The sequence below is a fragment of the Lolium perenne genome, chromosome 3 (assembly GCF_019359855.2).
Source record: "Lolium perenne isolate Kyuss_39 chromosome 3, Kyuss_2.0, whole genome shotgun sequence".
NCBI lineage: Eukaryota > Viridiplantae > Streptophyta > Magnoliopsida > Poales > Poaceae > Lolium > Lolium perenne.
The window spans coordinates 55,061,447-55,133,535 of record NC_067246.2 but is presented as its reverse complement, the minus strand read 5'-3'; the positions used below and the strand labels follow the sequence as shown (position 1 = coordinate 55,133,535).

At 44.8% G+C, this 72,089-nt stretch overlaps 3 protein-coding genes and 1 non-coding gene across 4 annotated transcripts; 3 read left to right on the top strand and 1 right to left on the bottom strand.

Moving 5' to 3' along the window:
• Nucleotides 1-23,045: 23,045 nt before the first annotated feature.
• Nucleotides 23,046-24,110, bottom strand: LOC139837890 (protein ALP1-like). The gene is made up of 2 exons (XM_071827197.1): nucleotides 24,102-24,110; nucleotides 23,046-23,414 (listed from the first exon to the last, which is right to left on the bottom strand). Exons 1-2 carry the CDS (start codon nucleotides 24,108-24,110, stop codon nucleotides 23,046-23,048), a joined length of 378 nt encoding a protein of 125 aa, XP_071683298.1.
• Nucleotides 24,111-28,545: 4,435 nt separating this feature from the next.
• Nucleotides 28,546-29,628, top strand: LOC139837889 (galactinol--sucrose galactosyltransferase-like). The gene has a single exon (XM_071827196.1). It carries the CDS (start codon nucleotides 28,546-28,548, stop codon nucleotides 29,434-29,436), a length of 891 nt encoding a protein of 296 aa, XP_071683297.1. The 3' UTR covers nucleotides 29,437-29,628.
• Nucleotides 29,629-42,372: 12,744 nt separating this feature from the next.
• On the top strand, nucleotides 42,373-46,334 carry LOC127341210 (uncharacterized). The gene is made up of 3 exons (XM_051367006.2): nucleotides 42,373-42,777; nucleotides 43,771-44,049; nucleotides 44,781-46,334. Exons 1-3 carry the CDS (start codon nucleotides 42,454-42,456, stop codon nucleotides 45,996-45,998), a joined length of 1,821 nt encoding a protein of 606 aa, XP_051222966.1. The 5' UTR covers nucleotides 42,373-42,453; the 3' UTR covers nucleotides 45,999-46,334.
• Nucleotides 46,335-50,229: 3,895 nt separating this feature from the next.
• Nucleotides 50,230-50,300, top strand: TRNAC-GCA (transfer RNA cysteine (anticodon GCA)). Its single transcript has one exon. It is a non-coding gene; the product is annotated as a tRNA-Cys (tRNA).
• Nucleotides 50,301-72,089: the final 21,789 nt, after the last annotated feature.

Sequence of the window (72,089 nt, the reverse complement as noted above, 5' to 3'; positions counted from 1 at the left end):
GGGAGTAGTAATAATTTTATGCATGTGAATAAGAATGCTTTATGTGATACTTATATTGTTGAGTTTGTTCATGATGCCTCTGAAAGTTATTATGAGAGAGGAAAATATGGTTGTAGAAATTTTCATGTTACTAAAACACCTCTCTATATGCTGAAATTTTTGAAGTTACACTGGTTTTATCTTCCTATGCTTGTTACTTTGCTCCTCATGAACTTGTTTATTTACAAGATTCCTATGCATAGGAAGCATGTTAGACTTAAATGTGTTTTGAATTTGCTTTTTGATGCTCTCTTTTGCTTCAACTCTTATTTCTTGCGCGAGCATCATTAAAATTGCTGAGCCCATCTTAATGGGTATAAAGAAAGAACTTCTTGGGAGATAACCCATGTGTTTATTTTACTACAGTACTTTTGTTTCATATTTGAGTCTTGGAAGTTGTTACTACTGTAGCAACCTCTCCTTATCTTATTTTATTGCATTGTTGTGCCAAGTAAAGTCTTTGATAGCAAGGTTCATACAAGATTTGGATTACTGCACAGAAACAGATTTCTGTCTGTCACGAATTTGGGCAGGGTTCTCTGTAGGTAACTCAGAAAAATCTGCCAATTTACGTGCGTGATCCTCAGATATGTACGCAACTTTCATTCAATTTGAGCATTTTCATCTGAGCAAGTCCAGTGCCTCTAAAAAATTCGTCTTTACGGACTGTTCTGTTTTGACAGATTCTGCCTTTTATTTCGCATTGCCTCTTTTGCTGTGTTGGATGGATTTCTTTGTTCCATTGACTTCCAGTAGCTTTGGGCAATGTCCAGAAGTGTTAAGAATGATTGTGTCACCTCTGAACATGTGAATTTTTGATTATGCACTAACCCTCTAATGAGTTTGTTTCGAGTTTGGTGTGGAGGAAGTTTTCAAGGGTCAAGAGAGGAGGATGATATACTATGATCAAGAAGAGTGAAAAGTCTAAGCTTGGGGATGCCCCCATGGTTCATCCCTGCATATTTCAAGAAGACCCAAGCGTCTAAGCTTGGGATGCCCAAGGCATCCCCTTCTTCATCGACAACTTATCAGGTTTCTTCTCTTGGAACTATATTTTTATTCGGTCACATCTTATGTGCTTTACTTGGAGCGTCTGTTTGTTTTTGTTTTGTTTGAATAAATTCATGCTTATGTGGGAGAGAGACACGCTCCGCTTGTTCATATGAACACTGGTGTTCTTAGTTCTATCTTTAATGTTCATGGCGGAGTTGAAAACCGCTTCGTTAATTGCTATTTGGTTGGAAACAAGAAAATGCTTCATGTGGTAAAGGGTATAATGTCTTGAATAATTTGATACTTGGCAATTGTTGTGCTCATATAGATCATGTGTAAGCTCTTGCATCATGTACTTTGTACCCATTAATGAAGAACTACATAGAGCTTGTTAAAATTTGGTTTGCATGATTGGTCTCTCTAAGTCTAGATATTTTCTGGTTAAAGTGTTTGAACAACAAGGAGACGATGTAAAGTCTTATAATGCTTACAATATGGTCATATGTGAGTCTTGCTGCACCGTTTTATACTTGAGTTTGCTTCAAACAACCTTGCTAGCCTAGCCTTGTATTGAGAGGGAATACTTCTCGTGCATCCAAATCCTTGAGCCAAACACTATGCCATTTGTGTCCATCATACCTACCTACTACATGGTATTTCTCTGCCATTCCAAGCAAATACTTCATGTGCTACCTTTAAACAATTCAAAAGCTATTATCTCTTATTTGTCTCAATGTTTTATAGCTCATGAGGAAGTATGTGGTGTTTTATCTTTCGATCTTGTCATTTACTTTTGACAAACTTTCACAATGGACTAGTGGCTTCATCCGCTTATCCAATAATTTTGCAAAAAGAGCTGGCAATGGGGTTCCCAGCCCCAATTAATTAACTTTCATTAATAATTCTCTTCACATGTTTTGCCCTGATCTATCAGTAAGCAACTTAATTTTGCAAATAGACACTCCTTCATGGTATGTGATTGTTGGAAGGCACCCGAGGATTTGGTTAGCCATGGCTTGAGAAAGCAAAGGTTGGGAGGAGTGTCATCTAAAAAATAAAAATAAAAATAAACTAAACTAAAGTACATGTGTAAACAAAAGAGAAGAGGGATGATCTACCTTGCTGGTAGAGATAACGTCCTTCATGGGAGCCGCTCTTGAAAGTTTGGTTGATGAGGTAGTTAGAGTGCCCACTACCATTCGTTGACAACAACAAACACCTCTCAAAACTTTACTTTTATACTCTCTATATGATTTCAAAACTTAAAAAGCTCTAGCACATGATTTAATCCCTGCTTCCCTCTGCGAAGGGCCATTCTTTTACTTTATTGTTGAGTCAGTTTACCTACTTCTTTCTATCTTAGAAGCAAACACTTGTGTCAACTGTGTGCATTGATTCTTACATGTTTACCTATTGCACTTGTTATATTGCTTTATATTGACAACTATCCATGAGATATATATGTTGAAGTTGAAAGCAATCGCTGAAACTTAATCATCCTTTGTGTTGCTTCAATGCCTTCTACTTTGAATCTATTGCTTATGAGTTAACTCTTATGCAAGACTTATTGATGCTTGTCTTGAAAGTACTATTCATGAAAAGTCTTTGCTATATGATTCAGTTGTTTACTCATTGTCTTCATCATTGCTTTGAATCACTGCATTCATCTCATATGCTTTACAATAATGTTGATCAAAATTATGTTGGTAGCATGTCACTTAAGAAATTATCATTGTTATCGTTTACCTACTCGAGGGCGAGTAGGAACTAAGCTTGGGGATGCTTGATACGTCTCAAACATATCTATAATTTCTTATGTTCCATGCTAGTTTTATGACAATACCTACATGTTTTGTTCACACTTTATATCATTTTGATGCGTTTTCCGGAACTAACCTATTGACGAGATGCCGAAGTGCCAGTTCCTGTTTTCTGCTGTTTTTGGTTTCAGAAATCCTAGTAAGGAAATATTCTCGGAATTGGACGAAATCAACGCCCAGCATCTTAGAATTCCATGAAGTTTCCAGAACACCCGAGGGGGGCCAGAGGAGAGCCACAGGGCCACCACACATGTGGCCGGCGCGGCCCAAAGGGGGGCGCGCCCCCCTATCGTGTGGTGGCTCCGTAACCCTTCCGACTCCGCCTCTTCGCCTATAAGAAGCCCCCTGACCTAAATCTTCGATACGGAAAAGCCACGGTACGAGAAACCTTCCAGAGCCGCCGCCATCGCGAAGCCAAGATCTGGGGGACATGAGTCTCTGTTCCGGCACACCGCCGGGACGGGGAAGTGCCCCCGGAAGGCTCCTCCATCGACACCACCGCCATCTTCATCAACGCTGTTGTCTCCCATGAGGAGGGAGTAGTTCTCCATCGAGGCTAAGGGCTGTACCGGTAGCTATGTGGTTAATCTCTCTCCCATGTACTTCAATACAATGATCTCATGAGCTGCCTTACATGATTGAGATTCATATGATGAGCTTTGTAATCTAGATGTCGTTATGCTATTCAAGTGGATTTTACTTATGTGATCTCCGGAGACTCCTTGTCCCACGTGTGTAAAGGTGACAGTGTGTGCACCGTGTGGGTCTCTTAGGCTATATTTCACAGAATACTTGTTCATTGAGTTATGATTTGAGTTGGATGTCTCTATGAAATTGTGGTGTGTTAGTACCTCCTATGAATGCTCAAAGTGACAGCGTGGGGTGTTCATTAGTACTTGGGAATACATCTTTAACACTGGTAGAAAAAAGGGCTTCCGTCCAGCCCCATTAGTCGCGAAATTATAGGAACCGCGACCAATGGGCTCTTTAGTCGCGGTTCGGGAGGCGAACCGCGACCAAAGGCATGGCCCAGCGCGCTCGGTGGCCAGCTGGTGGACGTCAGGGGCTTTAGTCGCGGTTGGCCAGGCCAACCGCGACTAAATGTCCTCAGGCCTGGCCCAAAGGCCTTTAGTCGCGGTTGGCCAGGACAACCGCGACTAAAGCCCCTCCCCTATATATACCGTCCAGCCCACAGCACTTAGCCATTTGGTGCCACACTTCTCTTCACAAACTTCACAAGGGGGTGTTGGTTTGCTTTTGGCTCCTCTTATGCACACAAGGTGTTTGATGAAATGCCCCAAGAGCATGAAACCAACATGATATGAAGTGTCAGAGCCACACTTGATCGAGCTTCCTCATTTATTTTTTCCTCCTCGATCGCGGTTAGCAACTTGAACCTTTCATATGTGTCATTGATAAAATATGCATGTGTGTAGTTCATTGTTTAATTTCTATTTAGTTTAACAAATGCATGATGGTTAATTATATATTTTATATTATAATAATGCAGATGAATCGGCAATGGATGTACGCTAACCGACTCTCCGGCGAATTCACTACGGGTTTGAAAGATTTCCTCGTAGTGGCTAATGCGAACAAGCAGGGGGGTTTTGTTATCTGTCCATGTGTTGCATGTAAGAATCAGAAGGGTTACTCTTCCTCAAGGGAAGTTCACCTGCACCTGATTCGGCATGGTTTCATGCCAAGCTATAATTGTTGGACCAAGCATGGAGAAAGAGGGGTTATAATGGAAGAGGATGAAGAAGAGGATGATATCATCGATGACAACTATCTTGATCATTTCGGTGATACTTTCATGGAGGATGCTGAAGGTGGGGAAGGTGAAGGGGAAGGTGATCAAGAAGAGGCACGTGATGAGCCCGCTGATGATCTTGGTCGGACCATTGCTGATGCACGGAGACGCTGCGAAACTGAAAAGGAGAGGGAGAATTTGGATCGCATGTTAGAGGATCACAAAAAGTCGTTGTACCCAGGATGCGATAATGGTCTGAAAAAGCTGGGCTGCACACTGGATTTGCTGAGATGGAAGGCACATGAAGGTGTAGCTGACTCGGGATTTGAAAACTTGCTGAAAATGTTGAAGAATATGTTTCCAAAGAATAACGAGTTGCCCTCCAGTACGTACGAAGCAAAGAAGGTTGTCTGCCCTATAGGTTTAGAGGTTCTGAAGATACATGCATGCATCAACGACTGCATCCTCTACCGCGGTGAATACGAGAATTTGAATGAATGCCCGGTATGCACTGCATTGCGTTATAAGATCAGAGGCGATGACCCTGGTGATGATGTTGAGGGCGAGAAACCCAGGAAGAAGGTTCCCGCCAAGGTGATGTGGTATGCTCCTATAATACCACGGTTGAAACGTCTGTTCAGGAACAAAGAGCATGCCAAGTTGTTGCGATGGCACAAAGAGGACCGTAAGTCGGATGGGGAGTTGAGACACCCCGCAGATGGAACGCAATGGAGAAAGATCGACAGAGAGTTTAAAGATTTTGCAGCTGATGCAAGGAACATAAGATTTGGTCTAAGTACAGATGGCATGAATCCTTTTGGTGAGCAGAGCTCCAGCCATAGCACCTGGCCCGTGACTCTATGCATCTACAACCTTCCTCCTTGGTTGTGCATGAAGCGGAAGTTCATTATGATGCCAGTGCTCATCCAAGGTCCGAAGCAACCCGGCAACGACATCGATGTGTACCTAAGGCCATTAGTTGATGAACTTTTACAGTTGTGGGGCAGACCTGGTGTCCGTGTGTGGGATCAGCACAAAGAAGAGGAATTTGACCTACGAGCGTTACTTTTCGTAACCATCAACGATTGGCCTGCTCTTAGTAACCTTTCGGGACTATCAAATAAGGGATACAATGCATGCACGCACTGCTTACATGAGACTGACAGTGTACATTTGCCAAATTGTAAGAAGAACGTGTACCTTGGGCATCGTCGATTTCTTCCAAAAATTCATCCAGTAAGAAAGAGAGGCAAGCATTACAACGGCAAGGCAGATCACCGGCTGAAGCCTGCGGAATGCACTGGTGCTGAGGTATTTGATATGGTCAAGGATTTGAAAGTCATCTTTGGAAAGGGTCCTGGCGGACAATCAATTCCGAAGGGAGCTGACGGGCACGCACCCATGTGGAAGAAGAAATCTATATTCTGGGAGCTAGAATATTGGAAAGTCCTAGATGTCCGCTCTGCAATCGACGTGATGCATGTTACGAAGAATATTTGTGTGAACCTCCTAAGCTTCTTGGGCGTGTATGGGAAGACAAATGATACAAAGGAAGCACAGCAGGACCAGCAACGTTTGAAAGACCCTGATAACCGGCATCCGGAATGGTTTCAAGGTCGTGCCAGCTACGCTCTGACCAAAGAAGAGAAGGTCATCTTTTTTGAATGCCTGAGCAGTATGAAGGTCCCATCTGGATTCTCGTCCAATATAAAGGGAATAATAAACATGGCGGAGAAAAAGTTCCAAAACCTGAAGTCTCACGACTGCCACGTGATTATGACGCAATTGCTTCCGATTGCTTTGAGGGGGCTCCTGCCGGAAAATGTTCGAGTACCCATTGTAAAGCTATGTGCATTCCTCAATGCAATCTCTCAGAAGGTAATCAATCCAGAAGTTCTATCACGGTTACAGAACGATGTGGTCCAATGTCTTGTCAGTTTCGAGTTGGTGTTCCCACCATCCTTCTTCAATATTATGACGCACCTCCTGGTTCACCTAGTCGAAGAGATTTCCATTCTCGGTCCTGTATTTCTACACAATATGTTCCCCTTCGAGAGGTTCATGGGAGTAGTAAAGAAATATGTTCGTAACCGTGCTAGGCCAGAAGGAAGCATCGCCAAGGGCAATGGAAATGAGGAGGTAATTGAGTTTTGTGTTGACTTTGTTCCTGACCTTAAGCCGATTGGTCTTCCTCGATCGCGGCACGAGGGGAGACTAAGTGGAAAAGGCACGATCGGAAGGAAATCAACGATATGTATGGACGGCCATTCTCTGACTGAAGCACACCACACAGTTCTGACCAATTCCAGCTTGGTGGCTCCGTACTTTGAGAAACACAAGAATATTTTACGCTCGGACAACCCGGGGAAGCCTGAATCCTGGATTAGGAAGGCCCACATGGAGACTTTCGGCAGTTGGTTGAGAAAACATTTAATGCATGACAATAAGGTTGTAGATCAGCTGTACATGTTGGCCAAGACACCATCTTCGACTATAACGACTTTCCAAGGGTACGGGATAAATGGGAATACATTTTACACGATCGCCCAAGATAAAAAGAGCACCAACCAAAACAGTGGTGTCCGCTTTGATGCAGCAACCGAGAATGGGCAAAAGGTCACATATTATGGTTACATAGAGGAGATATGGGAACTTGACTATGGACCCTCCTTTAAGGTCCCTTTGTTCCGGTGCAAATGGTTCAAGCTAACAGGAGGTGGGGTAAAGGTGGACCAGCAATACGGAATGACAATGGTGGATTTCAACAATCTTGGTTACCTTGACGAACCATTCGTCCTAGCGAAAGATGTCGCTCAGGTTTTCTATGTCAAGGACATGAGTAGCAAACCGAGGAAACGGAAAGATAAGAAAACGATCAGTACATCATGCGATGATCCAAAGCGCCACATTGTTCTTTCAGGGAAAAGAAACATCGTGGGAGTGGAGGACAAGACAGACATGTCAGAAGATTATAATATGTTTGGTGAAATTCCGCCCTTCAAAGTGAACACCGACCCAAGCATTAAGTTAAATGATGAGGATGCTCCATGGATACGGCCCAATCGTAAGCAAGCAGGGACACAAGGGAAGAAATGATGTGTAATAATTTATTGTACCAAACTTTGTTGAATGGATCATGTGAATTATATTATCCGTGATGTGTTCTGGTGTCCATTTTCGAATGATTCGATTGATTCGAGATAGCACTGATGATCATTGAAATTTGGAGTGATTTAGTCATACTCCTGCCTAGGCGTATAATATGCATACTCGTAGTCTTCATAGTCGCCGCCGTTGTACTGGTAGTCGTCGCCTTCTAAGTTGCCGCCGTCGTTGTCGCTGCTGTCGTCGCTGTCGTCGGCCGGCGCTCGTGGCTCGAACTGAGGCCAGCGCAGGCGGGGGATATCGCCGGCCGTGATGTAGTCCATGACGCTCTGCAGAGTCCGGCCGTACCACCATAGCCGACGGCCGGCCTCGTGGAAGTTCCCAGGAGGCAGACCGTCCTCCTCATACCTGGCGAGCGCCCTCTCACGCCGATTGATGAAGAAGGCGTCCCAAGTATGCTGGTTATCGGGATGCCAGCGGGGATTCATCCGCTGCTCCGGCGTGAGGTCGAGGTAGTAGTGGTTCGTGATGGCCGCCTGATGTCTACGCCCCCCTCCTTTTCCTGTAGACAGTGTTGGGCCTCCAAGAGCAGAGGTTTGTAGAACAGCAGCAAGTTTTCCCTTAAGTGGATCACCCAAGGTTTATTGAACTCAGGGAGGAAGAGGTCAAAGATATCCCTCTCATGCAACCCTGCAACCACAAAGCAAGAAGTCTCTTGTGTCCCCAACACACCTAATAGGTGCACTAGTTCGGCGAAGAGATAATGAAATACAGGTGGTATGAATATATATGAGCAGTAGCAACGGTGCCAGAAAATAGCTTGCTGGCGTGTAGTTGATGGTGGTAGTATTGCAGCAGTAGTAACACAGTGAAACAGTAAACAAGCAGTAGTAACGCAACAGTATTTAGGAACAAGGCCTAGGGATTAGACTTTCACTAGTGGACACTCTCAACATTGATCACATAACAGAATAGATAAATGCATACTCTACACTCTTGTTGGATGATGAACACATTGCGTAGGATTACATGAACCCTCAATGCCGGAGTTAACAAGCTCCACAATTCAATGTTCATATTTAAGTAACCTTAGAGTGTAAGATAGATCAAAAGACTAAACCAAGTACTAACATAGCATGCACACTGTCACCTTCATGCATATGTAGGAGGAATAGATCACATCAATACTGTCATAGCAATAGTTAACTTCGCAATCTACAAGAGATCATGATCATAGCATAAACCAAGTACTAACACAGATGCACACACTGTCACCATTACATCGTGCAGGAGGAATAAAACTACTTTAATAACATTGCTAGAGTAGCACATAGATAAATTGTGATACAAAATACATTGCAATCATAAAGAGATATAAATAAGCACTTCACTATGCCATTCATAACAGTGAATAAGTATTCTGTGAAATATAGCCTAAGAGACCCACACGGTGCACACACTATCACCTTTACACACGTGGGACAAGGAGTCTCCGGAGATCACATAAGTAAAACTCACTTGACTAGCATAATGACATCTAGATTACAAGCATCATCATATGAATCTCAATCATGTAAAGCAGCTCATGAGATTATTGTATTGAAGTACATAGGAGAGAGATGAACCACATAGCTACCGGTACAGCCCCGAGCCTCGATGGAGAACTACTCCCTCCTCATGGGAGCAGCAGCGGTGATGAAGATGGCGGTGGAGATGGCAGCGGTGTCGATGGAGAAGCCTTCCGGGGGCACTTCCCCATTCCGGCAGCGTGCCGGAACAGAGACTCCTGTCCCCCAGATCTTGGCTTCGCGATGGCGGTGGCTCTGGAAGGTTTCTGTGGGTTTCGTCGAACGCATCAGGGTTTTCGCGACGGAGGCTTTAAATAGGCGAAGAGGCGGCGCAGGAGGGCTTCTGGGGGGCCCACACCATAGGGCGGCGCGGCCCCCCCTCTGGCCGCGCCAGGGTGTGGTGTGGGGCCCCCAGGGCTTCCCTCTGGCGGTTCTCGGGTGTTCTGGATGGTTCCGGGAAAAATAGGAACCTGGGCGTTGATTTCGTCCGATTCCGAGAATATTTCCTTACTAGGATTTCTGAAACCAAAAACAGCAGAAAACAGGAACTGGCACTTCGGCATCTTGTTAATAGGTTAGTTCCAGAAAATGCACGAATATGACACAAAGTGTGCACAAAACATGTAGATAACATCAATAATGTGGCATGGAACATAAGAAATTATCGATACGTCGGAGACGTATCAGCATCCCCAAGCTTAGTTCTGCTCGTCCCGAGCAGGTAAAACGATAACAAAGATAATTTCTGGAGTGACATGCCATCATAACCTTGATCATACTATTTGTAAAGCATATGTAGTGAATGCAGCGATCAAAACAATGTATATGACATGAGTAAACAAGTGAATCATAAAGCAAAGACTTTTCATGAATAGCACTTCAAGACAAGCATCAATAAGTCTTGCATAAGAGTTAACTCATAAAGCAATAATTCAAAGTAAAGGTATTGAAGCAACACAATGGAAGATTAAGTTTCAGCGGTTGCTTTCAACTTGTAACATGTATATCTCATGGATAGTTATCAATGCAAAGTAATATAACAAGTGCAATATGCAAGTATGTAGGAATCAATGCACAGTTCACACAAGTGTTTGCTTCTTGAGGTGGAGAGAAATAGGTGAACTGACTCAACAATAAAAGTAAAAGAATGGCCCTTCGCAGAGGAAAAGCATCGATTGCTATATTTGTGCTAGAGCTTTGATTTTGAAAACATGAAACAATTTTGTCAACGGTAGTAATAAAGCATATGTATCATGTAAATTATATCTTACAAGTTGCAAGCCTCATGCATAGTATACTAATAGTGCCCGCACCATGTCCTAATTAGCTTGGACTACCGGATCATCACAATGCACATGTTTTAACCAAGTGTCACAAAGGGGTACCTCTATGCCGCACATTACAAAGGTCTAAGGAGAAAGCTCGCATTGGATTTCTCGCTATTGATTATTCTCAACTTAGACATCCATACCGGGACAACATAGACAACAGATAATGGACTCCTCTTTTATGCATAAGCATGTAACAACAATTAATAATTTTCTCATATGAGATTGAGGATATTTGTCCAAAACTGAAACTTCCACCATGGATCATGGCTTTAGTTAGCGGCCCAATGTTCTTCTCTAACAATATGCATGCTTAACCATAAGGTGGTAGATCTCTCTTACTTCAGACAAGACGAACATGCATAGTAACTCACATGAAATTCAACAAAGAGTAGTTGATGGCGTCCCCAGTGAACATGGTTATCGCACAACAAGCAACTTAATAAGAGATAAAGTGCATAAGTACATATTCAATACCACAATAGTTTTTAAGCTATTTTGTCCCATGAGCTATATATTGTAAAGGTGGAGAATGGAAATTTAAAGGTAGCACTCAAGCAATTTACTTTGGAATGGCGGAAAATACCATGTAGTAGGTAGGTATGGTGGACACAAATGGCATAGTGGTTGGCTCAAGTATTTTGGATGCATGAGAAGTATTCCCTCTCGATACAAGGTTTAGGCTAGCAAGGCTTATTTGAAACAAACACAAGGATGAACTAGTACAGCAAAACTCACATAAAAGACATATTGAAAACATTATAAGACTCTACACCGTCTTCCTTGTTGTTCAAACTCAATACTAGAAATTATCTAGACCTTAGAGAGACCAATTATGCAAACCAAATTTTAGCATGCTCTATGTATTTCTTCATTAATGGGTGCAAAGCATATGATGCAAGAGTTTAAACATGAGCACAACAATTGCCAAGTATCACATTACCCAAGACATTTATAGCAATTACTACATGTATCATTTTCCAATTCCAACCATATAACAATTTAACGAAGAGGAAACTGCGCCATGAATATTATGAGCTAAGAACACATGTGTTCATACGAACCAGCGGAGCGTGTATCTCTCCCACACAAGCATGATGTAATCCAATTTATTCAAACACGAACAAAAACAAAAACAAACAGACGCTCCAAGTAAAGTACATAAGATGTGACCGAATAAAAATATAGTTTCAGGGGAGGAACCTGATAATTTGTCGATGAAGAAGGGGATGCCTTGGGATCCCCAAGCTTAGACGCTTGAGTCTTCTTGAAATATGCAGGGATGAACCACCGGGGCATCCCCAAGCTTAGAGCTTTCACTCTCCTTGATCATGTTGCATCATACTCCTCTCTTGATCCTTGAAAACTTCCTCCACACCAAACTTAGAACAACTCATCAGAGGGTTAGCGACAATAAAAATTAACATATTCAGAGGTGACACAATCATTCTTAACACTTCTGGACATTGCATAAAGCTACTGGACATTAGTGGATCAAAGAAATTCATCCAACATAGCAAAAGAGGCAATGCGAAATAAAAGGCAGAATCTGTCAAAACAGAACAGTTCGTATTGACGAATTTTATTAGGCCACCAGACTTGATCAAATGAAAATGCTCAAATTGAATGAAAGTTGCGTACATATCTGAGGATCATGCACGTAAATTGGCTTAATTTTCTGAGCTACCTACAGGGAGGTAGACCCAGATTCGTGACAGCAAAGAAATCTGAAACTGCGCAGTAATCCAAATCTAGTATGAACTTTACTATCAAAGACTTTACTTGGCACAACAAAACACAAAACTAAGATAAGGAGAGGTTGCTACAGTAGTAAACAACTTCCAAGACACAAATATAAAACAAAGTACTGTAGCAAAATAACACATGGGTTATCTCCCAAGAAGTTCTTTTCTTTATAGCCATTAAGATGGGCTCAGCAGTTTTAATGATGCACTCGCAAGAAATAGCATTTGAAGCAAAAGAGAGCATCAAGAGGCAAATTCAAAACAACTTTAAGCCTAACATGCTTCCTATAAAAAGGAATCTTGTAAATAAACAAGTTCATGAAGAGCAAAGTAACAAGCATAGGAAGATAAAACAAGTATAGCTTCAAAAATTTCAGCACATAGAGAGGTGTTTTAGTAACATGAAAATTTCTACAACCATATTTTCCTCTCTCATAATAACTTTCAGTAGTGTCATGAGCAAACTCAACAATATAACTATCACATAAAGCATTCTTATCATGAGTCTCATGCATAAAATTATTACTACTCCCAACATAAGCATAGTTATTCTTATTAATTGTAGTAGGAGCAAATTCAACAAAGTAGCTATCATTATTATTCTCATCAAGTGTAGGAGGCATAGTATTATCATCATAAAAATTACTCTCCATAGTAGGCGGCACTAAAAGACCAATATCATTATAATCATCATAAATAGGAGGCAAAGTATCATCAAAGAAAATTTCCTCCTCAATGCTTGGGGGAATAAAAAGATCATGAAAACCAGCTTCCCCAAGCTTAGAACTTTCTATATTGTTATCAACAATGGTGTTCAAAGCGTTCATACTAATATTACTACCAGCATGCAAATAAGATTCCATAGGTTTTTTAATTTTCGCATCAAACAATCCATGTTTTAAATCAGGAAATAGAATAAGAAGATCATTCTTGTCCATTATGCCAAACTAGTGTAAACAAGAAACAAAAAGATGCAATTGCAGGATCTAAAGGAAATAGCTTCGAGTACTTACGGCGCCGGGAAATAGCTTAGTAGCCGAGATCCGGAGTGTGAGTACCTTTACCTTTCCTCCCGACAACGGCGCCTTAAAATAGCTTGATGTCTACGCCCCCCTCCTTTTCCTGTAGACAGTGTTGGGCCTCCAAGAGCAGAGGTTTGTAGAACAGCAGCAAGTTTTCCCTTAAGTGGATCACCCAAGGTTTATCGAACTCAGGGAGGAAGAGGTCAAAGATATCCCTCTCATGCAACCCTGCAACCACAAAGCAAGAAGTCTCTTGTGTCCCCAACACACCTAATAGGTGCACTAGTTCGGCGAAGAGATAGTGAAATACAGGTGGTATGAATATATATGAGCAGTAGCAACGGTGCCGTAAAATAGCTTGTTTGGCGTGTAGTTGATGGTGGTAGTATTGCAGCAGTAGTAACACAGTGAAACAGTAAACAAGCAGTAGTAACGCAGCAGTATTTAGGAACAAGGCCTAGGGATTAGACTTTCACTAGTGGACACTCTCAACATTGATCACATAACAGAATAGATAAATGCATACTCTACACTCTTGTTGGATGATGAACACATTGCGTAGGATTACACGAACCCTCAATGCCGGAGTTAACAAGCTCCACAATTCAATGTTCATATTTAAGTAACCTTAGAGTGTAAGATAGATCAAAAGACTAAACCAAGTACTAACATAGCATGCACACTGTCACCTTCATGCATATGTAGGAGGAATAGATCACATCAATACTGTCATAGCAATAGTTAACTTCGCAATCTACAAGAGATCATGATCATAGCATAAACCAAGTACTAACACGAATGCACACACTGTCACCATTACATCGTGCAGGAGGAATAAAACTACTTTAATAACATTGCTAGAGTAGCACATAGATAAATTGTGATACAAAATACATTGCAATCATAAAGAGATATAAATAAGCACTTCACTATGCCATTCATAACAGTGAATAAGTATTCTGTGAAATATAGCCTAAGAGACCCACACGGTGCACACACTGTCACATTTACACACGTGGGACAAGGAGTCTCCGGAGATCACATAAGTAAAACTCACTTGACTCGCATAATGACATCTAGATTACAAGCATCATCATATGAATCTCAATCATGTAAAGCAGCTCATGAGATTATTGTATTGAAGTACATAGGAGAGAGATGAACCACATAGCTACCGGTACAGCCCCGAGCCTCGATGGAGAACTACTCCCTCCTCATGGGAGCAGCAGCGGTGATGAAGATGGCGGTGGAGATGGCAGCGGTGTCGATGGAGAAGCCTTCCGGGGGCACTTCCCCGTTCCGGCAGCGTGCCGGAACAGAGACTCCAGTCCCCCATATCTTGGCTTCGCGATGGCGGCGGCTCTGGAAGGTTTCTGTGGGTTTCGTCGAACGCATCAGGGTTTTCGCGACGGAGGCTTTAAATAGGCGAAGAGGCGGCGCAGGAGGGCTTCTGGGGGGCCCACACCATAGGGCGGCGTGGCCCCCTCCGGCCGCGCCGGGGTGTGGTGTGGGGCCCCCAGGGCTTCCCTCTGGCGGCTCTCGGGTGTTCTGGATGGTTCCGGGAAAAATAGGAACCTGGGCGTTGATTTCGTCCGATTCCGAGAATATTTCCTTACTAGGATTTCTGAAACCAAAAACAGCAGAAAACAGGAACTGGCACTTCGGCATCTTGTTAATAGGTTAGTTCCAGAAAATGCACGAATATGACATAAAGTGTGCACAAAACATGTAGATAACATCAATAATGTGGCATGGAACATAAGAAATTATCGATACGTCGGAGACGTATCACCGCCCGGCGCGCAGTACCCTGAGGGAGGGGAGGGACCGGCACGCCGCCGGCGCTTAGGCTCCAGCCGGCGGGGACGCGGTAGCCCGGTGGGCAAGGGTAGTTCGAGGTGCAAAGCTCCTCCACCTGCTGGTAGGTTAGAGTGGGTGCGGTGGAAGCCATGAGAGAGTGATGAGAGATTGTAGAGATGTGATAATGCTGGCCAAGCCGGGCTACATATATGTAGTGAGAAATGGCGAGAAAAATGGGAGCGGGAAGACAGGAGGCTGGAAGAAAGTGGCGGGAAGAAAGAGGCGGGAAGAAAGTGGCGGGAAAAATGGGAGCGGGAAGACAGGAGGCGGGAAGAACGTGGCGGGAAGAAAGAGGCGGGAAGAGGGGGTCGGTGGAAAGACAGAGACGGGAAGAGGGGGCCGGCTGAAAGACAGAGGCGGGAAGAGGGGCCGACGGAAAGACAGAGGCGGGAAGAGGGGGCCGGCGCCGGAAAGACAGAGCCACCTCCTTCGAATCTGGCCATGTATCTTAATTTTAGTTCAATCGTAATAAATTTCGTGTCAACCACTTTATTGAACAAAAACAACCGACAACGACTTTATAAACTAAATTTAAACTAATAGAACCGACAACGACTTTATTGAAATTACAATAAAATAGATAAATTACTAGTCTAGTCTCTACTCGTCGTCGGAGGTTGTCTCCGTCCAAATGTCATCCCACCGAGGGTCGTTTTCGGTCCAAGTTGTATTCGGGTTCTCGAGCTCGAAGGCGGCGACGGCCCGACGGTGGCGCCTGTTGGACCTGCGTTGTTCCCTAAGGTTAGCAAAGAACGCGTCGGTGTTGTCGACATCGTTGGGGAACTGCACCCTCCACTGGCGCATCAACTGCTCGTCACGCTCGGCGATGGCGATCCTGCGCTGCAACTGGCGGTGTCGGTGACGTTCCTCGTCGTCGACGAGGCACGGCGGTGGCGCGAGGAACTCCGCCTCCTCTAGCGATTCAACATCCGGGAAGTTCATGTCGCGCCCTGGCCGCCGAAAGCGCCACGCCGCCGCGTCGTAAGCGCGCGCCGCCAGCTCCGGAGTGTTGTACGTGCCGAGGGTGAGGCGGAAGCCACCGGCGCGTATCTCGACGGTGAACCTACCGCTCGGACGCACTCGAACGCCACGGAAACCGGACGCCCCTCGACGACGTGGAGGCATCTCGGAGATGAATGAGCGGAGGCGGTGGCGACGTGTGGTTGCGCCCGCACTCGTCGCTCTATATAGCGCACGCAGGGCATGGCACGTGTAAGCCACGGCTACACACGTCGCACGCCGGCGTCGGCGGGGCGAGGCACGTGGAAGCGGTGGCTACACGTCGCACGGGAAAAAGACAGGAGGCGGGAAGAAAGTGGCGGGTGGGATAAGGATGTTTGGGTAAGCTTTAGTCCCGGCTGGAGGGTGCAACCGTGACTAAAGCTGGCGGGAAGACAGATGCGGCAAGAACTGAATTTTTTGATATATCATTTGTATTTTTAACATTTTGAAATGAATTAGTTTTATTTTCCTGAATTTTTTGATATATTATTTGTATTTTTAACATTTAGAAATGAATTAGTTTTATTTTCCTAAATTTTTTGATATATTATTTGTATTTTTAACATTTATAAATGAATTAGTTTTATTTTCCTGAATTTTTTGATATATTACTTGTATTTTTAAGATTTTTAAATGAATTAGTTTTATTTTCCTGAATTTTTTCATATATTATTTGTATTTTTAACATTTAGAAATGAATTAGTTTTATTTTCCTGAATTTTTCGATATATTATTTGTATTTTTAAGATTTTTAAATGAATTAGTTTCAATTTTCTGAATTTATTGATATATTATATGTATTTTTCAGATTATGAAATGAAAACTAATTTGAAAAATAGCCTTTGGTCGCGGTTGGGGTCACCAACCGCGACTAAAGGGTATTTTTCCGCGGGAAACGAAAAAACCAGCGAAAATACCCTTTGGTCGCGGTTGGGGTCCCCTTTAGTCGCGGTTGGTGACCCCAACCGGCGACCAAAGGCCCTACCCTATTTAAACTCGCGCGGCGCGTGGCGGTTCACACTTCATCTCCCCGCCGATCGGCGTTCTCTGGCGCGCTCCGCCGAAGACGACAACGCCTCTCGCCGAAGCTCGTTGCGCCCAACGCCGCCGGAAGACGCCGCCGCGCCGCCTCTCGCCGCGTCGCCTCGCCGTTTCTCGCCGCGCCGCCTCATCGTACGTCGTCTCCCGCCTCCCGCCGCCTCCCGCCGCCACGCGCCCGGCCCCGTACCTCCCGGCCATGTCGACGACCGCGCGCCGAAAACGATGACGACGACCGCGCGCGCCCGCCGCCGCCTGCCAAAGCGCGCCGCCCGCACGCACGCCGGCCGCCGGCCGAAAAAACTTTAATTTTTTCCTTTTTTTTATGTTTTGTTTGTTATTTTTAATTTTAACTATACTTAACAAAAAAACTTGAAACTTTGTAACTTATAACAAAAAACTTAAAACTTTGTAACTTATAACAAAAAAACTTAAAACTTTGTAATTAACTTCACACAAACTTTAATTAATTAACTTAACAAAAAAATTACACTTTGGAATGTTATTTTCTTAACATATTAATACTTTGGAATGTTATTAAGTAAAAATAATAATATTGGAATGTTATTTTCTTAACATATAATACTTTGGAATGTTATTAAGTAAAAATAATAATATTGGAATGTTATTTTCTTAATATATAATACTTTGGAATGTTATTAAGTAAAAATAATAATATTGGAATGTTACTTTGGATCGAATGTTATATTTTCTTAACATATAATACCTCAGCCTCCGTTTTAATTAAGTTACTCGAATGCATATCCTTGAGGGTAATTAGATAGATAGGTGTGTCGTCTGATTATTGAGGCTGCGCCGATCACCCACCGCCACTGTCCCCCTTTCGCCACCGCCACCGCCCCCCTTTCGCCACCACCACCGCCACTGCCCCCCTTTCACCACCGCCACCGCCCCCCTTCTTCACTTAATTAATTAGTTTTTACTACATGTTTTCAGGACTGACATATGGCGGACGATAGAGCTGACCCGATTATGGACAACTATGATCAAGAAGCTGAAGACCATATATTTGGCATCATAAAAGGTGATATTATTTATGTGCCGACCGAACAAGATGAAGAAGACCTCGAGGATATTTCTTCTTATCTGAATCTTGACGGTCAAGATGAAGGCCGTCAGCAAGATGATGGGGAAGAAACGTCGATAAACGACGATCTTCAATTGCAAGTAGGAACCAGCTCCGGCGCCGAGGTATATATATACGTTGAGCCTTGGTGATACAAACTTACTGATTTGAATAAATATGTGTGTACTAACGCGCGTGACTCTCTTTCTTATTTTAGCCCTCGGCCGGATCGTCGAAACAATTGAGTACGTCGTCAAAGCGTGGCGCAACCAAGACGCTGGAACAAGGAGAAACATATACCATCGAGGTTGTCGACAGTGCAACCGGCAGGCCGCTGGAGCCCCGCAAACACGTCACCAAGTTTATCAACCAATGCAGAGCCGTTGTTAGAGAGAACGTCTCGATCACCCTCCAGGAGTGGAATGAGCCAAAGAAGGCACGTCTTGGTTTCACTTTTGTCGACAAGAGAACAAAAAAAGATTGCTTGAAAAAGCTTCTGGAACATTTCATCCTACCTCCGGAATACCACAAGTTCGATGAGGAGGGTACCAAGATTGAGGAAAACAAGAAGAGGAGGAGGCTAGTCAAAGAGTTCGCTCTTCATAAGATGGCCGAAACATTCCGGAAATTCAAGCAAAATCTAGCCCGTGACTATGTCAACAAGAACAAGACTCCGGTTTTCAAAGGACAATATGAGAAACTGAAACATGATTGGTCAGACTTTGTGAAGCAGAAGAAATCGGAGCAGTTCATTGAAATATCGAAAAAAATAAGGAAAATGCGGCTAAGAAGGAGTACAATCATATTATGGGGCCAGGAGGGTATCGCCTTTGGGAGCCTAGGTGGGAGAAGATGGAGAACGAGCTGAGGACGCGAGGAATCCTTCCAGGTACGGAGGGATGGGACCCAAGGGCCAAAAGCTGGTGGTACGGGCATGGGGGAACGCTAGACCCGGAGACAGGGGAGTGTGTTCACCGTGACAAAACGTTTAAACCCACCCAAGCCCTTATTGACGCAATGAGGGATGCTCAACTGGGGAAGCTCAAGTTCAACAGAGAGAACGACGCGCTGACAAAAGCCCTCGGGAAACCTGAACACGGAGGACGTGTACGAGGCATGGGGAACATTTCATGGAAAATAGGGTTCTCCCAGAAAGATGACCCGTACGGTTACAGAAGCCGTAAGAGAAAGATGGATCGGGATGCAGATGTTATGGCGCGGTTGGTATCGGAATTCGATACGATGAAGAAAACCGTGAGTATACTAGTACAAGAAAGATCGGCAGCTGGGGCGCATGAAGATCATCCAGCGGATCTCGGAAGCCAGCCGCGGATGAGAAGCAGCGTGGCTTCCACGGAGAACCCGCCGGCTACTGATAATGCAACGGCGATCGAAATTACTGCACCGGAGCCTCCTCGCTACCCCGTGGACGATGTAAATGAGATGAAAGAATGTCATCTGCATTATCCAATTGGGAACATGTCCACGAAGGTAGCCATCGGCAGTGCTTTACCATGTGAGCCTGGAGCACTCCACCACAACAACCCCATTCCAGATGGCTATGCTCGTGTCACGGTGGAGGAAATAGTCCCAGGGTTTGAGGAACTGGAGATTGACATTGCTACACCCGAAGGGGAGAGAAGACTTGGAGGTGTCAAGCGCCAGTTCATTCTATGGAAAAAGAAGTTTATCAAGTTTCCAGGCGAGGCGCCAAGGCAAACAAGTCCACCCCCCTCCGGTGGTGGTGGCAGTGGCGGCGGTGGTGGTGGTGGTGGTTCACCTACACCTCCTTCACGTCAGCCGACGCCGCCCCCCAATTCACCTCCGGCGGGTAAGCAGACGCCGCCCCCCAGTCCTCGTCCGGCGGGTGATCAGACGCCGCCCCCCAATCCACCTCCGGCGAAGAAGCAGAAGCAGTCCTGGGTTATTAACCCGGACCCTTATGTACCTAGAACCACAAAGATACCAGAGCCATCACTGAAGCCTCTCATCCCGAGGCCTTGGGAACTTAGTGTTGAGGAAAATGCAGTGGCCGTGGCTGCTCAGCATGAGAAATGGAAGGCGGACTGCAAGAAGAAAAGAGAGCCCGAGCCCAAGCAAGTATTTTCTGAGAAGGAAAAGAGCTGGGCTAAGTCATTTTTGAACACACCGTCCCAAGCCGCGAAGAATCTGCCTGACGACTATGCACGTGAACTTCGTAGGCAAGCACTCGCGTTCAAGAGGAACCAAGAGTTGGCGGAGAAGCAGGAGGAGGCCGAGAAAGAATTAGAAAGTAAAAAAGGGGGGAAACAAGTTGCCCAGCTCGGGGAACAAAGTAAACAATCGATCGCCCCGCTCATAGTGAAAGCCGCCGGTCCGGATGCCCCCGATATCATAGCAGCTGCGGCAGCACAGGGATTGACTGTAACGAGTGCCAGAGAACAAGCGGCCAACTTAGGTATCACTCTTCGTGCACTGTTAGGCCTTGATGAGGCGCCAATGAAGGACGTAGTATTTACATATGTGGAGAATGGCCCTCTCGTCGAGCCTGCGCAGGAAGAGGATCTACCTCGACAAATGAAAGGTCTGCTAAATTGGTACAAGGGTTACATAAAACTTAAAAACGCCAAAGACTATATTTATGCGGAAGTTAGATATGAGCATCACTTCAAACATTACTATATAACAATTCATCGGAGTGAATTGTTCCAGCTGTTCAATCTGCGCGAGCTCGACAAATCTATCATCAGTTGCTACGTTCTGTAAGTGATTTATTAATTTCTACCCCATCTCGTTCATTGCCTGCACTATATATATATATATATATATATATATATATATATATATATATATATATATATATTGTGCTAACTATCTTTTTGTGTTCGATATTATGGAGAATGAAGAAGCGGGAAATGCGAATAAGGAGCATCCATGATGTTGGGTTCATTGACCCACAAATCGTTAATTCATATGTGTTAGAACACCACCCCGCCGACGTGGAGGAAGACCTGTGGCGGTTTCTTAGAAAACAGGAACTCAAAAGTGATATTCTATTTCCTTACCATTTTGGGTGAGTGTTTCTGTCTTGAGCACATTCTCTTTTGTTTACTCCATGCATGGTATGTGGCTAATCGATGAGTTATGCATGATCGTGCATGTATCGTGTCCGCAGGTGCCACGGGATTCTGATGGTAATTCAATTTCACACCTCCACAGTTCTCGTCCACGACTCTCTGAATATGGATCCGGCGCTTTGGGCCGACATGAGAAAAATGATGCAAAAGTAATTATTTTCATTCATTTGCGCTCTATATCGATCGGCCTATTTCGTTCATCATTTCCTAATATCAAGTAACTAATTAATAACTCTCTTGTTCATTTAATTTTCTTTGCCTCGTAGGGTTTGGAGACGGTTCGTAGATCAAAAGGTCGGTGAATTCAAAAAAGAGCTACAATTTAAAAAGGCAGTGTCTGCGACTGGGGATATTCAGCCACCGGGGACCAATCTATGTGGATACTATGTTTGTGAGAGGATCCGGAGATACACCACTGAGCGGCAGCCGTCTGAGAACAACATCAAGAGGAATAACCTCCGGAAGACGCTTAGTCCAGAAGCTCGCTTCCGACCACTTCAAGAGGAACTAGCTGGATGGTTCGCGAGGGAAGTCATCGATCCTAGAGGAGAACACTATGTAGAGGACGTAGAACTTCATATGCCCTAAATTATGTATGGAAACTTGTTCAAAATTGTATATGGTCATCCGATATTGAATATATATTGTATATTCCTCTTGAATTCTTTTTGGTTCTAATTTCAAATTTGTTTGAAATTGTACATTCATATGCATGTATGTAGTACCGTAGAATATGTGAAACTCCTTCAAAATTAAAACCCAAAAGAAATAAAACAATACAAATTAAAAAGAAACCAGATTTAGGGGAGGGGGCTAAACCCTAAACCTGCGGAGGCCTTTAGTCGCGGTTGGCAGCAGAACCGCGACTAAAGGGCCTCCGCCCTGGCGCGCGCCTGGCGCCCACTTGGACGGGCCTTTAGTCGCGGTTCGTAAGGAACCGCGACTAAAGGGGGGGGCCTTTAGTCGCGCTTAATTGGTCGCGGTTGCGCAACCGCGACCAATGGCAGTTGCGAACCGCGACCGGAGCCCTTTTTTCTACCAGTGTAAGGTTTGCCTACATGATGAATTAGAGTTCGTTATCTTGCCAGAGAGTAATTCGGAATAGCATAGTGAAGTGCTTATTTATATTCCATTATGATTGCAATGTTGAGAGTGTCCACTAGTGAAAGTATGATCCCTAGGCCTTGTTTCCAAATACTGCAATCATCGCTTGTTTCTTGTTTTCTGCATCTTTACTTCCTGCAATATTACTACCATCAACTGCACGCCAGCAAGCACTTTTCTGGCGCCGTTACTACTGCTCATATTCATTCATACTACTTGTATTTCACTATCTCTTCGCCGAACTAGTGCACCTATACATCTGACAAGTGTATTAGGTGTGTTGGGGACACAAGAGACTTCTTGTATCATGATTGCAGGGTTGCTTGAGAGGGATATCTGTGACCTCTTCCTCCCTAAGTTCGATAAACCTTGGGTGATCCACTTAAGGGAAACTTGCTGCTGTTCTACAAACCTCTACTCTTGGAGGCCCAACACTGTCTACAGGAATAGAAGCGTGCGTAGACATCAGTGTCTCAGATTGAACAACTCTATCGCATTCAGAGTTCGGTGCTTCGCAGAGAACTCGTTGAGGTGGTACCTTGTTTTCCTGAAGGGAGGTAGAATTCCAGGTCGGCATGCATATCCAGCATCTCTAAGGTAGAACTTACCCTCAGGGATTTGCAACCCATCAGGCCTTGACAAGTTATCGGCCAGGATGCTCGCAACATGAGCTGAACCCTCCCACCCAGCAAGCACATAGGTGAACCTCATATCAAAATCCACAGCTGCTAGCACGTTCTGGCTGGTGTAGTGCTTCCTCCCGCGGAATGCTGCAGATATTGATCTCGGTACCTTTACAGTGACATGACTACCATCAATAGCCCCAATGCAATCCTGTAATTTTTTTTAGCACAATCATGTTTCTGAAAGTAACACACATCTGATAGGTACAAGGAACATGATTTTATACTCACCTTGAAATAGGGGAACCACCTGTAGCTGTTCTTGATCTTGGTTGGTGTGTTCGTTAATGCTAGCTTGATCGTTTCACATCTAACTTCCCCAATTGCGTACAACACCTGCTGGGAGTACCGAGAGATAGTCTATGTGGATCGTCTGAAAGTGCTATGGATGACTCTAAACCTTTGATTATGATCCACGACATGAAGAAACATTGCGACTTGTTCTTCGACAGACATGTGGATGCTATCAACTAGCAGTCCTCTCTCCTTGAACGTTTTAACAAGTGCATAGAAAGGGGTTCTTCTCATCCGAAGCATCTGGATAGCCTCTACATCGTTGCAGTTGTAGATGTAGTTTAGGTTGGCAATCTTCTTCTGATCTCGTTGTAACATAGGACCGTAAGTCACACGAGGAAAAGCAGCATGCCTAACTGCTCTCTTGTGCACAATCAGGATCCAGGATTGTATGCAAATGATAAGTGCTGCGGCGTGATACACAAGCTGGAGCTGGTCGGTCTACTCAAACAAGATCTATGCATTATGAACGGTCTTATCGAACCCAACTAGTTCTACCAACATGAATCAAACACTACAGTAGAGCAAAGGAGTTTCCCCTTACCTCCGTCATGGTGGACGACGGGCACGGCCGAAAGCCGCCGCAGATGTGCGTAGGCTCCACCGCGGCTGGAAAAGAGGACCCTGGTCCGACGCCGGAGACCAAAGGGAGATGCGCGCTGTCAGATCTGGGTCGCCGCCGCTGGTGCGAAAATTGGGGGAAGGCAAAATTTGGGAGGGGGCTAATGGAGAGGGTAACCGAAGATGGTGGTTACCCGTACCTTTGTCGTGCAACGCCGCTGGGGTTTCGGCTTGTCCCGCCATGCCGAGGCGGAGCTCCCGCGCGAACGGCGTTATCGATTTTCGTCTCGCCAGGGCTTGGCCCTGGAGAAACTGTCAAACCGGGAGATCCTCCGGAGCTTGTCCCAGGGGTGCTTTAAGACTCGTGCTATGCAAGAACGCGAGTGAGCCCAGGGAACCAAACGACCCGCAAAATGCTGGACCGATGCGAGCCAAGGGGCGCCCAGGCTACCAAACGGGCCCTATGTTGGTGACCGATGCACGACACGGCGACGCGCCGGCGCGCACGCACCCAGGCGTGCATCAACGAAACGATGGTCGGGACTCTACATCATGAGGGCAAGCATGGCGACAAGCGCGCAGAGGCAGAGCGGCTTGACGTGTCACGTATGCACGGAGCCAAGAGAAACATCATGACGGGATCATCGTGGGCACGCACGCGGGCTCGTGCGAGCTTCCAACGATGCTCCAGGAGAACACGACGACCACCCACACATTGATGCCACTGCCACCCGCCCGCACCTTGCGCATGTACGTACCGGGGCAATCTCCACCTAGGCGGTCCTGCTCCCAAGGCTCGCCGGTAGCCCTGGCCGGCGAGGGCCCTCCTATCCCCTGTCTCGCCCTCAACCACGAGCACCGGTCAACTAGAAACATTTCCCATTCCCCATGTCAGCAAAACCACTTTCCAAAGTAGCTTACCACCGACAGGGGGTCCATTAGATGGTTTTGAAAAGTTGTGGGGGCTAAGTGTGCCACTTCAAACTTGAGGGGGTGTTGGGTCCCCTTTGTGAAACTTGTGGGGGTTATATATGCTTCTTTCTGCATCCACATGTGTTTAGATCACTTATTTTTGTTCGTATCTAGTTTAATTTAAAATATCTTTAAAAAGTACATTATTGAACAGAGGAAGATTTTACACGCTTCATCATACTCCCTCCGTCTCTTTAAATATGGAACGGATGGAGGAGAGAGTATACTAATTAAATTTGGAGGAATTTCGAAGGTGGGCTCCATGAAACATGACACATTTAACTCAAGGGATATGCCAATCTAGGCAATCTTTGCAAGATCGCCTTGGTTCCTTTGAGATCAGCCTTAGCCTTTTAAAAATATGAATTCCTCGCCTGTACAACATATGCTTATAATTCGTAATATGTAAGGAGAGGGGGAGGTTATGCTCAGTTAACATAGATTTTGCTCAGTTGGTAAGATTTCCATTTTGATTATTTCGCAACCAAGAATTAACTTAGTACAGATCGGGCCTTCTAAGGTCTCTATTGTACAGAAAAGTTCCTTTTTTATGCAGCACAGAAGTGCCCATGGCCACACAGATTCCTTCCCCGGATATCACACATGAATCTCAATCGCCTCAGCCATGTGTATTGCATTTATCACCTCAAATACATGGCTTCCACCACACACAATCGAGTCTACATTCGGAATTTTAGTATTGTTATTGTATATAATTTTTTCCCTTGAGTGACTACTTCTTATTAGGTTCATATTTTCAAATGTATCTTGTTTAGCCTATTTTAAGGCAACTCTCTCCACACAAAACTCTAGCAAAATATTATCCTCATTTTTCTCTGATTCTAAATCTTAAAATTTGGCCTCCTTTCTTTTCAAAATCCAAGGCCGGCCCAAACAAATTTGGACCCAGGGTAATAATAATTTACACCAAAGTTTTATACTTTTGTAATAACTTATGTTTATTATACTATTATATTACAATCTGAATGGATGTATCTCTCCAATTACATAGCGAGAAAAATAAATAAATATGGAATGTTATTAGTATTAATGTTAGAAATAATTTATTCTAATTTACATTCAAAAATATAGTTACGACGTGCAACATAAATGTATTTTTTAACAACTAATTGTTTTTTTTTGTAGATGTTCGCTAAAAAATGTTAAAATCATATGTCTCCTTAATTTTTGCATACCCATTAACATTAAATATCTTTAATATTTGATAGACACATTCATACATTCTAACAAGTATCTTAAGAGCGATTTCAGGTGTACCTTCAATGTAATTAAACTTATGGAAACTTCTAGAGTATTAAGTGAAATGTTAAAATGTAACAATCTGGCTGCTTTGAGATTCGCTAACAAGAGTAACTTATCGGCGATAGATTTTCGTAAATTATTGATGGATAACATTAATGAGGTTGTTGATAAACGTGTAACTATTTTGAGAGATATAGAGAAGGATAAATTGTCAGTAGCAAAGCTTATAACAAAAAGTTGGCAATCTAATATGCAAAATGATTTTGCCAATTGGGTCAACATATAGAAAATTTGGCAAATGTTCTCCGAGTTGGGAGGGTCCTTTCAGGGCATGAGAGTAGTTCCCGAAAACTCATTTTTTTCGATAAAGAGCATATATTAATATCGCGGAGATACCAATTACACCCAGCCTCTGCAACAACATCATACCCTAATGGCATAAAGGATGCACACAGCCAAAAAAGAGAAAAGAATTACAAAAAGAAAGGTCCCGCTACAGAGATCCATAACTTGAAACAGCAACACTAACACTACCAAGACAACACCAGAAGATCAGCTTCGCCATAAGCGACGCCTCCAATAAGGAAACAGTGCACAAACGCTGCTGTCGCCCGATCATAGATCTTAGGTTTTCACCCTGAAGAAAGTCATCTCTCTCAAAACAATGCCTTCAACAAGAACATTGCCAGGCACAACCAATTAAGGCCAGACCTTGGGCTTTCACCCTGAAAGATAAGACTCTGAACTTCTCCTGTGCAGTCGCCCCCACATACCAGTTGTTGTTTCAAGTCACGAAGCACCAAGCCAATTCCACCTCACCACCAAGATCCGACCATCATAGCTATTCCACCGATCTTGGCTTGATGACCTTCTCGCTAGCACCATGGAAAGAAAACGAACTCCATGATATTAACAGCCAGCAGAGCTTCGAAGCGCTCCCTCTGAAACCAAACGGTCAGATAAAAAACATGGGTGCGAACGACCGAAACCACCCAATCCAGCAATCTTCGGGCATTTATCGCTCAATGAATTTCGCCGGCAGGGCCTTCCGGAACCCGACAATCCACCCAAACTGGTGGGAACAAGCATCCAACAGATCTTCAAACTTGGTGCGAGAAGAATCGTAGAACCACCACCTTTATTCTTCGACGCAGACGAAACAGCCCCCACGCCGCCATCCGCCGCCCGACGACGACGAAGGAGGTTCAGAAATCGATCATCGCCTCGCTAAGTCGTCGCCGCCAAGCCCATGGCGGCCGCAGATAAGAAGACTCGGCAGCAGTTGCGTACCCCGGCCATGAATCCGGTGGCGCTACCAATGGTCGCTCGAACGACACAGCCAAGGTTGTCCTCGCAGCAGGCCATGGAAGGCAAAGCAGCGACCAGGCCCTGTAGGCCCAGATCGGACCCAGGACCCATGCCGCCGCCAGTTCGCCGTGCCACCGTCGTCCAACCGCCGGCATCCAGCACCAAGGCCAGCCCCGTGCGCCTCTGCGACGACGCAGGGCAGGACCCGCCCCGGCGCCGACAACCGCCGTGCCCCACAGCCGCGGCCACCCGAGGCATCTTCGCCGGGTCAAGCCAGCAAGGCAGCCGCGCGCTCGCTGTGGGCGCCGCACGCCGCTCGAGGCAGCCGCACGCCCGCTTTGTGGCCGCCGCGCGCCCGCCGAGGTCGCCGCGCGCCCGCCGGTGGCCGCCGCGCCGCGCGCGCCGTGGCCGCCTCGCGTCCGCCCGTGGCCGCCTCGCGTCCGCCGTGGCCGCCTCGCGCGTCGCCCGTGGCCGCCGCGCCGCTGCGGCGCCCTGCGCGCCGGAAACGCGAGGGAAGATTGAGGCGGAGAAGAACCGCCCCGCCGCCACCATCCTTGAGGCGCGCCCGGCTTCGCCGGCGCCCCCTCCGGCGGCGGCGCTGCGGGGGAGGGGGAGGCGGGGTCCTTGGGGGCGCTAGGTTAGGGGAGCGGTTCTTTCCCGAAAACTCATATTTGGTGGAATCTTTAGAAAGCAATTTACTACCTCGAGATCGCAATGGAAGATATCTAAAGAAGTTCAACCCGAGCGTCTGCAAGAAGCTTAAACGCACGTGTGGCCATATATAATTATCGCCCTTAGCATACATGGTTGATACAGAGTTATCGCCCTATGAACGAATGGTCGATGGAGTTCAGAGATAGTATGCAACTGCTAGAACAAACGCAATGTATCAAGCACAGAAGATTCCGATGTTTGGTCCTGAGCGTAGGAAAATCGCTCAAATATGCTTTGTGAGCTCGACGCACCCCTGCGCGGCCTTCCACGCCGCCTCCCGCGCCGTCTCCGGCGGCCCGGTCTACGTCAGCGACTCCGTCGGCAGCCACAACTTCCCGCTCCTCCGCCGCCTGGCGCTGCCCGACGGTACCGTGCTGCGCTGCGAGCACCACGCGCTCCCCACCCGCGACTGCCTCTTCCTCGACCCGCTCCACGACGGCCAGACCATGCTCAAGATCTGGAACCTCAACAAGTTCTCCGGCGTCCTCGGCACCTTCAACTGCCAGGGCGGCCGGTGGAGCCCCGAGGCGCGCCGCAACAAGTGCGCGTCGCAGTGCTCCGTGCCCGTCACGGCGCGCGCCGGGCTGGCTGACATCGAGTGGAAGCAGGGCAAGACGCACCCCGTCCCTGACGTTGAGAACGCGACTCAGTTCGCCGTCTACTTCGTCGAGTCCAAGAAGCTCGAGCTGCTGCTCCCGGACGAGACGGTGGAGATCACGCTCCAGCCCTTCAACTACGAGCTCCTCGTGGTGGCGCCCGTGAGTGTCCTCCGTCTCGCCAGTGGTGGTGGCGCTGGGTTCGCGCCCATCGGGCTCGCCAACATGCTCAACTCGGGTGGCGCGGTGCAGGCCTTTGAGACCAACCGCAACGGGGACGAGGTGACAGTGGCGGTAGCCATCAAGGGCGCAGGGGAGATGGTGGCTTACTCGTCGGCAAGGCCCAGGCTGTGCAAGGTCGACGGCGAGGATGCAGAGTTCGCGTACGAAGACGGCGTGGTCACCGTCGCCGTGCCGTGGACCGGGTCGTCGTCGAAGCTGGCCCTTGTCGAGTACATCTACTGAATCTCTGATGAGGATACAAGGGCTCTGTCGTCCGGAAGCTTTTATGTCCGGGTCGAAATAATAATTTATTAGTGGGAGCTTCCAAATTGTCATAGCTCGTAATAGGTTTGTTTACATTTTGTTTCGTCTCCTGAAGATTTTCGTGTGCATGAACAATCAATATAAGTTAAGATTTTGGTGCATCCTTGTTCACTGTTTTTTTCTTCATAAATACATATATCTATATGTGTTTTAGTGTGTAGATCACATATTTTTATTTATATATAGTCTACTCTAAAATATTTAAAAGGTTTTACATTAGTGAACAGACAAAGTACATGGTTTACACCTAATTTTTTATGCATACTGAACAAAGAAAATACATATGGCATTACACAATCTGCTCCCATTTGTTGATCCGTGGTCAGTACTGACTATGGCACAACAGTTGTCTTCACGTATGGTAGGTAGTGGCTTTCTCAATGAAAAAAAATTGATAGGTAGTGGAAAATTCATAACGAGTTTGCATGGTGAGCTCAACAAACGATGCTACTAATTAAAATCTGATGGGCCCAATGAAACATGTCACTAATATAAATCCAAGGAACAAGGCAATCTTAACCGAAGTTCGCTGTGGTTCGTTGAAACTCACACTGGATCCTTTCAAAAAATATGAATTCTTCGTGGTGGCAAATGGATTGAACCATCCAAATGGTACAACTTACCTGCTGATGAATTCCATTCCTGCTAATAACTTCATATGCTGAACTACTTTTGGACAATAGTTTCCAACATATTTTCTTTTCCACATTTTAAAGTAGTTTTTTTTCTCTCAAAACCATAGATAAATATTCTCCCACTTTTTCCATAATTCTAAGTATGAAAATTTGGCCTTTTTTGTCCTACAAAATCTAGATCAGAGGCAGTTTAACTAAACATAATTTACACTAAAATTTTATACTTTTCTAATATTTTTTTATTATACTAGAATATGAATAAGTGTATCTTTCCATTTACACAGCGAGAAAAATTAAACTAAATATGATATGTTATTTGTATTAATGTTAGCATTAGTTTATTGTAATTTACATTACAAACGTACTTAAGATGTGCGCAACAAATGTATTTTGCAACAAAAAAAAGTTGTTAGTTTTTTTTGTAGACATTTCCTAAAAATTGTTAAAATCACATGCCTCCTTTTTTGGCATATGCTGAACATTAAATATCTTTAATATTTGGTAGACACAATCATACATTCTAACAAGTATCTTACGAGCGAATTGAGTGTATCTTCAATGTAATTAAACTTATGGAAACTTCCAGAGTATGAAGTGAACTGTTAACTTGATTCTCTATAGATCTTTTCATGGACAAAAGTGTGTTACAAGTTACAGTGTTTTCACTTATACTAATCACCAATCGCATGTATGACCACCCTCATTATTGATTTTGTAGGTGTAGCGTGGTGACTTTGGATTGTTTGATATGTTCTCTTGTCAACACTATGTTGAGTAATCTTTACTACTCCATCCGTTCATTTCTATAGTGCCTATAGTTTTTTGGCACAGAGTGATGTTTTGGCTCCCAGGTGCATATGCTCCCTTTATTTTGAAATGCATATTTGATACATTTTGAAATTTTAAAAATTTCAAACGAAAAATTCCCTTGTACATCTTCACACGCTACACGTGTACAAAGTCTTTCCATGAAAAAACGACTTGTCATTTGGTCTGTGTAAAAAACACAAAAATTGGTTCTAAAAATAAGTCTTTTTGTGAGACATGTTTTGTCTTTTTTACATCGACCATAAAAAATATCGAAAGTTCGCGAAACTATACAAACGCATATAGATTGTCAACATGTACATGAGAAATTTTTTGTTCGAATTTTTTAATAATTAGAAATATGTTTTTTAAGTAGAGGGATCATATGCACCCGGGAGCCGAATTGAATTTCCGCATAAATTAGCGTAATAGTATTTTTTACACAAGACCCCCTAGCTAAACGATTTGAGATTAGCGTAAAATTTGGAAAATCCATATCTTCCTAACTTACCATAACAAATACCACAAATCTCTCTTATTGATTCTCCATATATGTGCAGCCAAGTTCAATTAAGGAAAGTAAAACATTGCTGCCTAATTTTAAGAAATCGTTGGGCCATGCATTAGGAATATCAATTAATTGTTTCCAATTTTGTATGGATTTTTTCTCACGCATATTGTGTGGGAGCTGAACGAGGGAGGGGGTAATTGAAAAAAATCCAAACTACAACCTTATATTCTGAAATAAATGCTAAAAATCTATAGGCACTATAGAAAGAAATGGAGGGAGTATTATATACGAGTCCGTACGTCGTCAAAAATGTTTGATGTCACACATAGTTCCCCGCGTTTGCAAATATGGAAAAAATCAATTCGGTAATAGACAGAAATGATTGATTTACCCTTACGCGGAGAATTAATTTCTCATAAAAATTTCCTTTCTTTCTCTGGAGCAAAAGGAAAGAAAGATCAATGTGCATGGGGTAGTTTCTATTTTATATGCATCGATCCTTTAATCTCGCTCGAGCATTGGAGAAATTGATCCTTTTAAAAGATGATCCTTTCCTTACTAATCATACGCGAGTACAAGAGTACGTACGTGGTCTCACCCTTGCATGAAGAAACCAAAATCGGCACCCAATCCTATCTCCTTTAACTCAGGTACCCAAAAAAGATTGAGACAATCCACTCGTTTATGGTTTCCCTTAGTTCCCCGAATATACGCATATAGTGTCTATATGGAAGGAAATTGTTCGTTCGTTTTCTTCCCTGCTCCCTGATTCTTTCCCGATCAAAAAATCAATGATTTTCAGGTGCAGGAAAGGAGCAGGCAGCGGCGGTGAGCCGGTGACAACACCGGCGACACACTCATTGGAGATGGCCGTCATGATTGAGTTAGTAGCCATGATTTTACGTGGATACTCAGGTAATGGCAGCCACGGCATGGGCGTGGTGATGGCGTTAGTGGGCGCGGAAGATGGTGTCAGCACACAGGGTGCCCAGAGAGGTGAGTGCATACGTTTTACACCAGCGAAGGCGGTGCAGGCCTTGCGGCGATAGCGAGGCGGTGGTGTGGGTCTTTCCGAAATTGGATTTCGAGATGTCGCGCGGAAGGTACTGCTCCAACAACTCCACTTGTGTTCCTTCTCTGAAGTCCCAGACCTGAGGCACGCCGAGCGGATGATTTGGATGATAGACGTGTTTATGTTTTACTTGATGTTGGCACGAATTGTATTCTATTCGATTTTGATCTTATTTTTTGGAGCAGATGTGAGAAATTACCAACTGTGGCGCCGATGTGGAATTGATCTGATCAATTGCCTTTATTTGAGAACATTGATTAATAACGGTTTTGCTATGTCTCAGTCAACTGAGATTTTCTTATGTCTAAGTTACTTACAAAAATGTGCTTTGAGTTGCACTTTTATGTTAAAAAAGTGCAATTGCACTTTTCTGACAGAAATGTGCAACTGAACCAGTTGCACTTTTCTTTGAACTATAGTTGCACTTTTCTGAGTTGACCAAGAAAATCTCAGTCAACTGAGACATAGGCACACCCGATTAATAAAGGAACTGTTCGGATTCTCCCCAACTCCTCAGCTGTGCTCCCGGAGCGGGGAGCGCGGCTCCGAACCCATCAAGCCCGGAGCATCGGAAGAGCAGACTGGAGCAGCCTATGGTTCATCTTTTTGGAGTAGAAAGCGAGCTTCACGCCCTCCGCGCGGAGTCAGAGAGTTCGTAGACCGGTGGGATTCCAAATAGGTCCTCATTGTTTCGCTGGTGATTTCATGCTTAATGTTCCGGGTAATCATGAACCACTATTTTTTCACTTTCTTACAACCATTATTCATCCTTCTCATAGTTCTCTATTCATACAATTCTCTGTTTCGGAGTTTGAAACCACAATAGATTATATTTTGTACACTTGATACAACAAAGTTGTTTCAGCTATTTTGGTAATTTGTTGTTCCTTTGATCTTCTATTTTTCAGGACCAAGTTTTAAGATTCCATCCGGCGATGAGACATGGATATATTAATTTTTTGTTTTCTAAAAAATTGACATATATCTTATAAGCAACACCCTCTTTCATGTTTTTACCCTGCTAAATTTTTGTTGATTGCATTCTCATCGGATCTTGCAGAAACCCTCGGAAGTGGTGGTTGTACACTCTCCCAACAAGTTGACACTAAGGTTGAAGCAAACCATAATCAGAGAGGAAGATGATTTAATATTAATTAATTAATTCTTCATATGCTGCATTTGTAGACTAATAATAACATTTGTCTGCCTGTAAATTGCTCGGTGCAATAAGAGTTGCAATGAGTAAGGCACGTTGCTTGCCGAGACTCTTCCATCGCCAACATGGATGATGGCTGCATGGACATTTCCGTCTCCACCTTCCAAAAGTGGGTATCAAACTCGCTTTAGTGGACTGCCGCCGAGACACTTGCACTCGTCGCCATGGTTGCCACTCTTGAAGAAGACTGCCAATCCGATTTCTTGGTCTTCTAGAAGCAGTTTGTGATCGCTAAGGACCTCACCTCCTCGTGGCGGAATACGGGGCTGTGTGTGAGGGTGTCACTATTCCTCGGCAAGTTTTCCTGCCTGACATCCTCCATAAATGACTCTTTACAAGCCTTTTTCCAATCTGGTGTACCTTGAAAGCTTCGTAAAAGCCTCCTAGCATCTATCGTTTCTTTTTGAAATCACAGCATCTAACGTTTCTTACAGTACGTACATGCATGCAATTAGCATGGAGGAAGATAATTAAAAATCACTTACGAATCAAGAGGAAGTAGGCAATGTGAAATTTTTGCAATTGCATCTGACTGCACGAACTTAGTTACTGACTGCACGAACTTGATTACTTCAATGACCCAGATGTGTAATAGGGCGTGTGTGTCATAATAGCTCAAAGAAAGGGGAAAAGGTATGTGCATCTCAATGAGGATGTATATGAAAGCTTTTTTTAATGCTTTATTTAGGATACAAACTAAACATAATTGTATTCAACAGAGATACTTGTTGAATTGTAGTTTTCTATGCATATATAATGTCAATTTGTAGCTTTTTATCTAATCAAAATTTAGGAAAAGTATAATCTTATTTTTTTGGAAACATTAAATACAGCGTTAATTTTCATGTATACTTACATTTGCGATAAGGAAAAAACTAATAGGGACCGTGGCAACGCACGGGCACTTAACTAGTAAATAATAAAAGGTCGGTATGCATATTTTCGATGCGCATGTCAGTTTCTCACACCTTTTTAGGACAAAAAAAAAACAACCCTGTCAAACTAAATTTCTCCCTGCAGCTTTCATGTTACCATTGACCGTTGAGTTCACAATGGCAAGGGTGTAATTGAGAAGCGGGGGCAACGAAAATAAATGTCTCAATTTTTTACTTGGGGAATGAGAATTTGATATTGTGGTCGGAACAAGCAGAACCATGGACAGTTGTAGGACAATCTTCTTGGAAAATAATGGTATTGTGTAATTGTCCTCCACTAATGGCTCTGCCGGTCAGCCCGTGACATGAGAAAACACGGACCAACTTTTTTGGTTTTGGTGGAGTCTTTTCTTTAGCAAAAGATTACTTGCAGGGTCAAACTAGCATAGAGGAGAATGATTAGATTGTAGAACCGTAGTAATTTCCTTACAACTTTCGTTCGGGCCTCTAAACATCCATCTACATTTGTGTCCCCCGCGTGCTTTGTCCCGTTCCATTTCTTTCCGCCGTCACACCGCTTCTCTTCCCCTTCACGGCAGCTCGGTAGCGCACTGATCCATTGATTCGCCGCTAGGCCAGCTCTTCGCCCGCATGCAAGCTGCAGACCAGCAGCAGCGGAACCCCACATCGCCACATATTAGGCCCGTTTGGTTGGTTGGGCTGGATTTCTGCATCATTCGCGCATGAAGGCTCGGTATGTCGCAAACGGGCCACAGGCCAGATCAGCCTAGTGTTTGATATCCTATGTTGCATCGGTCTGATTAGAAGTGCAGGTTGCTTGGATGTTTGAAGAAAGTGTTACATCTATGTTCAGCCACATCACATGTGTTTGGTTGTAATTTTACGCACTCGACAGAGTACTTAGTACCTAATCCTAGCGTCAGAGTGGTAAGACACATACGCAATTTTCAACAGGCTCTACATGCCAACATTACATTCACATATGCACAAAAGTAAGTGTTTAACAGCCTGGAGGCCAGCACAGCAACTAACGGCCAGCACAGCAACTAACGGCGAGGGTCGGACAACACCAGAGATAGGGATCAAGCACATAACCTTAACGGCGAGGATCAACAAAAGGGCCCTCGTGATGCTTCCTGCAGCTGAAGATGCTGGAGCACGAAGTCTCCTTCCTGAAGACGTCGACCTTGAAGCCGTCGTCCTTAGAGGTGAAGATGATCATGTCGTCGACGCGTAGGTCAATTCTGGTGGCGAATTCGCTCCAGGACTTGATGAAGCCGACGCGTTCGGCCCTCCACTGGAGATGCACCTTCCACTCGCAGCGCTCGCCCATGTACAAGCACACCTTCACCAGCGGGACATTGTTCTTTAGCTTTTACTTGCTGATCAGGTGCTGCTCCATGTAGGGCGGCACGGCGAGGGCAAGGAGATCCGGGCTCTCCAGGTGCACGAAGTACGCCGGTACCCGCTGCCTGGGAACGTGCCCCAGGTCAGCAGGACGACCGGCGTGAACCCTTGGCGCGGTGATCTGCTGATGGGCTTCCATGAACCCTTCATTGGGGTTACAAAGCTGCACCCGGACGGCTATGTCCCTTGCGTCCAGTATGGGCCCGTCCGGGAAGGTTTCCAGGAAGGGCCAGTTCTGCAGATGCAAAGAGTTAGTGATACTTGCATTGGTGAGCTCCAATGGCAATGACAATCACAAGATCATCATGGAAATGCCAATGTCAAGATCCATCATGGCCATGACATTGTCAAGTCCGTCATGGAGCATGCCAATGTCAAGCTCCATCATGGCCATGACATTGTCAAGTCCATCATGTAGCATGCCAATGTCAAGCTCCATCATGGAGCATGCCAATGTCAAGCTCCATCATGGACTTGACATTGTCAAGTCCCTCATGGAGCATGCCAAATGTCAAGCTCAATCATGGAGGTGATGGAGCATGCCAATGTCAACCTCCATCGAGGACTTGACATGGTCATGGCCATGACAAGCTCAAACTCCATCAAGGACTTGACATTGTCATGTCCTTGACAAGCTCAAGCTCCATCATGGAGTAGATATTGTCATGCCAAACATGCATCGCTTAACACTAACATGCAGCGGACATTGACATGAATCCTATCTACATTCACATCAATCGGAGCAGTATGACAACAATCTGATCTACAATGTCATCGGACCGATCTACATTAACATCTATCCGATGAGGAAGGGATGGAGAGTGCTTACGATGGGGTGGGGAGCAAGCGGCCCCGATGGAGGAGGAGGTCGCGCACTAGCGCCGGCATGTCCTCGAGGATGTCACACTCCAAATCCAGGAGGAGCCGGAGCAGCGGTCGGCTGGTAGGGCGCCGGAGCCACGATCGGAAAGCGGGCGCGGAGGGAGCTGAAGGCTGCCGACGAACACGTGGTCAGCCGAACGACTGCGGCGCGCCATTCGGAGCAGCCGGACGCTGCTGGACCCATGGCATCAGTGCGTGCATCGGGGTCGACGCGAACCCCGGCGGGGGCTCCATCTCCCTGCTAGAGCCCGGTGCACCTGCCGCCGCCCTCGCCGACGGAAACCCTAGGGGGCAGGGGTGAAAACCCCACGTAGAGGTATCCGCCGATGGAATCCCGGTGGCCTGAAGAGCGGTGGCCGTGCTGCGAGTTCCCATGCCGGCCGGCCTGGTCGCGGCCGCCGGCCTCATACTCCCGGACGATGCGCAGGAGGGCCTCGTTGGACCTCGTCACTGTCGGGCGGGCGGCTGGATCCATCAGCGTTGGAGCGGAAGGAGGCGGAGGCGAGGAGGCCATGGGCGGCGGTTGATGCGACAGCGCTCTCAGTGTCAGTAAGAGAGTTGAATGGAGAGAGAGAGAAAGAGCGAACCAGTGATTGGATGTGGGGAGTGAGAGACAAGACAACGCGGTGTCTCTGCGCTTCTTCACGCGTGCAACCGTTGCACGAGGGCGTGCAAAATCGCACGACAACAGGACAGATCCGTTGGGAACTGCTGATTCGGGTGTTCCTCCATGGCCTGTCCCAAGGGTGTTTTAAGAACTGGTTGAGCCACAACACGAAAAGATTCCAGGCAACCAAATGGACCGAATTCTTCTGAACCGATGCAAGGCAGGGGACACCAGCCTACCAAACGCGCCCATTGCCTCCAGCAGCACTTGCGCGTGTTCTATTTCATCAAGGTCCGCGTCCATTCGTCACGCTTCACCAAAATCTGCCATCCAACACCTCTAGCTCTCCGACAATGTCTATTTCCTGACAGTCGTGACTTCGCCTTCCCTATCTATGATTCGGAGTTGACGGCTTGGAACGCAAGACCTCGACTTCGACTAAATCCGTGACGTCAGGCACTTCCGATTCTTTCTGACAATCTATTGACCGTTGTCGGATTTGAAACGTGAGTCCACACCCCTAACCCTATGTTCTAAAATTCAATCTATGTTGTATATGCTAAAATCATGTATGCTTGCATTGCATATCTTGTTGCTTGGAGGTAATTAGCAAATACATAATATGATAATATTAAATATGGTGTATGTAGCGATGATGCTACCTTGTCCTTACTTTACTTAAACTTGGGATAGCTCACCAATGCAATGCTTTACCATGCTAATCAACACTTAATTTGTAAGGTAAAAAGTTAACTTGATTTCCTCGTACATTAATTGTTGGGATTCTGATTTCACTTAAATTGCTAAGTTGCATCATATCATCTTTCTCATGGCATGCATACATTTTGGATCTCTGTCGTATTAGAGCATGTCTAACAGGCCCCGTATTTTTTCGCCCCGTAAAATACGAGTAGAGGGCCCTGTATTCACTTTTCGCCGGCCGAAAACTCGGATGAGCTAGCAGAACCCGTATCGTCACCCTGTAAAACAGAATATTTCCAAAAATATGCAAAAAAATTCTCTTCTTCCTCCTCTCTTTCTTCCACCTCGTGCCTCAGCTCCTGCCCCGCCCCTGCCCCGGCCGCCCCAGCTCCGGCCGCCCCCCCCCCCCGCCCACCACGGCCGCGCACACTCGCCCCCGCCGCCCACCTTTGCCCCCGCCGCCGGCCCTGCCCGCCATGGCCGCCCGCTCCCGCTCCGCCCCGGCCGCCCCGCCCGCCACGGCAACCAGCGCGCAAGCCACGGCCGGCTGCGCCCGCCGGCTGCGCCGCTCCCGCCGGCGCGCGCCCGCCACGGCCGGCCGCGCCGGCACCAGCTGCGCCGCGCCCGCCCCGGCTACCCCCCGCCCGCCACGGCCGCGCGCGGCCACGGCCGGCCACGCCCGCACCGGCTGTGCCCGCTCCGCCACGGCCGCCGCCGGCCCTGGCCGCGCCCGCTCCGGCTGCCCCCACGCTGGCCGCGCCCGCTCCCGCTCCGGATGCCCGCCATGGCCGCGCCCGCTCCAGTGGGCAGAAGCAGTTGCTAGCTGAAATTTCAGCCCGCCAAGGGTGAGGGGTTGGCCCTGTATTCGGCCTCCCGCCCCATACAAGTAAGGGGCCAAAAGCCACCCCGTAGTCGAAACTGTAAAAAATCGACACGGGGGCTGTTTTACGGGGTCTGCTAGACGGCCGGGTAGAGGCCTACCCCGTATATCGGCGGTTATTTTACGGGGTTGGGCCTTTTACGGGGTCTGTTAGACCTGCTCTTAGTAAGTGGTGTATCTGTTGTTCTTTATAGTGTTTCGCTTCTTCACGGATAGGACTTGAAGTTGATATGAGCAACGACAAGTTCTCCGGCCCTATCTCGACATCGTTTTGCCAGCGAGTGGAGCATCACCGGAGGACGCTCCCAAGCAACCGCGCGGCCGCTGTCCAAGGACAACACAACGCCGGTGTCGGCTTATGCCGCGGCCAAACGTACCCACGCCCCGGCGACGACGGGCTCCCAGAACCAGCGTCACAGTGGTGAACAGAGCCGGCCGACATGACCCGCGCGTGACCTGACCGACCCACACAGACAACGGGCTCATCAAAGGCCACGGCTGTAACTCCACCGGGATAGCACATGCAGCGCAGACGAGGAGCTGGGTCAGGGAGGGGATGAGGGAGGAGGAAGAGGCCGCTGGACACCCAGCCGGACCCGATGGAGCCAGATCGACGGCCACCAAGCCGACGTACCGCCCCCCGCACGAGAAGTCGCCGGGGAAGCCGGAGCCACCGCCATGTGGACGACCAAGCACCACACAGAGCATCCGGGCGCCGCGCCGCCACCGCCCCACGGCTGCGAGGGAGGCCCCGCCGCCGCCATCCGTCACACGAGCTTTGCCCGGCGGCGAGACCACGGCGGCAGCGAGGGAGGAGGCTGGATGGGTGAGGGTCGAGGAGATCTAGGGTTTTCGCCCCCGAGCCGCCGCTGCGGGACGACGCGGGGGCTCGATCAGCAGTATATAAATATTGAGCACTTACAACAGTATTTTACACCCATCAACTGTCACTATAAGGCTGAAATAACTAACACTTCTGGCTAAACATCTCATTTTGGACATACCATGAACGTGTTATAATTTCGGCTTATAACTACTGTTCTCTGTTTCTCATGCTGCACATAAGGATAACTCCAGCTACTCCAGATACTGGTGATAAAGATTGACCTGGTGGTTGATGGCCTCAGGTAACACTGGTACCACTACAGAATATGGCGAGGAGTTGACACTTCCTCCCTTTGGTCTCCAGCAACGTCATTTTTTGAGAAGGCCATAAGATTTGGGCCAGCTGATTGAATTTTTGGTTTTGGTAAGCAATGGCCAAAGTCTTTTTTTCTCATGTGTAGATTCGTATGATAGGGTTGTAGTTCTGTTTGACTTAGTTCTCCCTAGAGATGTGTTCTTTTAGTTGGTGTGGAGACTTGCCCAAGGCCATACATTGTTTTTGGGAGGAGAATACTGTGCTTTCCGCTCCTTCACCTACAGCAGCATTTTTTTCCTGATCATATGCATTACTGCAATTCTTACTTTGTGGGTAGCTAATGCAGAGCGACGCAGGATCTGATACGAGAAGCCGCGTGGAACCTACAATAGCCCTCGTTATGTGTTGCACTTTCACATGATTTTAAGTATTATTTCATTTGCAATGGTACGACATTAAGTCGATACATTGCCAACTGTTCAGTAAGGGAGTAATTTAGGTTTGTCTCTGTTTTTTAATATCTTGTGCTGCAGCTATGTGGGCTCTGTCAGCTAGATATGGGTCTATAAATTTGTGTTAATCCACATAGTCTTCTTGAAATAGCTATTTATTTTTCTTCTAAGATTGGAGTTCATTCCCAATTGCAATGTTGCTTTGCGGCTGATGGAAAAAAGAATCTTAGAATCATCAGAGTGGTGTATTTTGTGTACTGGCCCTCTGAAAGAGAGCCACAGAAGTGCCTGCTATTGTGGCTTATACTATTTATAAGCTCATAACGCACAAACCATGGGCAATAAATGGTTCGTAGGATGTGTTTCCCCTGATTGTGATCTACTAAGCACTACATTTGCACAACAAGATTTTTTCCCTGCAAGATTATTGTCCAGACTATAGAACAAAAAGAAATTGGTTGTATTTTCCACATAAAGTGATACAATTTGTATGTTTCTTCTTTTGCCTAAGAACAGGTTGTGCAGAGAATCTTTTGTGGGTACCTTGATATGGAACAACACAGGCAAATGTCTCTTCTGTACCTGCTGGTTATGGTTAAACAGTTAAAAGGTTAGCATTGATCCATGGAAAATTAGTCGTATAACCTTAGATTTTGTTGTAGTGTCCTTCAAAATATCGAGTAAAAGATTAGGAGGAATGTTGTAGTGTGGTGACAGCCAAACAAATATTCATGTGAGGAGAAGCTTCGATTGCCTCCACATTATCGATGTTATACATCCAACGGGCGTAGCAACGCGCGCTAGGTCCATCTATTTTGAAACTACTTCTGGGGGTGTGTGGGAGGTGTAGAGAAGAGAGGGCTACTTCGGAATATGCAGGTACTCCCTCTGTCTGTAAAAGGATGTCTCAACTTTATTAAAATTTAGATGTATCTAGATTTCTAGATACATCTAAATTTGTCTAAAGTTCAGACATCTTTTTATGGACGGAGGCAACCAATGTACACATCTGTGTATCAAAAAGAAAGATGGCTGAACAAGAAGAAAACCGCCGGCCACAAAATTGAAACCTTCGCAGCTGAAGATTCTTCTGAAATTATCCTTGCTGGATAGTCCCCAGCCTCGCAGATAGGGTCTAAATTAAGCTGCAATGACTATGACTCAACATCTTGAAATGGAGCGCACTTGGAGGAAAGCATGTCCAGAAAAAAAAAATCTGCTATTGCAATATTATCATACCAAACCAGAGATCAGTGGATGCATTTTGGATTTCTATGCAACCTTAGCCTCATTTTGGTTACCGCAATAAGTGGTGACGGTGATGAATAAAGGGCGGGTGATTTCTCAAAAAAAAAAAAAAAAAAAAAAAAAAAACCGGTGGCTTCCTGGCGCGCGCCAGGGTGCAGTTTCCTGATGAAATGTACTCGCTGTATTTATCCGAAGTCAAGCTTTCTAGTAGCTTGTAAAAAAAATTCCCTGGGCCGCATAACTCTACCACGCACTCTCTGGAACCCCGGCCCAAACAGTCCAGGACCCAAACGTCCACAGACACTTCAGGCCCACGAAAGAGAAGCAAGCCGACGAACCAACCAGCTCACTCGCCGTGCCGTCTGGTGCCGTCCCATCTCGATTCTTCCACCCACCGAGCCCTCGTCTCCCCGAGCTCAGCTGCCCGATTCCCCTACGCCGACGCCAATCTTCCCATCGCCGGCGAGGCGACCGCGCCCGATGAACACGTCGCAGTTCATGGACAAGCAGATCCTGGGCCTCGCCGCCTCCGCCTCGCCCTCCCTGCCGGGCGGCGGCGGGAGCGGGGGCGCGGAGCTCCTCGATCTGATGGGCCCCGACCCGCAGGAGGAGAGCGAGGACCGCCTCCTCCGCCGCCGCCACCACAGCTCCAACGGCGCCGCCGACGTCATGCCCAGCTACGACTTCCAGCCCATCCGCACCACCGCGGCCGCCCCCGCCCCCGCCGCAGCGCCGGCCTCGTCGTGGGGGTCCCTCGATTCCAGCTCCAGGGCCGCCTCCGCCTCGTCCCCCTACAACCTCAAGGTACCTTTCATTTGGTCGGCTAGATCGCTCGGTCTACCTGCGATTCGTGTCCTTGCCTAACGCAAATTTACTCGATTGTTTCGTGACGCCTAATCCACATAGCCGCCTAGTTTGGATCAGAAAACCGGTAGCTGCTGTGATGTTGAATTGCTGAATGGTATGCGCCATAAGTCGATCTGCCGGGATAAAAATGGAACTACATCGCTAGATTGTTGCCATGTTTTATTGGGATACATACATGATAGTGCTAGTTCTGCTTCTAAATTTTGTGTATCGCATAGGATGTGCTGGGAATTCAACCATGTTGTGTAACTAAGCACATACCGATGGTACAATAATTGAGCCTGCCAATTTCTGAACCCATCGACAAGTCTCGTAGCAATTCAGTGAAACGTAGCTCAACTGAATTTGTAGTACATGCCATAGCCCATAGGCAGATGCTTATTTGCTAGAGACACGATTAATGCAACTTGACTCCTGTAGATTTGTACGTTAAGCTTTTTTTTCTGCTTGCTGTTAGCTGCCGGTGCATCTGTACTGTGAAACCTATGGCGAGATTTTATTCTGTTAGGCTACATAGAAATTTGCGTGGTAGGTTCGCTTTAGAAGTATCACTCTGTTCCATTTTGTAAGCCATTTTAGCAAACTAACATTATGGAACAGAGGTAGTATATTATTATAGGGTCTAATGGACTGGTAATATTTACTATGGCTTGTATGAATAAGCACATGAGATTTCCTAGTGGTATACGTGCTACATATCTCACATTTACGACTTCATTTGTACTCTTCTGAATCTTAGTTTGTTGAATTTGCAGTTCTTAATTAGTTACTGCTATATAACCTTTCTTGAGTTAAGCTCTTACTCTTGGGACTCCATGGTTCTGTTGATTGCATGGAATGAACTGCTAATTATTCTTAGTTTTATTTGATAATTAAACCTCCCTTCATCACATGAATAGTGTACTTACTTTTTTTTATTCTTATTGGAAGAGTGCTGGTATATTGGAGAATCGTGCGCCCAACAATGTTAATCATGAGGAGGACAGGAGTAATTTTGGACTGGTTACTATAGCAGATATTGATCGAACCATGAAGAAGTATTCTGATAACCTGTTGCATGCACTAGACGGTGTAAGCTCAAGGCTTTCGCAACTGGAGGGTAGAACACATCATCTTGAAAATTCTGTTGACGAGTTCAAGTTAACAATTGGCAATTATAATGGCAGCACTGATGGAAAACTGCGTCAACTTGAGAACATGCTGAGGGAGGTATGCTTCATTTAACTCACGCGCTCTCTCTCTATCTAAGAAATTTTTGTAGACCCTACAATGGTGAAGATTACTAAGCAGTGCATATGACGCCATATTGGAATACGTTCGATGTCATATTTGAATAAAGTTTACTGTGTTATGTAAGTGTTAGCAGTAAGCAGGTCATGGTGCTGTGCTTTCTCACCAATGATCATTTTCTACAACAGATGTGCATGCTATACCTTAATTAAGTTGAAAATTGTTGCTTTATTCGTCTTGGTATTTATACTAGTGGCTCACTTTCAGTTCAACAGTGAGTGGTGAACTGTACATTTATTTGTTTGTTCGGAGACATGGATCTACTCGGTGAGATGGTTATGCATACTCCCTCCGTCCCACGAAGGTTGTCTGAGATTTGTCAAAATTTGGATGTATATAGACACTAAATAGCATCTAGATACATCCAAATTTTGACAAATCTCAGACAACCTTCATGGGATGGAGGGAGTACATAAGATGCATTGATGGTTTCATCTTAGATGAATAGCCCTTCTTTAGTTACTCCCTTTTAAACCCACCATTTATGTTATATATGCTCAGGATGTGGCTACACATGATCACCTCTTATGTAATCACTGCTCATGGAGTTTTTTTTTTCTTCCGTTATATATATGTAAATTAAGGATAAAGCATCAGTAAAGTACTTTCTGAGGATAGTTCCCCTATAATATTTGAATTGCTGCATGCAGGTCCAAGCAGGTGTGCAGATTATGCGGGACAAGCAGGAAATTGTGGAAACACAGCTCCATCTTGCAAAGCTCCAGCCAGCCAAAACTGAGACCCAGTCATCAGAAAATAGTGGTGTTGGACAGGCAGACTCTCGGCAGCAATCAGTGGCTCAGTCACAGCATCAAGTCTTGACCCCTTCCCAACCACAAGCATTTCCTGCCCTTCCTGCTCCAAATGCGCCGCCTCCACCTCCAACTTATCAAAGCCAGCCTCCAGCACAGTTTCCAGGCCATGCACCACATTCACAGATGCCATCTGCACCAGTTCCCTCAGTGCCAGCTTTACCACAGGATCCATACTACACACCATCTGCTCAGCCAACTGAAGCTATGCATCAGCAGTATCAAGCCCCTCCGGTTTCACAGCCGCAGGCGCCGCCAGCACCACAACAGCACTATCAAGCGCCTCCAGTTTCGCAGCCGCCGGTGCCTCCAGCACCACAACAGCAGTATCAAGCCCCTGCAGCTCCACAGCCGCAGGCACCCCCGGCACCACAACAGCAGTATCAAGCCCCTCCAGTTCCGCAGCCGCAGGCTCCTCCAGCTCCACCACAGCAGTATCAACCTCCTTCACAGTTTCCTCAATATTCACAACAACCCCAGTCTGCAAATGTTAACCCTTCAAGTGCACCTCCTGCACCCCAGCAGACAGAATATGGACCTTCTCATAACTATCCACCAAACGTACACCCTCCTTCACCTTATATGCCACCGCCTACTGAATCAGCCCCTCCTTTCTATGGACAGAATCCTAGCATGTATGAACCTCCTGCAGTTAGGCCCAACTCCGGGCCACCGCCATCCTATGGTTCCACTGGGTATGGGCCACAGGGAGGAAATAGTTTTTCTGAATCATATGGTTACACTGGATCTCCTTCGTACCGTGGTAATGCTGGAATGAAGCCCACGCCTTTTGCTCCCTCTGGACCATCCTCTGGGGGTAGCAGCGGTAACTACGGCAGCAGGCTCCCCACGGCTCGGATACTACCACAAGCAGAGCCAGTCAGCTCTACGCCAGCTGGTCCAACAGGCAACAGGGTGGCGCTCGATGATGTGGTGGAGAAGGTTGCGACCATGGGGTTCTCAAGAGAGCAAGTGAGGGCGACTGTGCGGAGGCTGACCGAGAACGGGCAGAACGTCGATCTCAATGTGGTGCTCGACAAGCTGATGAACGGGTGATAAGTCAAGGTGTCAGATCCCGCACAACACTACTGTTTGGGACAGTTTGTCTATAATATTTTGAAGTGATATGTCTCGCGCGCAAAGATCAGAGTCCAGATTGTGTGGCCTGAAGAAATTGGACAGGGCAGAGTATCAGGTCTGCTGCCTTCCCTCTGGGTCTTGCTGTTATCTTCCGTCCAAACAACTACAGGTGTTGTTTATGAGTGATACTCTCTGAGTGGATACATAACATACATATGGTTCTTTTCGTATATGTGCTGATGAACTGCCTGAAAAATCAAAACTGTGGTTTCTTGTCTTCTGTTAATAAACAATATTTAGTGTGTTTTCACATTTTAAGCTAGCTATTGGATTCCATATATTACCAAAAACTCAACTATGGTATTACCGTCCACAAGAAACACCTATATGCGTATTGCAGGAACTGATGAATTATGCTGGATTCACACGCACCGTCAAAGTGATTGCCTATGGGCTTAAATTTCCTGACTCGTGTGTTCCGTAATAATAGTGCTCCTACATCTCCTGTTAAAAAGAATATGTGCGTGCACATGCACTAGTACATGCGCACACTTTTTGTTGAGGTAAAATTGGCAGTTGTTCTTCTGCCCATTCAATTAAGAAAGAATAAGTTCTGGTTAGAAGAATATTTTCTAATAAAGAAAATATATTACTATCACGAAGATATCAGTTGTATGCAACCTTTGCAACGACACAGTGCCCTAATGGTGACACGGATGCACACAACCAAGAAATGAAGCATTTTAAAAAAAATCCGCTATGATCTATTTGCAAGGAAAAAAGTAGCGCGCTAAATGAAATAGCGTGGTCTTTCTCTAAACGCAATGCAAGTTATAAAATGCTAATAGCACGCCTATTCTTTTAAATAGCGGTTCGCAAAAAGTTAGAAAATTAGCAGGTATAGGATGTATATCAAGGTTTTCATAAGCTAAAAATTGTTCAGAGTAATACATGCATAACTAATTGACTAGTTTTAACTGAATTATATAAACATGTTTGTCCTTCCTATGATAGAGACAAAATATGTAGGACGAAGATAAAAACTACTTAAGTGAACTGAACTAAAAAGTATAGAGCTAAACTGAATGAAGAACTATAGAGCTAGCTAACCTATGGTGTCTACGGGTTACGGCTACCACTACTGAACTACCTTTCTGTACTGGCCAGCTTGGAAGAGAAACTGCAAGGATGAAACTAAATATGACTGTCGTGTCGCATGCTACGCAAGAGGTGGTGGTGGCCTGGCAGCGAAGACCGGCGTCAGATCGAGGTCCTGATCGAGGGGCGCATCCTCCTGGTGATTCTGGTCGGGACGAGCCACGCGAAGGCGGCCGGGCATAGTGGACTTTAATTGAGAAGTGTTAGTTGCTCTATCTCGTGTTATCTAAATTGTTACTTTCAGTAATATATGCAATTGTACATCTTTTGTCATCATCAGTTATCCAGTGAATGATGGTATAATCAATGAAAAAATTCGCTATCACTTCTTGCCATTTTTTGCCTTTTTTGTTTGCCATCTCTGAGTTGTCTTCTTTGGTCGGCCCCCCTCAAACTTTTTTCCTGCCTCCGCCGTTGGGGCAGACCTGGAGGAGAGTGGCGCTGGCACGCTGCTACTGTAGCCGCCACCGCCGCGACGCGTAGGGAGTCGAAAGTGACGACTAGTTAGTTGTCGGCCTAGGGTTGAGTTGAGCTAGGTTGAAATCGGGGGGCCCTTGACAACCGTTAGTTCCACACACAAAAATAGCGCGCTATAGCGCTATAACTTTACAACAAATAGTGAGTTTAGGGCTGCTAATAGCGAGATTAGCACCATAGCGGGCAAATTATGCATAGCGTATCATTCACCTTCTAAATAAATACCCTATAGCGCTGCTAAAACGCTGAAGTAGCGTGCTATTATTTTCCAGACCAAACACTACTAAGACAACACTAAAAATTTATCTTTTAAAAAAATGATGCATCTAAGAAGGAAATAGTGCACAAGTGTCGTGGTCACCCTGATCCTAGCTCATAGGTTTTCACCCTAGAGAAGATCGGCTCTCTCAAAAGCAATGCTTCAACAAGACCATTATCAAATAACTAATTAAGGCTAGACATTAGGTTTTCACTCTAAAGATTAGATTTTGAACTTCTCATGTACCCACCTCCACTTACCGATGACACTAATCTAAGTCACAAATCATCAAACCAATCCCTCATCTCCACTAGGACTCAAACCATCATTACTAGGATCTCGACTTCCATGTCATTCTTCACTACTGACATCATCATGGAACTAAAGACATGTCCCACGATGCCACATGGACAACAAAGCTGAGTATTGCTCCTTCTGAAACAAAATGGTCCGAAAAAATATGGTTGTGTGCGCTATCCAATCTGGCAATCTCCAGGCGTGCACATGCGAAGTGTACTGGAACACGATATTCCGTCTAGATCAATGGAGATATATTGGAAGAATTAGGTTTAATAGTGGGGATAAATGGCTCCCCATCTACGGGGATACATTCATTTTGAAATTCGAGAACTCATATTCCAAAGTTATGTTTTATGAAACTATGAAAAAGAATTAGAAGATAATCAATGATATATATACTACTCTAGGCTAACCAAATTTCTGGTGCACAAGTGTGCAAAACCTCTCTATGAAATACTTCGTACTCTTGGCCAAAAAAAAGATAAGATCTGGTGTAATAAATTTTATAGTTTTGAAATGCGCCTACTCACTGTACGCTGGGCTGGACTTAGCCTGTCGGCCGCGTCGCAGTCGTGGCGCAGGCGCCGATCGATCAAATCCACGGAACAGAAGCGCGCGTCGTGTTGTGCTGACTCTGGCGAGCGACAGAACAGTGCCGATCCAGGCGTCGCCCTCAGGCGCCACGGCCCACGCCGCCGCTCGTGGCGGTGATCGCGTTGCTCCGCCCGCTCGGCATGCCGAGCGGCGCACGCGCCGCGGTATCACGTGCCGTCATGTGGCCGCCATGCCACGCATTAAAAGGCATGCGCGTGCGCGTAGCTAGCTAGCTAGCTAGCGCCGGTGGCTGTAGCGGTCGCCGTCGCGTCGGCGAGTGGAGGGGATCGGAAGATGGTCCCGATCAGCGAGATGGTGATCATGATCGATGCGCACAGTTAGTGCCGCTGCTCCCCCTGTACCCGTCACCAACTTGGGACCGTCCATCCATGATCCATCTGATTGATATTCTCTCTCGCGCTCGCCCTCATAGATCCGGATCCTGTCGTATGGTGCTACTGCTACTATCCGATTCTCAGGTCGGAGTGGACGGATCGTCGCTCTCATCATCGATCGCAGATTGCAGATCGCACCGGCCGGCCAGGCGGCCACAGCCATCGCGGCGCGCCCGGGGAAGGCTTCGAGCTCGAATCTCAGTCCTCATGGTCATGGTGTGCCTCGCCGAACTTCCACATGGTACAGATGTGCTGGCAGCGGCTCGCTCTACGACGAAGACGACGACGACAATAATATTCATCGGCTTTGGACGGTGGCACGACCGAATGTTCGCTCCTCTTCCCGGGGGATCGATGTACGCGCGCGCGCTTTTGATCTAGAGTACTACCATTTCTTTTCTGCCTCGAGAAGTTCCACACATCGTGTACGTGTATGAAATTTCAAAGGCTAGTCATCGTAGGCCTATGTTTGGCAGAATAGCCGCCGTATTCCACGAAAAAACCTAGCCCTCCACTCCTTCCTTTAGGTCTCCTTTGGCATTAGAGTGTTTGTGAAGATTAGTGGGGATAATACTTTAGAGTATTGGGTGAACTCCTAGTATTACCTAATCCGCACAAAACCCCATCCACAATCTACTAGGTAGGGGTAAAGTATTGGGATTGAAAAAAAAAATACACTAAGATTTGATGAAAAGTGAGGATAAGCGGCGATTAAACTCGCAAATACTCTAGCACCAAATATGTAGTATTCAGAATAAGTGGGGATTTGAAATTTGGTGGAGATTATCCCCGCTAATTCCCACTAAAACTCTAGAATCAAACAAGACCTTAGAGCAAGAACAATAGAAGAGACAACAACGGACGCGGACGATGTGAACTCGAATATTCCATTATAGAGATTGGAAAGGGATAAGTATAAAGGGATTCGACGATCTAAAAACAAACAAAGGGTTTAATAATCCCTTCCAACGAATATTATTTTTTTGTGGATGAATAATATTTGGCTCTATTTTGGATCGGATTTGGCGGCATGGCCAAGCGGTAAGGCAGGGGACTGCAAATCCTTTATCCCCAGTTCAAATCTGGGTGTCGCCTGACCAAAAAAATACTTAGGATTTATTATTGTACGGGATGAGGGAAGGCTTACTTATGAATTTCATAATTGATTCTATTCCGCAATTCATAACTACGAAAGTAATTGGTCGAAAATAGCGTCGAACATGAGCGCTAGACTGAACACCCACGCAATCTCGATTTGACACAACAACAACACTTTCCACCTCTCTTCCTTCCCTTGGATCAGATAGAAAATCCTCACTTCTCCAAGACAGAAGAGTAAAAAATGCTATTTTAAAGTTTTATATTTTTTTTAATGCACGCACATATATATATCCTATGCTAACACTTATCTGTGCAGATTTTGGCATAAAAACGACCATGTGTGACCTACAATCATACTTTATTGGTACAGAGTCCGCCTTCCACTCTCACAAAGTGCCTAGGACCAAGTGTTATAGATGACTATTGATTAGAGCCCACTCTTCTAGCTTTTAAAAATCTCTCTCCTCCACATATGTAAAAATGCCAAGTAGGTGGACGATAAGCCCACTATTGTACTTGCTCTTATAGACTGGCTCCTCTTCCTTAGGAATATCTCGTCGGTATCGAGAGGTGCGGGGACCAAATCTATACGTCAAGTTATTAATAAATGTAATATTTCAATAGATTTGATTACAGTTTTGGTACCCATCTTTTTCTGGCATCCGCTTCACTGGAGATGGCATCACCTACAATCAGAGATCTTCGGTGCTTCTTAGACGACGAGATCTCCTTCGCGACGCCAGTGAAGGTGTTGGAAGATTAAAATTCTCTATGTATGAGCTTTCGGATCTTGCTTCGCTAGATAGACTTTCGATCTTTTCTATGGTTGTTGCCAGGAGAGTTATCATTGTAATATTTGTCTCGGCTGCTACGTTCTCGACAATAGTGATTCGTTCTCTCGGCTCTCCATTGACGTCGACCAGGATGTTTGGTTGGTTTTACCTATCATATTGGTGTTGATACTCTTGATGATGTTTATTGGCTACTTTAATGGTTGCGCATATGCACACAGTCTTGGCATTACAGCTTAAATGAAAATTACGGAAGAACCTTTGTTGGTATCTGCCAGTCTATGGTTTGGTATCTGTCTTTGGTTGCCTTCAGAAAAATACAAAATTATGTTATGAAAGATGAAAGAATTTGAAAATTTAGAAGATTTTCTCGTTTATTTTTGTTGGAGATATGCCCAAGAGGCAATAATAAAAGTGGTTATTATATATCTTTATGTTTATGATAAATGTTTATATACCATGCTATAATTGTATTAACCGAAACATTGATACATATGTGTTATGTAAACAACAATGAGTCCCTAGTAAGCCTCTTAACTAGCTTGTTGATTAATAGATGATTAGTTTCATAATCATGAACATTGGATGTTATTAATAACAAGGTTATATCATTATATGAATGATGTAATGGACACACCCAATTAAGCGTAGCATAAGATCACGTCATTAAGTTATTTGCTATAAGCTTTCGATACATAGTTACCTAGTCCTTTCGACCATGAGATCATGTAAATCACTTATACCGGAAAGGTACTTTGATTACATCAAACGCCACTGCGTAAATGGGTGGTTATAAAGGTGGGATTAAGTATCCGGGAAGTATGAGTTGAGGCATATGGATCAACAGTGGGATTTGTCCATCCCGATGACGGATAGATATACTCTGGGCCCTCTCGGTGGAATGTCGTCTAATGTCTTGCAAGCATATGAATAAGTTCATAAGAGACCACATACCACGGTACGAGTAAAGAGTACTTGTCAGGAGACGAGGTTGAACAAGGTATAGAGTGATACCGATCATCAAACCTCGGACAAGTAAAATATCGCGTGACAAAACGAATTGGTACCGTATGTGAATGGTTCATTCGATCACTAAGTCATCGTTGAATATGTGGGAGCCATTATGGATCTCTAGATCCCGCTATTGGTTATTGGTCGGAGAGAGATCCCAACCATGTCTACATAGTTCGCGAACCGTAGGGTGACACACTTAAGGTTTGATGTTGTAATAGTAAAACTTGAATATGGAATGGAGTTCGAAGTATTGTTCGAAGTCTCGGATGGGATCCCAGACATCACGAGGAGTTCCGGAATGGTCCGGAGAATAAGATTCATATATAGGAAGTCATTTTATAAGTTTGAAAATGATCCGGTGCATTTATGGAAGGTTCTAGAAGGTTCTAGAAAAGTCCGGAAGAAATCACTTTGGAAGGCGGAGTCCCGGAGGGACTCCACCACCATGGCCGGCCAACCCTAGAGGGTGGAGACCCAGGTGGACTCCACCAAAGGTGGCCGGCCACCCCCTCCTAAGGAAAGGTGGGAATCCCACCTCAAGTGGGAATCCCACCTTGGGTAGGTTTCATGTCATATGGAAGGTTTTGGTTTGGGGTCTTATTCGAAGACTTGTAGACCAACTCTTGGGTGTTCCACCTATATAATGAGGGACAAGGGGAGGGGGCCGGCCACCCCAGCACCACAAGGTGGCCGCACCCTATAGTGGCCGGTGCCCCCCTCTCCCAAACCCTAGCCGCCCCCTCTCCTCCACCTCTCCCGCAACGCTTAGCGAAGCTCCGCCGGAGTTCTCCATCGCCACCGCCACCACGCCGTCGTGCTGCCGGATTCAAGGAGGAGCTACTACTTCCGCTGCCCGCTGGAACGGGGAGAAGGACGTCGTCTTCATCAACACCGAACGTGTGACCGAGTACGGAGGTGCTGCCCGATCGTGGCGCCGTGATCAAGATCTTCTACGCGCTTTTGCAAGCGGCAAGTGATCGTCTACCGCAGCAACAAGAGTCTCATCTTGTAGGCTTTGAAAATCTTCAAGGGTGAGTCTCGATGATCTCCTCGTTGCTCCCGTCTTCTAGATTGCATCTTGGCTTGGATTGCGTTCTCGCGGTAGGAAATTTTTTGTTTTCTATGCAACGTTATCCTACAATTTTAGAATTAAATATTTTGTAATTGTTGAAGATAGCTTGTGCATCTCTGACGTGTACTATTTATTATTATAAATATACGTGTTATTGTTTGTCAAACGAAAAAGGATAGTCCCATTAGGGAGGAACCTACTGCAGTATCATGCATATGACACTAGTGTTTGTTACTATTACTTTCATTCTAAAAAAAATAAGGCACATAAATTTTTCTAAAAGTTTTGACCAAGTTTACAGAAAAAAATTATCAATATCTATATTAAAAAAATTATATCATTACATACATCATGCAATACACTTTCATATTATGTATATTTTGTGTTGTAAATGTTGATAGTTTGTTCTATAAATTTGGTGAAACGTTACACTGTTTGACTTCAGAAACAGTTTATGGGTCTTCTTCTTTGGAATAGAGGTAGTATCTTTATAGTGCATAGTAAAGTAGATGTAGTATTATCTATGACTACATTAATTAGATTTGTAGACTCATTTTATCTTGACATATATATGTGATGTTATATGGTAATATACTTCCTCCATTCACAATTAGATTGCGTTCTAGCTATAGTTAAATTTAAATTTGTAAAGGTTGACTGAATATTTAGGAAAAAAATACCAACACTTACAATGTAAAATCTATATTGTTAGAATCAACATAATATATATTTTGATATTATATGCTTTTGGTATTATAAATGGTGATATTGTTTGCAATATTTTTAATTAAATTTGGAAAGGTTTGACTTTTACTAAACCTAGACTAAATAAAACTGGAGGGAGTAGCTAGTTAACACATGCATCTCTCTCTTTATTTAATGACATACCATGTCATCAAAATACCTAGTCGGCGTTGCATGTAATTCTATGTTACTACCTAATTTACTTTCATTATGACTAGTGTAGTAATGTAGTTACTACCACTAAGGCCTTGTTCGGTATCTTTGTTTATTAGGCAAAATCCCTACCTTCACTTAATCTCTTTGAATTCTAATAAAATTTAAATCCCCAAATCACTAGGTATGGATGATTATATTACGTATCTCGGAAAAGACACTAGCCAATACACTAGAGTGACATGTTTTTAGGAGCAACTCAGAATTTGGGGTTTCGTAAGATTATCCCGGTAAAGCCTACAAAAACTCTAGTACTAAACAAGGTCTTAAAAAAGCATGTCAAGTTTTTTTTTTCTTTTTTTAAACCCCGCAAAAAAAGTTTTCTTTTTTAAAAAGAACTCTCTAAGAAAGGTCAATCGAGATCGCTAGATGCTATCCACATTGTATATGCATGTACTCTTTCTCTATGTATGGGCGGCCGTTTTCCACAACAACTAGCAGAAAATAAATAGAAGAAAAAAAAAAGAAATCGTCTCACGATTTTCGTATGAAAGGAAAATAAAGAATGAAGATTTGGCGAGCCATTTTCAAGCACTGATGCTTTGGCGTATTTGGAGTTGTGGACCCGGGTCATGGGCACATACACCGCTCTATTCTATCTACTAGGCTCCTTTAAATTTTCAAATATTAATAGCGGATCTATGTATGGGCATTGACACATATGAAAAGTATGCTTTATCTGGTTACGTACTACATACGCGAAGCTTCGTGCTCAGGAAAACAAATGCATACACAGATAGTACAAGGCTTTTTTTTTTGGGAGATCTGGAAAGAGAGGAATGAGTGAGTCTTCAACAACAAATCTTCCTTGCCCTCGGTGCTCATGCAGAAGATCAAGGATGAAGAAAACGATTGGGTCCTTGCCGGCGCTAAGAACCTGGTGGAGCTTATAGGCTGATCGTGTTTGTATCTTTTAGGGGCGGGTTCTTCTTTTCCCGCCTTCTCTTTTTTCGGTTGTGGCTCTTGCCACCCCCTGTTTGCTTCTCCTTTATTAATATAAGGCAGAAGGTTTTTTTGCCCGTTTCAAAAAAAAAGATAGTACAACGCAGTGTGATCGATAGTTGTAAAAAAGAAGGGTTGTGTGATCGATATTATTGTTTTTTTTCTCTCGCATAAACCATCAACCATGAGTATTTGGAGTAACTTAAAACGTCCGGGTCGATTTTCCTTGTTCCATAATTTTAGTCCGAGAGAATCAGTTACTTCTTTCGATTCAAAATACTTGTTGTGTTTTTAGTTCAACCTGAACTAAAGTATCTTAAAGCGGAAGGAGTACTATATAAGTATATACCTTTTATCAAAGGAGCATATCTGTTATTTTTACTAGTGGCGCAAAAATTATCCCTGCAACTGTTTCGATCTGATAAGATTGGGGTATATTATGTGTTGCATCATTATCAAGATAGCATATTTTTCTGACCATGAAAAAAGTCTTAGGAAAACACGACTTATATCCGCCATACGGTTATCTCACATCAAAAAAATTATAGCAATTGTTCCAAACTAGTTCTATCCTCGCTAAAAGAAAAGGTAAGTAACTATTTAACATCATAGTTTTTCTTGTAAATTTTCCGAGACTCGTGAACTCCGCAGATATGTTGCAACACACTGTTCCATTTCTTCAGAAACCGCATGATAAAATTTCTTAAATAACAAAAAGATGAGAGACATATAGTTCCAAGAAAGTGGATGTGGTTTTGTGGGCCAACTACCAATCATGAACACCATCCAGTGGATTAGACCTCAAAGAATCTTCCAAGGTGCTTGCATCCTGTGTAGCACATTCGAAACCCACCCAGCATGTGCCTCGTTGATGTGCGATTGATTTGTTTGTTCCAAAGTGGACCACCCTACTTTTTCCCACAACCATTCTCTCTATGTGCAGATCTAGAAGTCAACCAGCGTGTTCAACTAACCCTTTAATAGCTACAAAATAATAGAATTGCAACTTAATCCTTCTCCTTTTTTGTTCAATTTGTGGTGAAAATCGGTTCATGTGTTTTAAAATCGTTATTGATTTTTTATTTGTAGGCAATTGTTTGGTGCGGACCTACCTACTTGCTACCATTTCTTGTGGCAACAATTTCTCTCTTACAACTCAAATCACTCTGTGAAATATTCATGCCCACTAATTCACACATTTACGCTTTTAATGGTTATCTGATGGCAATCCTAAAACAAGGGCGTGCTTCTCAAAGGACAACACATGCCTTCAAACTGTAAATACATTATTCTAGTTGTTCCCTTATTTTTGAGGTTATAAGAGAATCCCTTACATAACACCAAACACAACATAGATGGAGGAACACAAACAAGCGTCTACGCAACATTTGTTGAAGGCTGAAGTCACGAGCTTCGGAATTTACAAAATGAATGTCACCTACCACAGATAAAACAATCGGCTTTAATGAGGCAGAAGGATAGTAAAACTTAAGATTTAATTCCACGATGGGATGTTTACACTAGTAGGAAACAAACTATAAATAGTGTTGCTAAATATCTATTGGTGGCATACTGGCATATTTTCCGCAGGCCACTAGTATTTTATACCAGTGGTTGCCACATGTAAAATAAATACTAGGGTTGTGCTATTGATAGCCACACCACTAATCATAATTTTAAGAATTAAAAAATGCACTACAGTTAATGATTGATAGTAAAATAAATACCAGAATCTCACCCACATATATTATTAACATCGTCAACAAACAACATATTGGTTCATCACCGTACACTTATGTAAGACTACACATTTAGTTCACATAGGACTTAACATAGTTCACCATCCAAATCTCTCAACATAGTTCACGATACACATATATAATACTGCACATTTAGTTCACATAGGACTTATTAGTACACCATCACACAAAGAACTAATCATTCATGGCGTTGATGACAAACACCACGTTCAGGTTCCTGTATGTGGTTGTTCTATCAATTAATAGCACACCTTGTCCAACATGTAGATGTACGTCCCTAATGAAGTTCCTCCACCCCTCAATAATGAACGTTAGGCCACCATCGTTATCCGTTTGGTAAACTGTGTTGGTTATGGCATTTTTCCAACGTATACTCTAGTTACGACTTCAACATAGATGGCAAGGAAGGAAACCAACTTCATTTATAATTTCTAGTATGTCAACATAAAGAGAAATCTCGTTTATGCATGGACACAACAAAGAAGAAAAAGAACGTACCATAGTGTTTCTATTGACAATTGTGTTTGTCAGACGGGTCGCACCGCAAATAATGTACTGAGTCGCAGTAGAATTTCCAAGATATGTTCTTGCTCACCCTTTCTAAGGTTGCATCTTTGAGAGAACACGGTAGCCGCCAATGTGCATCCTCCTCATCTTCATCCTCATTATTTCCAACAAAAGTAGTTAAAGTGTATGAAAAATGGTAGTATGTTATTACCACTTCAATTTGAAAATCATTGCAAAAGCACACTCAACAAGTCGTGCTGGTTGATAAACTCGACGCGCAGCTAGTGTGGCATACATGACACGACACCATATCCTGTTAGGGGGGATATACATTTCATTTAAAATTTAATCTAACATTTTCACATATTCATCTATATATTTTAACAAATTTATCTAAACAAAGTACTAACAATCTAACCAATTCATATCCACACATTACTAACAATCTAACATTTTATATAAAAAAATTAACAAATTAATTTAAACAACATTATACATTTCATCTAACATTTTCAACTATTCACCCAACCAATTCATATATGGACATTAATAATAACTTAACAAATCCTACAAAAATTAATTAACCAATCATCTACCACAATGAGAAAAGAGCAGCGGTGGGCACTCACTGGTGGCGGTGGAGATGCGACACAAATCACCGTTGTCGAGGGCTTGGCTGCACGAAGTCGAGGACGACGACAACGGTGGCGTGGAGGAAGAGACGGGGCAATGGTTGTGGCATTGCACACGAGACAGGCTGTGGTGAATCGTGGGGGGCAAGCCGAATTTGGTGGGAGAGGGAGAGGGCGGGGGTGGCAAGAGGTGTGGAGGTGTAGAGAGCAGAAGGAGAGGGTGACGCAGTGACAGATTGGACCAAGGGTGAGGGGGAGAGGTGAAGGCGTCGGGTGGGGCAGAGGAGAAAGTGTGAGCACGTTCCCCTCTCCCTTTTTTTCTTTTCTTTTTTCCCTTATTTTAATTTATTTTAGTGGAGTTTCACAAGAAATAAACTAAACTATTTTTTAAAACACTAGTGGTGCTTGGAAAAATGGGCACCATTGTTACAAAAATATTAGTGGTGTTGCAATTAAAATGCACGCAACTAATGTTTTCTGGCGGACATGTGGGTCCCACCCACAAGTGTCGTGTCCACTATCTTTAACACACTACTAGCATGGTTCTATTGATGGCATTCCAGAAAGTGACACACCACTGGTAATAATATGTGTGGCATGTGGTTAATCTGCAACATCGGACTAGTGTAATACAACCACCTCGCAAGCCATGCAAGTAAATATTTCTCTCCCTGGTACTCCTTTTATTCTACATGCATGTATGAACAATATGCACCAGGTAGGATATTGTTTTAGGTATGTTTTGTGTAATCATCAAACGAATCATTGTCTGGTTAATCCACTACAGGAATGGAGCTAGACGTCGACGGCCGGCAGCCCTCGGCGTAGGCTACGCCGACGGCAACCCTCGGCGTACCTCGTCGGCGTCCAGGTCCCTCGGTGTAGACCGGCGTGCCCTCGGTGTAGCAGTGGCCGTCGGCGTCCTCGCTCTATGCCGACGGCGCAGAAGGCCCTCGGCGTTGATGCCGTCGGCGTAGAGACACGGCGGAGGCGTCGACGTTAACGGAGCGTCGTCAGCTGCCGACGGCATTGCCCTCGGCATATGCATGGGGCATGCAGGCGGCCTCCTCGCGGGTGAGCGACGTGGCGCGTCGTGGCGCCGCCAGTTGGGCCTCTACGCCGAGGGTAACCCCCTCGGCATATGCATCTACCCTGGAGGCCACGTGGCGCGACCTGGTGCGGCGGTCTACGCCGAGGGCAACCCCCTCGGCATAGACCTGACCATATGATCTATGCCAGGGTCTATGCCGACGGCATTGCCCTCGGCGTAGCCCTGCCATATTTTTTTTTTGCTGTTTCAGCCAAAATCCTGTTCCAATTCAATTGCAATTCAATTCAGCAGGCCCAATTCATCCAAATTCATCCAAAATCGACCAAATTCGCCATAATTAACCAAAATAGCATATAATTCACATAGTAGCATACATGGTGCACATAGTAGCATACAAGAGGAGAGCGGAGAGTGCCATGTCATCCAAATACATAGTAGTAGGTAGCAAGCAAGAAGCCCGGTGCCGACTAGCGAAGGAAGGACCCGGGCGGGGTGTGTCCGCCCTTATCGTTGGCGAAACGAGCAGCTCGGGGTTGCGCTCCGGTAGAAGCTGCAGAAGAACCACCTGGAGAAGGACCGGTAGTACGCCCAGGAGAAATCGACGGAGAGGCACCGGGAGTAGTCCCAGGAGTAGTCGACGGAGAGGCACCAGCAGAACGCCCAGGAGACCTACCACCTTCATGAACCGGTGTGACCTCGCGCCCACCCAGCGAGGCCTGGTTCCCGGAGCATCCCGTTAGCAACTTGCGAGGCAAAGAAAAGTGGTAACTACCGATTTGGCAAAGAACTTACCTCCAGTCTGGATCCGTAGTAAGTCACCGCAAAAGTTTCCCTCGATGGCATGATAGGCATGTCCCCCGCCATGGGAACGGGGTCCGGTGGCGGTGTACCACTAGACAAAGCAGTCATCAGTGCCTGCAAGATAGGTTACAAGTCAGGCTTTGCAGAAATAAACCATCAAACTGAGACTTGTCATCTACTTACGAGAAGAAAGATTCAAACTTACTCCTATATGCGCCATGTAGGCCGTATTCTGCCTACTCCACTGCGCAACGGCATGCTGATATGCTTCATTACAGGCTTCGAAGGCCGCCTCGAACTCAGGCTACAATTTCAGAAACAATGAATCTCATCAACACTTAACCATGTAGGAAGGAAAACCGGAAAGAGGATGAAAACGAGGAAAACTTACATCGTAGGCGGGTGGCTGAGCAGGCCGTGGACGAGGCTAGGGGCTGTCGGTGGTGAGGGTATGCTTGAGACGCGTGTAGCTCGTGGCTGGGGTAGGCTTGACCGCCTTATTCAGAATGGGGAAACGGCCATGCGGACGCCCGTGCCCCGACAGGACCAACGACTCCTCGTCGATCGGCATGCTCAAGGGGTCATCCACCTCCGGGTGACGAGACAACACCATGTCGCAGTAGTCCTCCTTGGCGGCCTTGGCATATTGCCGTAGTACTGTGGCTGAGGCAATGCGGGATTGGGCTTCTGCTTCGTCCGCATCATGTCATATATCTGGGCATCATGAAGCACCACCCCAGGTGGTGCCTCGGCCACCTGCATCGCGAAAAGAAAAGTTATGTGTCTCACAAATGTAACATGACGGGAAATGAAAGAAGGTCGTTCCATGTATATACATACCTTTTTTCCCCTTGAAGCGGGTGTAGTCGCGGCTTCCCGCGCAGTGTGTGCCACCGGTGCCTCGGTTCTCCATGTTCCGCCTCGACACGGATGCAAACTCCTCGTCCTCCCTGAGCCACCTCGCCCTAATCAGCTCCTCCCATGCCTCCCTATGCTGCTCGGCCCACTCGGGACAAACCTGAAAGCGCAATACTCAACTCAAGATAATCCAATGAAAACTTAGCAGCAATGTAGAATCTCATTGACATTTTACTCCCATGCTCGATTTCCTATGAAACCCTAGTTCTGTTGACCGCGCGGTCTACCCCTTTGACTGCATCCCATCGGGGGTCCCCCGGTGGGCATATGCCTCCATTTGAGCTTCGTTAGATCATAGGTACATGTGGAAACAAGGATCATCCCATATGATCTCAAGTTTCTCTCCGGTTCACCTCCGAGGGAGTTCCCCCCTATACATGCAGAATCTGCCTAAGTGTAGGAACCCCCTGTCCGAGAAGCCGGACACACCTGAGGGGGTAGCCTTGGATATAAAACCATCTCAAATCACTTGTGTGCATGCCATGTGGACACACACAAGTTTTGGGGCCATTCCCTAGATCCGATGCTCGATTTCTGACGAAACCCTAGTTCTGTTGACCGCGCGGTCTACCCCTTTGACTGCACTCCATCGGGGGTCCCCCGGTGGGCATATGCCTCCATTTGAGCTTGGTTAGGTCATAGGTACATGTGGAAACAAGGATCATCCCATATGATCTCAAGTTTCTCTCCGGTTCACGTACGAGGGAGTTCCCCCTATACATGCAGAATCTGCCTAAGTGTAGGAACCCCCTGTCCGAGAAGCCGGACACACCTGAGGGGGTAGCCTTGGATATAAAACCATCTCAAATCACTTGTGTGCATGCCATGTGGACACACATAAGTTTTGGGGCCATTCCCTAGATCCGATGCTCGATTTCTGACGAAACCCTAGTTCTGTTGACCGCGCGGTCTACCCCTTTGACTGCATCCCATCGGGGGTCCCCCGGTGGGCATATGCCTCCATTTGAGCTTGGTTAGGTCATAGGTACATGTGGAAACAAGGATCATCTCATATGATCTCAAGTTTCTCTCCGGTTCACTCCCGCCCTGCTACTTCTCTCCCGCCCTTTTTTCCCGCCCACCCTTTCCCGCTGCTTCTCTCCCGCCCTTTTTTCCCGCCAAGTTTTCCCGCCCACCCTTTCCCGCTCATTATCTCCCGCCAAGTTTTCCCGCCCACCCTTTCCCGCCCATTCTCTCCCGCCAAGTTTTCCCGCCGTTTTAGCCCCTCGTCGGCCTATATATAGCCATGTCTTCTCCCCTAACAGCACCAGCAACATTTCTCCCCTCATCACTTCTCTCATCCAACAGCACCACAAAATCCTCTGAGCTGAGCTACCGCTGAGATGGCTCCTCGTCGCCGTAGCAACACGGGCTTCATCGGCGTTCGCATGCGGCCTGCGGGGCATTTCGCGGCTGAAATCACCGCCGGTGGAACGCGTGTGTGGCTCGGCACCTTTTACACGAAGGAGGCTGCTGCCCGCGCATACGACGTTGCGGCTTGGAGGTTTGGCCGGCTGCGCCACAAAATGAACTTCCCGGAGGTCAGGTCTCTGACGGAAGCTCAGAGTCTACTGAGCCGCTACTTCGCTCACAGGGTGAATGATGCGTGCAGTTAACACACGTCCGTTGGGAACCCCAAGAGGAAGGTGTGATGCGTACAGTAGCAAGTTTTCCATCAGTAAGAAACCAAGGTTATCGAACCAGTAGGAGTCAAGGAACACGTGAAGGTTGTTGGTGACGGAGTGTAGTGCGGCGCAACACCAGGGATTCCGGCGCCAACGTGGAACCTGCACAACACAATCAAAGTACTTTGCCCCAACGTAACAGTGAGGTTGTCAATCTCACCGGCTTGCTGAAAACAAAGGATTAACCGTATAGTGTGGAAGATGATGTTTGTTTGCGAAGAACAGTAAAGAACAAGTATTGCAGTAGATTTTATTTCAGATGTAAAGAATGGACTGGGGTTCACAGTTCACTAGTGGTTTCTCTCCCATAAGATAAATAGCATGTTGGGTGAACAAATTACAGTTGGGCAATTGACAAATAAAGAAGGCATAACAATGCTCATACATATATCACGATGAGTACTATGAGATTTAATCAGGGCATTACGACAAAGTACATAGACCGCTATCCAGCATGCATCTATGCCTAAAAAGTCCACTTTCAGGTTATCATCCGAACCCCTTCCAGTATTAAGTTTTTTTTTTTTACGGGACGTTTATCACCCTTCCAGTATTAAGTTCCAAACAACAGACAATTGCATTAAGTATGGTGCGTAATGTAATCAACACAAATATCCTTAGACAAAGCATTGATGTTTTATCCCTAGTGGCAACAGCACATCCACAACCTTAGAACTTTCTGTCACTGTCCCAGATTCAATGGAGGCATGAACCCACTATCGAGCATAAATACTCCCTCTTGGAGTTACAAGTATCAACTTGGCCAGAGCCGCTACTAGCAACGGAGAGCATGCAAGAACATAAACAACATATATGATAGATTGATAATCAACTTGACATAGTATTCCATATTCATCGGATCCCAACAAACACAACATGTAGCATTACAAATAGATGATCTTGATCATGATAGGCAGCTCACAAGATCTAACATGATAGCACAATGAGGAGAAAACAACCATCTAGCTACTGCTATGGACCCATAGTCCAGGGGTGAACTACTCACACATCAATCCGGAGGCGATCATGGCGACGAAGAGCCCTCCGGGAGATGATTCCCCTCTCCGGCAGGGTGCCGGAGGCGATCTCCTGAATCCCCCGAGATGGGATTGGCGGCGGCTGCGTCTCTGGAAGGTTTTCCGTATCGTGGCTCTCGGTACAGAGGGTTTCGCGACGAAGGCTATAAGTAGGTGGAAGGGCAGAGTCGGAGGGCTGACGAGGGGCCCACTCCATAGGGCGACGCGGGCCCCCCTCTGGCCGCGCGGCCCTATGGTGGCGGCGCCTCGTCGCCCCACTTCGTAACCCTTTCGGTCTTCTGGAAGCTTCGTGGAAATATAAGACCCTGGGCGTTGATTTCGTCCAATTCCGAGAATATTTCCTTTGTAGGATTTCTGAAACCAAAAACAGCAGGAAACAACAACTGGCTCTTCGGCATCTCGTCAATAGGTTAGTGCCGGAAAATGCATAATAATGACATAAAGTGTGTATAAAACATGTGAGTATCATCGTAAAAGTAGCATGGAACATAAGAAATTATGGATACGTTTGAGACGTATCAAGCATCCCCAAGCTTAGTTCCTACTCGCCCTCGAGTAGGTAAACGATAACAAGGATAATTTCTGAAGTGACATGCTATCAGAATCTTGATCAATACTATTGTAAAGCATATGAGATGAATGCAGCGATTCGAGGCAATGGTAAAGACAATGGTTAAACAACTGAATCATATAGCAAAGACTTTTCATGAATAGTACTTTCAAGACAAGCATCAATAAGACTTGCATAACAGTTAACTCATAAGCAATAATTTCTTAGTAGAAAGCTTTGAAGCAACACAAAGGAAGATATAAGCTTCAGTGGTTGCTTTCAACTTTAACATGTTTATCTCATGGATAATTGTCAACATAAAGTAATATAACAAGTGCAATAGGTAAACATGTAAGAATAAATGCACACAGTTGACACAAGTGTTTGCTTCTAAGATAGAAAGAAGTAGGTAAACTGACTCAACATAAAGTAGAAGAATGACCCTTCGCAGAGGGAAGCATGGATTACTATTTTTGTGCTAGAGCTTTTCATTTTGAAAACATAGAAACAATTTTGCCAACGGTAGTAATAATTCATATGTGTTATGTATAAGACATCCTATAAGTTGCAAGCCTCATGCATAGAATAGTAATAGTGCCCGCACCTTGTCCTAATTAGCTTGGATTAACACGGATTATCATTGCATAACATATGTTTCAACCAAGTGTCACAAAGGGGTACCTCTATGCCGCCTGTACAGAGGTCTAAGGAGAAAGCTCGCATTGGATTTCTCGCTTTTGATTATTCTCAACTTAGACATCCATACCGGGACAACATTGACAACAGATAATGGACTCCTCTTTTAATGCTTAAGCATTCAACAACGGATAATATTCTCATAAGAGATTGAGGATTTGTGTCCAAACTGAAACTTCCACCATGATTCATGGCTTTAGTTAGCGGCCCAATGTTCTTCTCTAACAATATGCATACTCAAACCATTTGATCATGAAAATCGCCCTTACTTCAGACAAGACGAACATGCATAGCAACTCACATGATATTCAACAAAGGTGTAATAGTTGATGGCGTCCCCAGAAACATGGTTACCGCTCAACAAGCAACTTATAAGAAATAAGACACATAGCAACATATTCAATACCACAATAGTTTTTAAGGCTATTTTCCCATGAGCTATGTATTGTAAAGGCAAAGAATAGAATTTTAAAGGTAGCACTCAAGTAATGTACTTTGGAATGGCAGAGAAATACCATGTGGTAGGTAGGTATGGTGGACACAAATGGCATAGTTTTTCGCTCAAGGATTTGGATGCACGAGAAGTAATCCCTCTCAATACAAGGCTTAGGCTAGCAAGGTTGTTTGAAGCAAACTCAAGTATAAACGGTACAGCAAAGCTTACATAAGAACATATTGCAAGCATTATAAGACTCTACACTGTCTCCTTGTTGTTCAAACACCTTAACCAGAAAATATCTAGACTCAGAGAGACCAATCATGCAAACCAAATTTTAACAAGCTCTATGTAGTTCTTCATTAATAGGTGCAAAGTACATGATGCAAGAGCTTAAACATGATCTATATGAGCACAACAATTGCCAAGTATCAAATTATTCAAGACATTATACCAATTACCACATGAAGCATTTTCCGTTTCCAACCATATAACAATGAACGAAGCAGTTTTCAACCTTCACCATGAACATTAAAAGTAGCACTAAGAACACATGTGTTCATATGCAACAGCGGAGCGTGTCTCTCTCCCACACAAAGAATGCTAGGATACGATTTTATTCAAACAAAAACAAAAACAAAAGCAAACAGACGCTCCAAGTAAAGCACATAAGATGTGACTGAATAAAAATATAGTTTCACTAGAGGTGACCTGATTAGTTGTCGATGAAGAAGGGGATGCCTTGGGCATCCCCAAGCTTAGATGCTTGAGTCTTCTTTAAATATGCAGGGATGAACCACGGGGGCATCCCCAAGCTTAGACTTTTCACTCTTCTTGATCATATTGTATCATCCTCCTCTCTTGACCCTTGAAAACTTCCTCCACACCAAACTCGAAACAAACTCATTAGAGGGTTAGTGCATAATTGAAAATTCATATATTCAGAGGTGACATAATCATTCTTAACACTTCTGGACATTGCACAAAGCTACTGAAAGTCAATGGAACAAAGAAATCCATCAATCATAGCAAAACAGGCAATGCGAAATAAAAGGCAGAATTTGTCAAAACAGAACAGTCCGTAAAGACGAATTTTTCTGGGGCACTTAACTTGCTCAGATGAAAAAGCTCAAATTGAATGAAAGTTGCGTACATATCTCGGGATCACGCACATAAATTGGCAGAATTTTATGGGTTATATACAGACAGGGCTACTCAATTTCGTGACAGTAAGAAATCTGTTTCTGCGCAGTAATCCAAATCTAGTATCAACATTACTATCAAAGACTTTACTTGGCACAACAATGCAATAAAATAAAGATAAGGAGAGGTTGCTACAGTAGTAACAACTTCCAAGACTCAAATATAAAACAAAAGTGTTGTAGTAAAATAATGGGTTGTCTCCCATAAGCGCTTTTCTTTAACGCCTTTCAGCTAGGCGCAGAAAGTGTGAATCAAGTAACATCAAGAGTTGAAGCATCAACATCATAATTTGTTCTAATAATAGAATCATAAGGTAATTTCATTCTTTTTCTAGGGAAGTGTTCCATACCTTTCTTGAGAGGAAATTGATACTTAATATTACCTTCCTTCATATCAATAGTAGCACCAACGGTTCGAAGAAAAGGTCTTCCCAATATAATGGGACAAGATGCATTGCATTCAATATCCAAGACAACAAAATCAACGGGGACAAGGTTATTGTTAACCATAATGCGAACATTATCAATCCTCCCCAAAGGTTTCTTTATAGCATTATCAGCAAGATTAACATCCAAATAACAATTTTTCAATGGTGGCAAGTCAAGCATAACATAGATTTTCTTAGGCATAACAGAAATACTTGCACCAAGATCACATAAAGCATTACAATCAAAATCATTGACCCTCATCTTAATGATGGGCTCCCAACCATCTTCTAACTTCCTAGGAATATAAGTCTCAAGTTTTAGTTTATCTTCTCTAGCTTTTATGAGAGCATTTGTAATATGTTTTGTAAAGGCCAAATTTATAGCACTAGCATTAGGACTTCTAGCAAGTTTTTGTAAGAACTTTATGACTTCAGAGATGTGACAATCATCAAAATCTAAACCATTATGATCTACATCAATGGAATCATTGTCCCCAATATTTTGAAAAATTTCAGCAGTTTTATCACAAACAGTTTCAGCAGTTTTAGCAGTTTCAGGCAATTTTGCACGCTTTGCACTAGGAGTAGAAACATTGCCAACACCAATTATTTTACCATTGATAGTAGGAGGTTTAGCAACATGTGAAGCATCAACATTACTAGTGGTGGTAATAGTCCAAACTTTAGCTACATTATTCTCTTTAGCAAGTTTTTCGTTTTCTTCTCTTTCCCACCTAGCATGCAATTCAGCCATCAATCTAATATTTTCATTAATTCGAACTTGTATGGCGTTTGCTGTAGCAAATGACTTAATATCTTTATCTTCATTAGGCATAACTTTCAATTTTAAAAGATCAACATCAGCAGCAAGACTATCAACCTTAGAAGCAAGAATATCAATTTTACCAAGCTTTTCTTCAACAGATTTGTTGAAAGCAGTTTGTGTACTAATAAATTCTTTAAGCATGGCTTCAAGACCAGAGGGTACACTCCTATTATTGTTGTAAGAATTACCATAAGAATTACCATAACCATTACCATTATTAGAAGGATATGGCCTATAGTTGTTACCAGAATTATTCCTATAAGCATTGTTGTTGAAATTATTACTTTTAATGAAGTTCACATCAACATTCTCTTCTTGAGCAACCAATGAAGCTAAAGGAATATTATTTGGATTAACATTAGATCTACCATTCACAAGCATAGACATAATAGCATCAATCTTATCACTCAAGGAGGAGGTTTCTTCAACAGAATTTACCTTCTTACCTTGTGGAGCCCTTTCAGTGTGCCATTCAGAGTAGTTGATCATCATATTATCAAGGAGCTTTGTTGCCGCCCCCAAAGTAATGGACATAAATGTACCTCCGGCAGCTGAATCCAATAGGTTCCGCGAAGAAAAATTTGATCCTGCATAGAAGGTTTGGATGATCATCCAAGTAGTTAGTCCATGGGTTGGGCAATTCTTTACCAAAGATTTCATTCTTTCCCATGCTTGAGCAACATGTTCATTATCCAATTGCTTAAAAATCATTATGCTACTTCTCAAAGATATAATTTTAGCAGGAGGATAATATCTACCAATGAAAGCATCTTTACATTTAGTCCATGAATCAATACTATTCTTAGGCAAAGATAGCAACCAATCTTTAGCTCTTCCTCTTAAAGAGAAAGGAAACAATTTCAATTTTATAATATCACCATCTACATCCTTATACTTTTGCATTTCACAAAGTTCAACAAAATTATTAAGATGGGCAGCAGCATCATCAAAACTAACACCAGAAAATTGCTCTCTCATGACAAGATTTAGTAAAGCAGGTTTAATTTCAAAGAATTCTGCTGCAGTAGCAGGTGGAGCAATAGGTGTGCATAGGAAATCATTATTATTTGTGCTAGTGAAATCACACAACTTAGTATTCTCAGGAGTACCCATTTTAGCAGTAGTAAATAAAGCAAACTAAATAAAGTAAATGCAAGTAACTAATTTTTTTTGTGTTTTTAATATAGAGAACGCAACAAGACAGTAAATAAAGTAAAAACTAGCAATTAATTTTTTTGTGTTTTTGATATAAAGAGCAAACAAAGCAGTAAATAAAGTAAAGTAAAGCAAGACAAAAACAAAGTAAAGAGATTGGAAGTGGGAGACTCCCCTTGCAGCGTGTCTTGATCTCCCCGGCAACGGCGCCAGAAAAAGAGTTGTTGCCGTGGGAGTTAGCAATCTTTGTGGTGTAACTTTTTTCTTCAGATCCCCGGCAACGGCGCCAAAATAATAGCTTGATGCGTGCAGTTAACACACGTCCGTTGGGAACCCCAAGAGGAAGGTGTGATGCGTACAGTAGCAAGTTTTCCCTCAGTAAGAAACCAAGGTTATCGAAACAGTAGGAGTCAAGGAACACGTGAAGGTTGTTGGTGACGGAGTGTAGTGCGGCGCAACACCAGGGATTCCGGCGCCAACGTGGAACCTGCACAACACAATCAAAGTACTTTGCCCCAACGTAACAGTGAGGTTGTCAATCTCACCGGCTTGCTGAAAACAAAGGATTAACCGTATAGTGTGGAGGATGATGTTCGTTTGCGAAGAACAGTAAAGAACAAGTATTGCAGTAGATTGTATTTCAGATGTAAAGAATGGACCGGGGTCCACAGTTCACTAGTGGTGTCTCTCCCATAAGATAAATAGCATGTTGGGTGAACAAATTACAGTTGGGCAATTGACAAATAAAGAAGGCATAACAATGCTCATACATATATCACGATGAGTACTATGAGATTTAATCAGGGCATTACGACAAAGTACATAGACCGCTATCCAGCATGCATCTATGCCTAAAAAGTCCACTTTCAGGTTATCATCCGAACCCCTTCCAGTATTAAGTTGCAAACAACAGACAATTGCATTAAGTATGGTGCGTAATGTAATCAACACAAATATCCTTAGACAAAGCATTGATGTTTTATCCCTAGTGGCAACAGACATCCACAACCTTAGAACTTTCTCACACGTCCCAGATTCAATGGAGGCATGAACCCACTATCAAGCATAAATACTCCCTCTTGGAGTTACAAGTATCAACTTGGCCAGAGCCTCTACTAGCAACGGAGAGCATGCAAGAACATAAACAACATATATGATAGATTGATAATCAACTTGACATAGTATTCCATATTCATCGGATCCCAACAAACACAACATGTAGCATTACAAATAAATGATCTTGATCATGATAGGCAGCTCACAAGATCTAACATGATAGCACAATGAGGAGAAGACAACCATCTAGCTACTGCTATGGACCCATAGTCCAGGGGTGAACTACTCACACATCAATCCGGAGGCGATCATGGCGATGAAGAGACCTCCGGGAGATGATTCCCCTCTCCGGCAGGGTGCCGGAGGCGATCTCCTGAATCCCCCGAGATGGGATTGGCGGTGGCTGCGTCTCTGGAAGGTTTTCCGTATCGTGGCTCTCGGTACAGAGGGTTTCGCGACGAAGGCTATAAGTAGGCGGAAGGGCAGAGTCGGAGGGCTGACGAGGGGCCCACCCCATAGGGTGGCGCGGGCCCCCCTCTGGCCACGCGGCCCTATGGTGGCGGCGCCTTGTCGCCCCACTTCGTAACCCTTTCGGTCTTCTGGAAGCTTCGTGGAAATATAAGACCCTGGGCGTTGATTTCGTCCAATTCCGAGAATATTTCCTTTGTAGGATTTCTGAAACCAAAAATAACAGAAAACAGCAACTGGCTCTTCGGCATCTCGTCAATAGGTTAGTGCCGGAAAATGCATAATAATGACATAAAGTGTGTATAAAACATGTGAGTATCATCATAAAAGTAGCATGGAACATAAGAAATTATGGATACGTTTGAGACGTATCAGTGAAGCGCGGCGGTACAGGTCTGGCCAGCGGCGAATTGATACCACCGAGGCGGACGAGCAGTTCATGGCACAGTGGCGCAGAGAACATCCCGGAGCCGTCGAGGCAGAGCGCGCATTCTGGAAGGACAAGCAGACGTACAGGAGAGAGAGGAGGGCGGGAAAGCGGCAGAGGAAGGCCGAGGTTGAAGCAGAGTACGCCAAAGGAGAGGCGTCGACATGGGGGGAGGATGATGAACGGTGGTCATGGAACCTCACAACCACCGCTTCAGAGGACACCCCCAACGAGGATGAAGATTTCGACTTCTGATTAATATGTGTGTGTGTCGAGTCCGTGTGTCTAGCGGGTCATGCGTCGACCTAGTGTTAAGTGCTTTGTTCGTGTGTGGGTGTAGTTCTTTAAATGTTTTGGTTTGTGTGTGGGTCTAGTTCTTTAAGTGTTTTGGTTCCTGTGTGGGTGTAGTTCTTTAAGTATTTTGGTTCCTGTGTGTGGGTGTAGTTCTTTAAGTGTTTCGGTTCGTGTGTGGGTCTAGTTCTTTAAGCGCTTTGATATGTGTGTGGGTCTAGTTATTTAAGTGTTTTGTATCGTGTCTGGGTCTTAAGTTCTTAAATGTATCACTTTTTTGCATGCCATGCCATGTGGACACACACAAGTTTTGGGGCCATTCACCCCCTCTGAGGCTCAATTTCTGACGAAACCCTAGTTATGTTGACTGCGCGGTCTACCCATTTGACTGCATCCTATCGGGGGTCCCCCGGTGGGCATATGCCTCCATTTGAGCTTAGTTAGGTCATAGGTACATGTGGTAACAAGGATCATCCCATATGATCCCAAGTTTCTCTCCGGTTTACCTCCGAGGGAGTTCCCCCCTATACATCCAGAATCTGCCTAAGTGTAGGACCCTGATGCGTGCAGTTAACACACGTCCGTTGGGAACCCCAAGAGGAAGGTGTGATGCGTACAGTAGCAAGTTTTCCCTCAGAAAGAAACCAAGGTTTATCGAACCAGTAGGAGCCAAGAAGCACGTTGAAGGTTGATGGCGGCGGAGTGTAGTGCGGCGCAACACCAGGGATTCCGGCGCCAACGTGGAACCTGCACAACACAATCAAAGTACTTTGCCCCAACGTAACAGTGAGGTTGTCAATCTCACCGGCTTGATGTAAACAAAGGATTAGATGTATAGTGTGGATGATGATGATTGTTTGCGAAGAACAGTAAGAACAATTGCAGTAGATTGTATTTCAGATGTAAAGAATAGGACCGGGGTCCACAGTTCACTAGTGGTGTCTCTCCCATAAGATAAACAGATGTTGGGTGAACAAATTACAGTTGGGCAATTGACAAATAAAGAAGGCATAACAATGCACATACATATATCATGATGAGTACTATGAGATTTAATCAGGGCATTACGACAAAGTACATA

What these genes read in the sequence shown, in the direction of transcription:
- LOC139837889 (XM_071827196.1), top strand. Translation starts at nt 28,546, where the DNA reads ATGTATCAAGCACAGAAGATTCCGATGTTTGGTCCTGAGCGTAGGAAA.
- LOC127341210 (XM_051367006.2), top strand. Translation starts at nt 42,454, where the DNA reads ATGAACACGTCGCAGTTCATGGACAAGCAGATCCTGGGCCTCGCCGCC. An exon ending in CGTCCCCCTACAACCTCAAG is followed by an intron (nt 42,778 to 43,770) that starts GTACCTTTCATT and finishes TCTTATTGGAAG; the next exon opens with AGTGCTGGTATATTGGAGAA. An exon ending in TTGAGAACATGCTGAGGGAG is followed by an intron (nt 44,050 to 44,780) that starts GTATGCTTCATT and finishes TGCTGCATGCAG; the next exon opens with GTCCAAGCAGGTGTGCAGAT.